This window comes from Pongo pygmaeus, chromosome 20, assembly GCF_028885625.2.
Source record: "Pongo pygmaeus isolate AG05252 chromosome 20, NHGRI_mPonPyg2-v2.0_pri, whole genome shotgun sequence".
Lineage (NCBI taxonomy): Eukaryota > Metazoa > Chordata > Mammalia > Primates > Hominidae > Pongo > Pongo pygmaeus.
Genome location: NC_072393.2, coordinates 44,664,426 through 44,734,428, shown reverse-complemented (window position 1 = coordinate 44,734,428; position 70,003 = coordinate 44,664,426). Strand labels below are relative to the sequence as shown.

Sequence of the window (70,003 nt, the reverse complement as noted above, 5' to 3'; positions counted from 1 at the left end):
GCTTTCACAGGCACTTCCTGCCCCAACGCTCAGACACTCACAGACACTCAGGGGGTGGAGGACGGAAGTCACGCCCCAGTGATAATGATCATGTAATTGAGGCTGCCTCCATGCCAGGCATTGCACTAAGTCCATTAGGTGCAATGGACTTAGGTAATTAATTAGGCAATTAATTCAGTCTCCACATCCACCCTAGAAAGTAGACATGACTAGGAAGTAGCATGACTAGGAAGTCATGTGCATTTAGCAGATGAAGAAACTAGGCACAGAGAGGTCTAGTAACTCACCCAAGCTTGCACAGCTGGTACACAACGAGTTAGACACACTCGCATACAGAATCTTGGAGAACATACACAGGGACACAGATTCAAATTGCCCCCAAGGGCTGAGTGTGGTGGCGCACACCTGTAATCTAACACTTTGGGAGGCTGAGGCAGGAAGATCACTTGAACCCATGAGTTTGAGACCAGCCTGGGCAACATGGCAAGACCCCATCTCTACAAAAAAATTAATAAATTTTATCAGTTTGGTGGAACACACCTGTGGTCCCAGCTACTCGGGAGGCTGAGGTGGGAGGATCGCTTGAGCCCAGGAGGTCAAAGTTGCAGTGAGCTGAGATCGCATCACTGCATTTTAGCCTGGGTGACAGAAAGAGATCCTGTCTCAAAGAAACAAAAAACAAAAACAGGCCAGGCACAGTGGCTCACACCTGTAATCTCAGCACTTTGGGAGGCCAAGGCGGGTGGATCACTTGAGGTCAGGAGTTCAAGACCAGCCTGGCCAACATGGTGAAACCCCCGTCTCTACTAAAAAACAAAAACAAAAACAAAAAAAAAACAAAAAAAATTAGCTGGGCGTGGTGGTGCGTGCCTGTAATCCCAGCTATTCGGGAGGCTGAGGCAGGAGAATCGCTTGAACCCAGGAGGCAGAGGTTGCAGTGAACTGAGATCGTGCCTCTGCACCCCAGCCTGGGCAACAGAGCAAGACTCCATCTCAAAAACAAAACAAAACAAAAAACAAATCGCCCCTGGGAAGAAACATGGGCTTATACAGAAGCAAGCAGGAGATGATGGTTACATTTATTGAGTCTTGGACTCTTTGAACCTCACAACCCTGCAGAGGTGGGAACTGGTAATTGTATCTCTATTGACAGATCAGGGAACTGAGGCAAGAGAGGTGAAGTGACTGCCCTGGAAAGTTGGGAATTAACCAGTGCCCTGGGGGTGGGCACCAGATCAACAAATACTGCACCTGGAAGTCCCCAGCAGATTCCCAGGCAAACACTGGCAGAGCCCACGACACACACACGACCAGACACTCCCCCCACCACCACACACACACAAACCCACGCCCTTGTCCTAGCTGCCTGTCCACCCTGCCTGAGACCCGTCATTACCATGGGGGAGGAGGAGAAGGCGGGGTGTCTGGTGAGTGGAGTCAGAGCTGTGCCCAGGTCAGAATCCAGGGCAGGGAGTGGCTGGGAGCTGGAGGAGACTAAGACAGAAGGGCAGCCAGGAGTCTGTAGAGTGGCTGGATGCGGTGGCTTGTGCCTGTAATCTCAGCACTTTGGGAAGCCGAGGCGGGCAGATCACTTGAGCCTAGGAGTTGGATACCAGCCTGGGCAACATGGTGAGACCTCATGTTAGCCAGGCATGGTGGCACATGCCTGTAGTCCCAACTGACTTGGGAGGCTGAGACAGGAGGATTGTTTGAGCCCTGGAGGTGGAGGTTGCAGTGATCTGAGATGGCGCCACCACTGCACTGCAGCCTGGGTGATGGAGTGAGACCCTGTCTCAAAAAACAATAATAATAGGCCAGGCTCGGTGGCTCACACCTGTAATCCCAGAACTTTGGGAGGCTGAGGCGGGCAGATCACTTGAGGTCAGGAGTTTGAGACCAGCCTGGCCAACATGGTGAAACCCCATCTCTACTAAAAATACAAAAAATTAACCAGGCATGGTGGTGCGTGCCTGTAATCCCAGCTACTGAAGAGAATCACTTGAACTGGGGAGGTGGAGGTTGCAGTGAGTCAAGATGGCACCACTGCACTCCAGCCTGGGCAACAGAGAGAGATTCTGTCTCAAAAAATAAAAAATAAAAAATAAAAAGAATTGAAAAAATAATAATAAAGAAAACTAGAGTCTGTAGAGATTGACATCCCCTCCTTCCTACGCGTACCCTGGCTGTGGTCTTCACATAATCTCCTTTCTGGGTGCCTCGCTCACATCTGTTCCACACACACCCATACACACGACAGCCACAGGGGTTGGACTAAAGCCTGAACTGCGCCACTCCCCCACTTAAGCCCTCCATGACTCCCAAGTGCCCTCAGGAGAAAATCCCAGCTCTTTGGCCAGCATCCAATGTCCTGGGTTTCTGGTCTCTGCCTCCAGGACCTGTTCTCTTGCATCTTAGGGCTTTTGTGGTTCCCAGACTCAGCGGCTCCCAAACTTTAGGGCAGGTCCTGTCAGATTCACCCAGGGAGCCTCTGAGAAATGTGCATTTCCAAGGAGTCGGCTTCAGTAATTGTGATGGGCCCCAGAATCTATGAGAAACTCTTTTACTTCAATCTGAGGGATCCAGGGCCACAGCTGGGCCCTGCAAAGCCAAGTGCATTATTATTATTATTATTATTATTATTGTTATTATTTGAGATAGGATCTTTCCCTGTTGCCCAGGCTGGAGTGCAGTGATGCTGATCACAGCTCACTGCAGCCTCGGCCTCCCAAAGTGCTGGGATGACAGGCGTGAACCACAATGCACCCGGCCTCCAAGTGCATTCTAACAGTAAGTCCCAAACTTCCCCCTCTCTCCAGCAGGGGAGCGGTACAGGCCCTAATACGGGAGCTCAGCCCCTGACAGGCTATTTCCCAAATACGTCAAGGCCTGAGTGACCAACACAGTCCCTCTTCCCCAAAGCCACGTCTCGTATATCACGAATTGCAGAAAGCACGAGCAGTGGTATGACCACTTTGGAAAAGGATTGGACAATTTCTTTTCTTTTTTTTCTTTTTTTTTTACACGGAGTCTCACTCTGTCACCCAGGCTGGAGTGCAATGGTGTGATCTTGGCTCACTGCAACTTCCGCCTCCCAGGTTCAAGTGATTCTCCTGCCTCAGCCTCCTGAGTAGCTGAGATTACAGGCATGCGCCACCACGCCCCGCTAATTTTTTTGTATTTTTAGTAGAGATGGGGTTTCACCATATTGGCCAGGCTGGTCTTGAACTCCTGATCTTGTGATCCACCCGCCTTGGCCTCCCAAAGTGTTGGGATTACAGGCATGAGCTCCTGCACCTGGCTGACAATTTCTTATAAAACCAAACATACGCACAACCTAGGACACAGTGACCCCGCTCTGAAGTGGTTAGCCAAGGGAAATGAAAACATCGTCCACACAGAGACCTGGTCACGGTACTTTTCCGTAACAGCTGCAAACTGAGGGGGACCCGAGTGCCCAGCAACGGGTGGATGCATAAACAAACTGGAATGGCCACAATGGAGCACCCTTCAGCAAGGAGAGGAATTACCTTTTTTTTTTTTGAGACAGGGTCTGGCTCTGTCTCCCAGGCTGAAGTCCAGAGGCACAATCTCGGCTTAATGCAACCTCCATCTCCTGGGCTCAAGTGATCCTCCTGCTTCAGGCTCCCAAGTAGCTGGGACCACATCCACACACCACCAAGTCCGACTAATTTTTGTATTTTTTTTATAGAGACAGGGAGTCTCCTCATGTCGCCCAGGCTGGTCTCGAACTCCTGAGCTCAAGCAATCCTCCCGCCTCGGCCTCCCAAAGTGTTAGATTACAGGTGTGAGCCACCACGCCCAGCCCAGGAATGATCTATGGGTACATACAAAACACAGATGACTCTCAAACACATTGTGATGAATGAAAGACGCCAGGCAATACAGTGATACTTTTTTCTATTTATTTTACAAATTTTGTATTTATTGTATTGATGGGGGTCTCACTGTGTTGCCCAGGCTGGTCTCACACTCTGGGCTCAAGAGATACTCCTGCCTCGACTTCCCAAAGTGCTGGGATTATAGGTGTGAGCCACTAGGCCTGGCCAGTGATAGACTTTAGAGCATAAAGAAAAAAGAAAGCCGGGCGCGTTGGCTCACGCCTGTAATCCCAACACTTTGGGATACTGAGATGGGCAAATCACCTGAGCTCGGGAGTTCAAGACCAGTCTGGCCAACATGGTAAAGCCCTGTCTCTACTAACAATACAAAAATTAGCCAGGCGTTGATGCACGCCTATAATCCCAGCCTCTCGGGAGGCACGAGAATCACTTGAACTCAGGAGGCAGAGGTTGCAGTGAGCCAAAATTGCACCACTGCACTCCAGCCTTGGCGACAGAGTGAAACTCCAACTCAAAGTAAATAAATCAATAAAAGAAAAATAAAGAAAAAGGAAAGAAAGAAGCCAGACATAAAAGAGTACCGACTATGTGATTCCAGTTATATAAACTTCTGGAAAAAGCAAAACTAATCTAGAATCAAAGACAGCAGGTCTGTAATTTCAGGAGGCTGGCGGGGCTTAACTACAAAAAGGCACGAGAGTAAATGCTGTGGGCTGATGAGAAAGTTCCATTTTAATTGCAGTTGTCATTATATGGGTGTACACATTTGTCAAAATTCAGCAAACCGTAGATTTAAAATGAGCGTATTTTATTGTATGTAAATTATACCTCAATAAGAAACAAAACAAAAACAGTATGCCAATTCTCTCTATGTTGCTAATAAGGAAATATCTACAAGGCAGTTATTAAGCAGAAAAGCAAGATATGGAACAGTGGGCCTTGTGCTTCAAAATGGATACTGAAGAAGAAGAAGAAAATATACATATATATATATATAATGAGGATTTGTCAGATCTCTTCCAGAAAGAGACTCTGGGGGCAAGATCTGGTGGCAGCCGAGACAGGCAAGGTGGGGGCAATGACTTTGTATTCTATGTCTTTCGAACCTTTTGGATTTGGTATCACTTATGTGTATTACTTCTTTTAAGTATTACACTTTTTTTTTTTTTCGTGAGACAGAGTCTTGCTCTGTCACCCAGACTGGAGTGCAGTGGCGTGATCTTGGCTCACTGCAACCTCCACCTCCCGGGTTGGAGCGATTCTCCTGCCTTAGTCTCCCGAGTAGCTGGGATTACAGGCACCTCCCACCACACCCAGCTGATTTTTGTATTTTTACTAGAGATGGGGTTTCACCATGTTGGCCAGGTTGTTCTCGAACTCCTGACCTCAAGTGATCTGCTCACCTCAGCCTCCCAAAGTGCTGGGATTACAGGCATGAGCCACCATACCCAGCCTAAGTATTACACTTTTAAGTGTAATTTTTGAGACAGTCTCACTGTTGCCCAGACTGGAGTGCAGTGGTGCAATCTCAGCTCACTGCAACCTCCGCCTCTTAAGTTCAAGCCATTCTCCTGCCTCAGCCTCCCCAGTAACTGGGATTACAGGCATGTGACACCACGCCCAAATAATTTTTTTTGTATTTTTACTAGAGACGAGGTTTCACCATGTTGCCCAGGCTGGTCTCCAACTCCTGATCTCAGGTGATCTGCCCACTGTGGCCTCCCAAAGTGCTGAGATTACAGGCGTGAGCCACCACATCCAGCTTAAGTGTAATTTTTGTTTGTTTGTTTGTTTTTTGAGACAAGGTTTCTCTCTGTCACCAGGCTGGAGTGCAGTGGCGCCACCATAGCTCACTGTAACCTCAACCTCCTGGGCTCAAGTGATTCTCCCACCTCAGCCTCCCAAGTAGCTGGGACCACGTGCACACATCACCATGCCCAGTTAATTTTTAAATGTTTTGTAGAGATGGGGATCTTCCCATATTACCCAGGCTGATAAAAAATATAATTTTTATAAAGCAAACAAGGTCTGGAGCCTCTCATTGCTTTCTACCACCTGTTCTTTCAACAGATGTTTATGAGATGGCTTCAGTGGCCAAGCCCTGTGCACTGGGGTGTAATGTGGTGAAAGAACAGACACCATTCCTGTCCCCATGGGGCGTGCAGCCTTGTGGGGGAGGGGATGTCAATTAACTAGTTACAAGTCAACAAGTAACTAGTTAATTGACAAACAGCACTAAGTGCCTTGAAGGTGAAGAATGGGCTGTCAGGGCAGAGAAGAGCAGGTGGAAGCCTTGCCTAGTTGGGGTGGTCAGGGAGGGCTTCTCAGAGGAGGTGATATTTGAGCAGAAACCTGAAGAAGGCGAAGGAATTTGCCACACAAAGGCCTAGGAGAGGAGCGTTCTGGGAGAGGAAACAGCCAGTGCAAAGGCCTTGAGGTGGGATGGAGTTTGGTGGGTTGGGGAAGAGCACGGAGGCCAGTGTGGGGTGAAGAGAACGAAGAAGAGATGAGGTCAGAGAATGGGGCAGCTCTCTGAGGCGGTTCTTGGGAAATCAAGTACTCGATGCATATATGTGAAGTACGAGGTATCCACAGGGGTGATGCCAGGGACAACTGGATGTACCGGCTGGAGTTGAGAGAGGGGTCGGGGCTGAGATGAAAATCTGGGAAGCATCACCTTGTCGACAACCAGGGAACTAGATGAAATAATAAAAGCCGGCCAATGGCCAGGCGTGGTGGCTCACGCCTGTAATCCGGGCACTTTGGGAGGCTGAGGCAGGTGGATCACTTGAGGTCAGGAGTTCGAGACCAGCCTGGCCAACATGGCAAAACCCCATTTCTACCAAAAATACAACTACTAGCGAGGCATGGTGGTGCGTGCCTGTAATCCCAGCTACTCAGGAGGCTGAGGCAGGAGAATCGCTTGAGCCTGGGAGGCAGAGGTTGCAGTAAGCTGAGATAGTGCCACTGCACTCCAGCCTGGGTGACAGAGCGAGACTCCATCTCAACAAAACAAAACAAAACCAAAAAACTGACCTGGTGCAGTGCCTGTAATTGTAGCACTTTGGGAGGCTGAAGTGGGAGGATGGCTTGAGCTCAGGAGTTTGAGACAAGCCTGGGCAACATAGCGAGACCCCTGTCTCTACAAAATTAAAAAAAAAAAAAAAACAGGCATGGTGGGAAGTGCCTCTGGTTCCACCTACTTGGGAGGCTGAGGTGGGAGGATCACTTGAGCCTGGGAAGTCGAGGCTGCAGTGAGCCAAGGTCGCACCACTGCACTCCAGCCTGGGTGACAGAGACTGTCTCAACAAAACAAGTCACCTTGTCATAAGGCACACACCCTTCTTGCTTTTTTCTGCCTAACAAGATGGTTTGGTGATTGTTCTCTACTGGTACAAAGAAAGAGAGCTGGGCCATCCCCAGGCCAGGTAAATTCCCCTTCCCTGCTATTCTCTATCACACCCCATTCATCCTTTCTTGCATTCAGCATGCTTTGTAAATACATCTGTGCGTGTGGCTGTCACTGGATCACAATCTCTCACCCTGCCCGAATGTCATCCTCACCAGGGCAGGGCCTTGGGCAGGTCTGTTTATTGTCTGTCCCCAGCCCAGGGCTGACCTGACGTTGCTCTGCTTGCTGGGCAGGGAGGGCAGGAAGGCCCGGTTGGGCGGCAGGAGGAAGAGGCTCTGACCCAGCCGAGGAACCGCTTCCAACCTGCCCAAGCCTAGCTCCCACCGTACCTGCTGCAAAACCCGTCACCCCCAGGAGTGAGCGTGTCCTGGGGCCCAAGCCTGCTGGTAGAGGGGGAAGGGCAGGGGTCCTGGAGGGTGGTTACCTGGGTCTGGGGGAGCAGATCCTGGGCTCTCTATCAGGGCTGTGGAGGGTGGGAAAGTGCAGCCAGGTCGGGAGGGGGCGGGGGTAGGAGAAAGGTGGGCGGGGGTGGGTGCTGCCTGCCCCAGATACAAACCACAGAGGTTTGTGAGGTGGAGGGGCAGTGAGCCCTCTTCACCCTGCAGGGGGCGACAGAGAGGCAGGACTGAAGTTGGATAGAAGGAGGGAAGAGTGTGGACAGGGAGAGGCAAAGAGAGCAAAAAGATACACAAAGAGCCAGAAAACAGGAAGAGAGGGCCCCTGTAATCCCAATGCTTTGGGAGGCCAAGACGGGAGGATCGCTGGAGCTCAAGAGCTCCAGAACAGCCTGGGCAACATGGTGAAACCCCATCTCTACAAAAAATAAAAAAATTGGCCGGGCACGGTGGCTCACGCCTGTAATCCCAGGACTTTGGGAGGCCGAGGCGGGCGGATCACGAGGTCAGGAGATCGAGACCATCCTGGCTAACACAGTGAAACCCAGTCTCTACTAAAAATATAAAAAATTAGCTGGGCGTGGTGGCAGACGCCTGTAGTCCCAGCTACTTGGGAGGCTGAGGCAGGAGAATGGCGTGAACCCAGCAGGCAGAACTTGCAGTGAGTCGAGATCACGCCACCGCACTCCAGCCTGGGCGACAGAGAGAGACTCTGCCTCAAAAAAATAAATAAATAAAAAATAAAATAAAATAAAAAAATTAGCCAGGCCTGGTGGCACATACCTGTAATCCTAGCTACTTAAGAGGCTGAGGCAGGAGAATCACTTGAGCCCAGGAGGCGGAGGTTGCAGTGAGCTGAGATTGTGCCACTGCACTCCGGCCTGGGTGACAGAGTGAGTGAGACCTTGTCTCAAAATAAAATAAAAAACAAAATAAAATAAAAAACACCAAACAACTCCAAGCCCCCTAAATGTCCAATGACAGTGGCTGTTCCTATCATTCATGGTTCCTCTGCTCAGTGGAATATTACACAGCCACTAACACGATCAAAAGTGCTTTTTATGTACCAGCAGGGAACAACCACCAAGATACATTGTTAAGTAGGAAAAAGTAAGGGCAGAGGGATGTGTGCGTTATGCCAACATTCAACATTTTTTTTTATTTTTTTATTTTTTGAGACAGACTCTCTCTGTTGCCCAGGCTGGAGTGCAATGGCACCAAGGTCTCGCCACTGCACTTCAGCCTGGGTGACAGAGTGAGACTCCATCTCAAAAAAGAAAAGAAAAGAAAAAAGATGCAGGGAAAGGAAGGAAAAGAGAGTTCACTTTCGTATAATCCAGCAGTCCCCAAGTGTGGCTCTGAGCTGCCCCCGTGTCCCCCAAGCGCAGTCCAGGACCCTGCTTGCTGCCCCATCTCATCCCCCAGCCAACACCTCTCCACCCCGTCTCCTCAGATCACCCTAGGGCAACAGCCTCCCTTTTGGAGTCTGCAGCTTGGGGCCTGCCCTCCTTCCGTGACCAGTCACCTGGGAAGACACAGGCACTTTTCTGTTGGTAACTGTGGTCCCCACAAGTGGAGTAGTGAAGGGAGCCCTGACCCACTTCTCGGTGCTGCACGGTGAGGATGTGCAGGAACTCCCAGGCCCGATGCCAGGATTTGAATCCTGCCTCTATCACTTTCTGGCTCTGTGGCCTCAGGTTGACATCTTTCTTCCTGTCTCTCATCTGTGAAACAGGCCAGGGAAGGTACAGTAGTTCCGCAGAAGGCGGCTATGAGGATCATGTTTCCTGGGCTGCGATCACAAGTTCCCAGCGTGGTGGCTTGAAACAGCAGCCATGTATTCTCTGTTTTTTTTTTTTTTTTTTTTTTTTTTTTTTGAGAACGAGTCTCGCTCTGTTGCCCAGGCTGGAGTGCAGTGGTGCGATCTCCAGGTTCAAGTGATTCTCCTGCCTCTGCCTCCTGAGTAGCTGGGATTACAGGCATGCACCACCACACCCAGCTAATTTTTGTGTTTTTAGTAAAGACGGGTTTTCACCATGTTGGCCAGGCTGGTTTCGAACTCCTGGCCTCAAGTGATCCACCAGCCTCAGCCTCCCAAAGTGCTGGGATTCCAGGCGTGAGCCTCCATGCCTGGCTGTATTCTTTCAGTTCTGGAAGCCAAAGTCTCAAGTGCAGGTGTGGACGGGGCTCTCCTCCCTCTGAAGTCTTCAGGGCAGAATGCTTCCTGGCCCCTTCTGGCTTCTCCTGGAAGGCCCCTGGCTTTTCCTGACTCATGGCTGCTTCTCTGTGTGCCCCAAATCTCCTCTGCATTTCTCTAAAGGACACTTTTCAGTAGATTAGAGCCTACCCGGATACACCAGGGTGACCTCATTTCCAGATCCTTAACTCAGGACACATCTGCAAAGACCCTTTTTCCAAATAAGGCCACACTCACAGATTCTCCGTGGACCTATCTTTTTTTGGGGGTGGGTGGGGGAAACTATTTTTTTTTTGGTGGGGGGAACCTTTTCCTTGGGGGGCGGTAACCGCTACAGGAGTTAAATGGGGCAAAACTAGGAGCTTAGCAAAGCCCCTGAACACAGCCACACTTTGATCAATGTTTTTTGTTCAATGTTTTTTGTTTTTGAGATGGAGTTTCGCTCTTGTTGCCCAGGCTGGAGTGCAATGGCACGATCTCGGCTCACTGCAACCTCCACCTCCTGGGTTCAAGCGGTTCTCCTGCCTCAGCCTCCCGAGTAGCTGGGATTACAAGTGCCCGCCACCATGCCCGGCTAATTTTTGTATTTTTAGTAGAGACGGGGTTTCACCATGTTGACCAGGCTGGTCTGGAACTCCTAAACTCAGGTGATCCACCCACCTCAGCCTCCCAAAGTGCTGGGATTACAGGTGTGAGCCACCGTGCCCAGCCCATTCTCCTATTCTCAATCCTGGCTGTATGTTAGGATCACCTGGGCTATTTTTATATTAAACACCTGTGACCAGGCCCCAAGCCACACAAAAGGGAGTTCCCCTTTGCTTAGAGAACCAAGCCTCAGTGTAGCCTTCAAGGCCTTCATTTCTCCCAAGATCTGCGGTTCATTCATTCTTTCCCTCACCCCTCTCCCTCCCCAGTGGCAGCCATGCTAATATGCAAATGAGTCTCCTAACCTTGCAAAATGAGGACCATTGTTTTATGTCCACAATTTGCTATTTATACACCCAGCCTTGTATTATAAATCTTATTATTGTTCTTACCTGCGGGCTGCACAGGAATTTTGGGGGTGCACCCTTTCTGTTTAGCCACCCACTCCCCTGGGGTGGACATGCCCCCGCCTCCAGCTCCACCCCACAAATAATGTTACAGTGAACGTCCTCATCGACTCTTCCTCAGGTCCAGAGAGTTTCTTTGGGAAGTCACCCGGGTGTGACTATTGGAATCATTGGGAGATACATATGTGCAACACTTGACTAAGCCGGATCTGTTTTTATCAGACTCATGGTGTAAAACGCCGCCGCACGGTTTGAACGTGCATGTCTCTGATGACTAACGAGTTTGAGCAGCTGCGAACACCCTTACTGGGCTTTGAGTTCTTTCTTCTCTAAATTGCCTGTTCATATCCTTTGCCCATTATCCTGTTACGGCTGGTCTCTTTTTCTTGTTAAGAAGATATCTTATCAGTGTTACACTTTGCAAATATTTTCCCCCATTCTGATACCTATTTCAAATGAAAATTATTATTATTTTTTTTTGAGATGGAGTTTTGCTCTTGTTGCCCAGGCTGGAGTGCAGTGGCGTGATCTCAGCTCACTGCAACCTCCAACTCCCGGGTTCAAGCAATTCGCCTGCCTCAGCCTCCCAAATAGCTGGGATTACAGGCACCCGCCACCATGCCTGGCTAATTTTTTTGTATTTTTAGTAGAGACAGGGTTTCACCATGGTGGCCAGGCTGGTCCCGAACTCCTGACCTCGGGTGATCTGCCCACCTTGGCCTCACAAACTGCTGGGATAACGGGTGTAAGCCACCGCACCTGGTGTTTTTTTTTTTTTTTTTTTTTTTTTTTTTTTTGACAGAATCTCACTCTGTCACCCAGGCTGGAGTGCAGTGATGGGATCTCAGCTCACTGAAACCTCCGCCTCCTGGGTTCAAGTGATTCTCATGCCTCAGCCACCTGAGGAGCTGGGATTACAGGTGCCCACCACCATGCCCAGCTAATTTTTGTATTTTTAGTAGAGTCAGGGTCTCACTTTGTTGCCCAGGCTGGTCTCGAACTCCTGACCTCAAGTGATCTGCCTGCCTCGGCCCCCACAAAGTGCTTGGGATTACAGGCGTGAGCCACCGCACCCGGCCCCTAGCATGATTATTAAATCTCCTGATCGTATATGAAGCCCCTGTACACATCTGGGTCTGCCTCTGGGTTCTCTGTTCTGTCACTGAATCAGAATGTCCAGGGTGAAGCCCAGCAAATCTAATGAATCAGCAAGGGTGGAGAATCCTGACTGCCTGGTAATAGAATTTGTGTTAGACACACACAAACACTACATTTCCCAACCTCCCTTGCCTCTGGGTGAGGCTGCGTGACTAAGCTCTGGCCAGTGAAGCAATGGCAAAACCTCTGGGTCAGTCCTTAAAGAGGAGTGCCTTCCTCTCCCCGTGCCCACTTTGCAGCATAAGGAATTCTCTAATACCACATGGGAGAGGCAGGTGTCCCAGGAGGAAGGAAAAAGACGGAAGGACCCCAGGGTGCTGATGACTCGAGAGTCCCGCAGAGGTGGGCCTTTTACACGGGAGAGCAGTTGTGGATCGCAGGGGTTCCCAAACGTGAGTGGGCACCGGCATCCCCCAGAGGGCATGTTAAATACAGATCACTGGGCCCCACCAGCGTCTGATGCAGCTGGGGTGGCACGCAGGGATTTATTTGCGTGTCCAGTAAGTTCCCAGTGATGCTGCTGGTCTGGGACCCACACTGTGAGAACTGCTGGTCTGACCTGGTTGCATTGTTTATTTTGGGTCTCTGTAAACACACCTCCAGCCCCCAGGCGGACGAATCCATCCCTGTGCCCCTCCTGGGTCTCCGGGTCTGGCCCTCACCTACAGCACCTGTCCAGTCGAGTGTCATTCATTCCTGTGGAGTGCCTCAGCTGGGCAACTAAATGTGGGCAGAGTGAATCCTCTGGCGCCACCCTTGTCCTAAGCGCTCCCCTGTTCTGCTCCAGGCGGACGCCTGAAACATGGATCTGTACACCCCCTGGGCCGGTGGGGTCAGGAAGGGTCTGCCAGTAGGAGGCTCCTGGGTGAGAGTCCAGGGTGGGAAGCTGGAAGAAGCCATTCTGCTCTGGCCAGGTAGAGGCGAGAGTGGGGTTTGGGGAATGCCATTGGCCCCTTCTGTTCCTCCAGCCACACAGGTGGCAGCAGCCTCCTGCCTTTAATGATTGCTGGGCACTTGGCCCTCTGTGGCTCCTCCAGCCCTCTCAAAGCTTTGTCATGATCCAACCACTGGTACCAAATCCCCACCATTTGAAACAACTCTAGTTGGGGTCTGTTTTCCTGACTGGCTCTGGCAGGAGGCAGCCGCGTGGGGAGGAATGGGGCAGCTTTCACCCCACACCACCCAAAGCCATGCCTTCAAACTGCAGTGAGTGGGCTGGGCACGGTGGCTCACGCCTGTAATCCCAGCACTTTGGGGGGCCAAGAAGGGAGGATCCCTTGAGGCCAGGAGTTCGAAACCAGCCTAGGCAACATAGCAACATCTTGTCTCTAAAAAAAAAAAAAAACCCAAAACAAAACAAAACAAACCTGCAGTGAGTGACTGAAGGCACCAGAAGCAGCAGAGTCACCGTGGGGTCACAGATGTGACTGGGCAAGGGAGCTCCCATCTCTGAGCCCGTGGTTTCTTCAGCAGGAGGGTGGGCAGCTCCTAGAGCTAGCTGTTCTCAGTGCCCGTGGGGCCGCCGGGCACCCTGGCTGTGAGCCTTGTGTTTCTGAGGTGCTCTGTTCTTTACTGTCCTTATCTGGGTCTGGAACCATGGTCACAGAGGCCTCCTGAACTGCTGTCCTCTTTTCTGGAACAACTTGTTCACAAGGTAGAAGGAATTACCTGCTCCTTCAAAGTCTGGTAAATCTCATTTGAGGCCAGGCACCGTGGCTCATGCCTGTAATCCCAGCACTTTGGGAGGCTGAGGTGGGTGGATCACGACGTCAGGAGTTCAAGACCAGCCTGGCCAAGATGGCGAAATCTGGTCTCTACTAAAAATACAAAAAATTAGCTGGGTGTGGTAGCAGGCGCCTGTAATCCCAGCTACTCAGGAGGCTGAGGCAGGAGAATCACTTGAACCCAGGAGGCAGAGGTTGCAGTGAGCCAAGATCATGCCACTGCACTCCAGAGTGAGACTCCATTTCAAAAAAAAAAAAAAAAAACCTCATTTGAAAGCGCATTCAGGCCTGAAACCTTTTATTTATTCTGGAGTGTGTGTGCAGTGAGGAGACAGTTATTTTGGTCTTGTTTTCTATTTCTTCTTTTGCCAATGTTAGCATTTTTTTTTTCTCCAGAAAGGCATCCACCTCACCTAAGCCTCCAACGCATCGCAGAGAGCACAGCTGCTTGCACCGCTGGGTTTCACTCTGTGATGATCCATCTAAGCTGTGTTTGTACTTGGCATAGGCCCTGCCACACACACAGTACCCTGATTCTTGGGGTCAGGACCTGTGAAAGGTGGGAGGCGTGGACTAACCTGGAATCTCTGCCCCGGCCACTCGCTTCCCAAGAGGACCAGGCTGAGGTCTCTGGTGCTGATGATGCCTGGCTGGCTTTGGGGACGGAGGCTCACTCCTGGCTCTCTCCCCACCCCACTGCCTCCCTGGGTGCTGGGGAGGATGCAGAAAGTGGAGCCCAACAGGGCCTGAGGTGCGAAGTGCCAGGATGCAGCAGCAGCAGCGATGGCGGCATGGCCACCTCCATGCCAGTCAGATTCCCCCCAGCGTGGGCTTGGCTCTGGGCTCCTGCGTGGAGGGACGCACTTCACAGGGGGTCTCTCTGAAGCCAGCAGCTCCAGGCCAGTCAGCCTCAGTCAATCCCCCAAAAGCCCATCTGCCCACTGACCAATCTGCCAAATGGCCTTAAATTTACTAACTCGGGTTAGCTCCTACTCACCAAACGCGCTCAAGACAGCCTTTAAAATGTTCCAGGAAATTGCAGATTTGGCAAACTGGGATCAGTCTGCACATGGACTGTGGCAAACTGGCTGCTTCCAGGGGTGGGGACAATCCTGCCCCATTCTGGGGAGTAGCGGGTTGGGGGAGCTTACTGGCTGCTATGACCTGAACTCCCCACTCCCCACCCCACCCTTGCCCTGCCTTGGCTGGAATCATGGTTTGCTCCCAGATCCAGACCCTCTCCCTGCAAATTCCCACCCAAGACAGCCGGGTAGGGCCCCCCACACATCACACACACACACAAAACAAGACAATGTTTTAATTGTAAAACTAACTCGAGGCAGGGGTGGGCGAGCCGGGGCTGCGCTGACCGGGCAGGAACCTGGTTCTTCAGGCAGTGGTTCTGCCAGGGCCACCCCGCAGGACAGGGACCATCTGTCCCCCAATAGGGGCAGGGGCTAGAGTGTTATAAAATGACAATATAAATAGACTTCTAGAAAAGAGGAGGCTGTCCAGGTGCAGTAGTCATTTGCTGCAGGGGCTGGAGAGGGTGGGGGGCCCTGACCTGTCTCCCCATCCAGGCACAGAAAGGGGGTGCAGGGCTATGGGAAAAGGCCACTCTTCGGACATTCATGATCGACCCCCACAATGGCTCAGGGGGAGAGGGGGCTGGGTGTCAGGCAAGGCGCCAGACACCCCTTGCAGGCTGGAGGATGGGGTGGCTGGACCTTTGCACACACGCACATGCACACTCACACGCGTGCACACACTCACACATGTTCACCTCTTAGTGTTCTCTCCACCCCCAGCGACCCCCACTGCAGACTTCCAGTGATGGGAGGGCCGCTGTCCTTCCTAGAGACAGAAGAACATGGGGGCGGGCCTGTCCCAGAGGGTGGGGGTCCTGGGAGCCTCGCTTGCTCCCACGAGTCCCTGTGTTTTTCTAAAAGTCACGAGATCAAAACCGGAGTTCAGTAGTAGGTCCCATCTACCCCCAGCAAGGAGGGCGGTGCCACGCGGAGCATCTCCCGGGCTGGGAGGAGTGGGAGGCCTGGCCCCCTACTGGCCTTGGTGGGGTGGGGGTGACCCGGGGGGCTCTTTGGTCGAGGGGAAGGGCGCTGGGCCTCATCTGGTGCGGTTCTGGCGCATGAGGGGCACGATGCTGGCGGGCGGCCCTGCCTTGGCCAGGAATGGGTGCTTCAGCAGCTCGGCTGCCGTGGCCCGCTGGGCAGGGTCCCGCACCAGCAGGCGGTCCAGGAAGCCCTTCAGGGATGGCGACACCTGTCGAGAAGGAGGGGAGGGTCAGGGGGCAAGGGTCCCCACTGTTCATTTGCTGTGGGGCCGCAGCGTCCGCCTCTGCCAAGTCTGCTGGCGGCATGTACTGTGCAGGAAGGCAGGGGACAGAGGTCATGGGTTTCTAGAGCTTGGGGTGTAGATGGGACAGGGACAGTGATGGCGCCTGCGATGGCGCTTACTGTGTGGCCCGAGAGGAAGCAACAAACCCTAGGGGCTCATGTACTCCCTATTTCCATGGGTTTAGCAAGGAGCTGGAAGCAACTGGGGCCCAGAGGTGCCCCTTTCCCTCCTGGCGAGTCCTCCACTAGGAAGGTCCCGGCCCTGTCCTCCACTTCTAAATGTGCAAATCTCTCCAGGGCCCGGCGGGGCCCAGGGCAACGGTGAGGGTGCAAGGGGCCTGTGGCTCTGCTGCCTCTGTTGCCCAGGCCCCACAGAGGGGGTCTGCACAGACACACGAGGCCCGGGGGTGGGGGGCCCAGCGCACAGTAAGCGCCATCCCAGGCGCCATCACTGTCCCCATCCCATCCACACCCCATGCTCCGCCTGGCGCCCTGCCACCCACCAGCTGGTGCACAGTTTCCCAGCCAGGGAGGGGCCTACCTTGTGCAGGTTCTTCAGTCGGGGTGGCAGGTTGTCCCGAATCATCTTCATGGCTTTGAGGGGTGGCTCGTTGAAGTAGGGGGGCTCTCCGTCTACCATCTCAATCACCATTATCCCCAGCGACCAGATGTCCACCTGGGGCGAGAGAAGGGACAACAGGGTTGAGCTGTGGGGGGATGGTGGGTCCTGGGGAGGCTGCAGGGAGGGACCGCTCCAGCGCTGTCTCTGCCTCTGGCTCCTGGAGTCCTTGGCCCAGAACTCCCTTTTGGGCACCCAGCCAGCAGTCCACGGAGCACTAGTCCTCCAGGGAGCCCCTGAAGAGAGCTGCCCCCACAGCACCCACCCCTCTTCTTTCTGTCAACTGCCCCCAGGTGTCCTCCCTCCCTCAGCCCAGGTAGCATCCACTGGTGGGTTCAGGACCCACACGGCCTCATTAACACAGTGGAGACACAGTGATTGGTTCAGAAACAGGCACAGGACCCAGGCTGAGCCAATCAGAGCCAACCTGGGGACTTTACCCAAAACACCCAGGGAAAGAGGGGAGCCCATAGGTGGGAGACACTTCCCAGAGCTGCCGGGGCCAGCTCTGTTCCCACAAAGGGAAAGCCAGCCTGTGAAGACAATGCTCAGAAATCAGAACCAAGGCTGGGCGTGGTGGCTCACACCTGTAATCCCAGTACTTTGGGAGGCCAAGGCGGGTAGATCACCTGAGGTCAGGAGTTCAAGACCAACCTGGCCAACATGGTGACACCCCATCTCTACTAATACAAAAATTAGCCGGGCATGGTGGCGGGCGCCTGTAAAACCAGCTTCTCGGGAGGCTGAGGCAGGAGGATCACTTGAACCCGGGAGGCAGAGGTTGCAGTGAGCTGAGATTGCACCACTGCACTCCAGCCTGGGCAACAGAGCGAGACTCCATCTCAAAAAAAAAAAGAATGAATGAATACATGCACACCTGCAGTACCTCCTTGTCCAGAGCACCATTCCTGGCAACCATTCCCCAGACTGGGCCCCACCTCCCGCCAGCACTGCAGCTGGAAAATGGCAGTGTACGCTGTCCACGGCGGGACAACCAAGCCACCCCACGGCTCACCTCTGGCCCGTAGGGAAGGCGGGAGATGAGCTCTGGGGCCATCCAGTAGGGCGTGCCGACCAGCGACTTCCTTCGGGGCACTTCCTTGCTCACCTGGGCACAGAACCCGAAGTCTGACAGCTTCACCTGGGACAGGGCAGAGGCAGTGGGGTCAGAGGAGCTGGCACAGCAGGAGGGCGAGCAGGGGCGTCTGCCTGCATCATTCCTTGGCTTCAGACATGATGTGCGGCCCAGAGGTCAGAGCTGGTGTCCAGAGCCAGACCACTGGGGAGCTCCACCACCTCCCAGTGGGTGCCCTCGGGCGAGTCACCTCCCCCAGGATACCCCCATTTCCTTCCCTGACAGCCTCTGGGGCTTTTGGGGGCAGTGGCCTGAGTACTGCAGATAGCAAAGGCCTGGCCGGAGCTGGGAACAGGGGTGGCCCCGATAGCCTGTGCCCTGGGGCCCTGCTGCCCTGGAGCAAGTCTTTAGTTCGGTGGGAGCAGAAGGTAGCCCTGCACTAGGGCCGTGAGGGGACACAGTCTGCCTTTGCGACAACCAGGTCCCTCACACCTTCTTAGGAACTGTGGGCCCCTTTCCGATTTTTGAGGATTTCTATGGGTCTTCTTGCCTCCAGAAAACATCCCCACAACCGTGTGTGGACAATCTCAGGTGGCCCACAGATGTCGCCCCCAAAACACATCTGTAGACATCTGGAGATTTTCACAGACTGTCAGTGACACAGAGCTCTCTCTGCCTCTGCCTGGACTGACTCGTGCGGCTTAATCTTCCTTGGGGGAGGGGATGGAGTCATCCACTTCTGCAAGCACTTCATTCAAGTCAAGGCCTTCTCTCACAGAAAATCATGTCCACCCGACGTTATAATTGCCACAGCCTCAGATTCGGAACCTCAGTCCAAAGTATGGAAGACAGGACTGGGGTCCACGGCCCGCCCTGGGTGCTGGGCAAGGAGCAGCTTTCCAGTGGAGGGAGAAGCCTGCGGCGGGGGCTGCGCTGTCTGCCCAGATCCCTGCCCCTGGGCCCAGTGTCCTGTGCTAATGGCAGAGCCCCCACTAGCCTGTGCCCTCCCACTGCACAGAGCCCCCACTGAGCTGAAGCCTGACTCTGGGCTGCTCCACGAGGGAGGGACGAACTTCCCGGCTCCTCAAGACACAGACCTGGGGGTCAGAGCTCACCTACCCCCACAGGGGATGGGAAAAGGCGGGGAAGCCCCGCAGCCGGAACCCTGCTGCCCCCGGACCCCGCCACCCGTCCCCTCACCCTGCCGTCATGGGTCAGCAGGATTGAGTCACTCTTGATGTCCCGGTGGATGACGCCCTGGGCGTGGAGCACCGACAGGGCCTGCAGCACTGCCAGGCACACGGCCGCGATCTGCTCCTCGTTCATCCTGCGGGGTGGGGTTGGGGGTGAGCAGCCAGGTGGACAGCACCCCGGGGTGCTGAGGGGGATGCAGCCCTGCCTTGCGGTGGGAGAAATCTGAGACCACCTGACCCCACTCTGGAGTGGGAGGAATGGAAGACACGACCCCATCCCGGGGGCCCGGAGCACAGCTGGTTTGGAGATGTGGCCCCACCCCTAGTGGTCTGGAGGAGACTTGGTCATGTCACAGGAGGGGTCTGAGGCCCTGGAAATACCTGGTGTGGGTGACGATGTCGGTGAGGGCGCCTCCTTCCAGGAACTCCATGACCACCCAGAGCTCGTCCCCCACCAGGTAGCTGTTGTACATCTCCACCACATTCTCGTGCTGGTAGTCCCTCATGATCACCACCTGTGCAGGGGCTGCGTCAGCGGTGGAGGGAGGCGGGAGGGCTGCCAGGCCCGCCTCAGACCCAGCCACCGCCACCCCCCTGGTTCCCCCTGCAGTTCTACATCGAGCCTGTGCTCACTGGGGCCACCTGGACTGTCCTCCCCTACTGCCACAGCCACGTGGGCCTCAGAGCCAGCTTGAAGCCCATGCCTCCCTTCTGGGGGTGCGCCCCCCTGGGCACATGCCCATCTCAGGTCAGTCCTGGGCTAGTGCTGGGGGGCAGGTGGGAAGAGAGCGTTCAAGCACAGGGCTGAGACCCGGACAACGGCAAGGATGAGAGAAGAGGTGTGTGTGTGGGGGAGGATGAGGAACCCAGGCGAGGAGCTCCTGGTGCAGCCTGGCGCTGTGATGGGCAACGAGGTCGAGAGGGGCCTCACACACCCGGCAAAGGGACCTGGGTTTCCTATCGTCAGGGTGCTGCAGGGCACTGCCAGGGTCTCTAAGGAGGGATGGTGACGGGGTGGGCCTGAACGTCAGAAACATACTCTTGGTGGTTGTGTGGGCTGTGCCGAGGGACACCCAGGAGCGGAGGCCGGGGCGGGGCAGAGGGAACCCAGGAGGGGCAGGTCTGGAGGACACTGTACCCTGGAGCCCAGATGGGCCTCAGTGGGTGCAAGGGGCCTGGAAGACACTGGGTGGGGGGTCAGTGGGTCAAGGAACCCTAGGTCTGGGGCTCAGGGACAGAGATGTGGGTGAGGGTGCTGTGAGGACAGAGGCAGGGACCCAGCTGGGGTAGAGGAGACGGCCTGGGGAGGGGGAGGGGGAGGAGTGAGGGGAAGAGGGGAGCCTGGCCCAGCATGGAGGAGTGCAGGGAGAGGAGGGAGGGCAGGGCGGGAGGGGTGGGAGGACCGGCAGGGTGGCAGGGCGGCAGCGCCCGCACCTCGTTGAAGAGCAACTCGCGCCTCTGCTGCTTGCGCAGGTCCATCTTCTTGACGGCCACCAGCTTGCCCGAGCTGCGCACGGTGGCGATGCACACGATGCCCGTGGAGCCCTCGCCGATCTTGATGAAGTTGTCCAGGTAGGAACGGGGGTCGCCTGGGTCCACCACCAGCTGCAGGGCAGCCCGGAACTGCTCATGGGATACTCGCTGTGGCTCCCGCTGTGGTGAGCAGGGGCCAGGGGGCCCAGGAACAGCAGGGGCGACAGGGGCGGCAGGGGTGGCAGGGGTGCGGGCTGGAGGGGCCAGCTGGGGCTCCGAGGCGTGGGGGCCCAGTACTCCAGGGCTGGGGGCACCTCGGGCTCGGGTGGGAGGCCGGGAGGAGGAGGAGGAGGAGGACTGGGGGACGGCCAGGCCCCCTGCTGATGGCCCGTTAGGGGCCACGTCATGAGGCTCCCCCTGAAACAGAAGAGAGAAGTAGCTGTCAGTGATGTGTGCCAGGGAGCAGCTCTGCTCCCTAAGCAGGAGAGAGACCCAGCGACGGGACAGATACATGGGTGGTCAGGATGAGATGCACGGTGGTGGGGCGGGGCTGGAAGGTGGGGACACAGCAGCAACAGGCAGGGGACAGTGGGGGCCCTGGGGCGGGGGAGGGGTTACCTGGGCACCCCGGGATGGGTGGTCCGTGTCAGCCCTCGGGTAGGTGTTAAAGGGCCGGCCAGCTGCCAGTTTCGCCCCACTGGCCAGACCAGCAGGCTGGGGGGTGCCGACGTCAGGCCCGGAGAGGGGGCGTTTGTCCCGGGAGGACTCCTGGGGCCCCCCTGAGCCCTCCCTGGAAGACTTGGGCCTCTTCTCTGGCCCCGCCCGTCGCCTGTCACCACTGCCGCCACCCGCCTCGCTGTGACCGGCGAACCGGCCTCGGCTGCCTGCCTTCCCCGGGCCCCCTCTGGCCGTGGTGGCCGGCTCCTCTGGCATCCCATTTTCCTGCCGGGCACGGGCGGGCGGCGGCGGGCTGTCTCTCCGCAGGGAGTTGGAGCGTGTCACCGACATGTTCTCAAACTCGTCCAGTAGCAGCGTGAGGGCCCCATCCTTGGCACCTTTGCTGCCCCGCACGATGGTCTGGGGTCCCAGGCAATGGTGGGTGGGGGCCCAGCAAGGAGTGGGGCACACAGGACGTGCATCCGACACGCAGGGACAAGACAGCACGACACACACAGAGACAAGACAGAGACGCAATGAAGAGATGCCATGGAGTGACAATGGCATGGGCGGTGCGGCCCCTTCCCTCCCTGGGGACGCAGCTGCAGGGGCCAGAGGAGTGATCGCCATGGCCAGGCTGCTGCCCTCTGGGCTCGGTTGGACCCTGGAGAGGCCCCCCTTGTTTTTCTCCTGTTCCCTACACTGGTGGAATAGTCCTGCCCTGCGGGGTTGGGGGGAGGGAGGGCAGAAGCTGACCCACCCCATAATCAGCCCCGAGGGCCGCAAATGACAGGGCGCTGGGGCCAGGGCCTGGCCTGGCACTTCCTCCCATGTGGGCGCCAGTGTTCCTTAGCCCCAAAACCACACTCTCTGCTCCCATGAACAACAAGGGGTGGGAGACAGGGAGAGTCAGAAAGGCCTGGTCCCAAAGTAGAGGGCAAGGGGGTCCCAGGAGCCGGGTGGCAAATACAAATGCAGGTGGGGACCAGGCAGAGCATCCAGTGCGTCCCGAGTCACCCTGTCCCCACCCTCTGTGGTCTGAGTCGTGTCCTGCAGGCCCCCTCTGCCCCCGCTCCATTTCCAGGCACACGGCTGTCTCCCCCACCCCTGCCCCCCCCGCGCCCAGGGCCTCTCCGCTGGCTGCTCCCTCTGCCTGGAACATCAGCTCTCAGGGTCCCCGTGGCTCCCTCCCTCCACTCCTTCAGGTCTTTGCTCAAAACTCAGCTTCTCAGTGAGGCTTCCGCTGGCCGCCCGTCATCTAAAATGCCAGCCCCTGCCCTCCCCGGCCTCTGCCCTGCCTGCATTCTACCTAGAGCGCCTAACAGCAGCTGATACAGAGCACGCAGGCATCTGTCTGCTCCCGGCTCTGCCTAGTGCACGCTCCGGGCAGGGATTGTTTTTTCCTGTCTGCTTCGGGTCCCGCTCCATCTCAGCACCTAGACCAGCATCTGGCGCACAGCAGGGGATCAGTGAACTTTTGCTAAACCACGTAGTGAGTGAGGTGTCTGTGCAAAGGCCACAGTGAGCTGAGAACGTGGGCCCTGCTGACAGGGACCCTGCCTGGGGCTGCCAGATGTCCTCCAGCCGGAGGCCTGCCTCTAATGTGTGGAAAACACTGATCCCACAAAACCTGGACCCTGCCTGGGGCTGCCAGGCATCCTCCAGCCGGAGGCCTGCCTGTAACGTGCAGAAAACACTGATCCCACAAAACCCGTGGCCTGCCGCTGCCCTGTCTCTCCTGGCCGTGGCTGTCTGCCTGAAGCTGGGCCTTGCCCAGGGGCCCCAGGAAATCAAGGTGGACATAAGGCCAGACTTTGCTGTTAGAACAGGGCATTGAGGCAAGAAGCAGTGGCTCACGCCTATAATCCCAGCACCTCGGGAGGCCGAGGATCACCTGAGGTCAGGAGTTTGAGACCAGCCTGGCCAAAATGGCGAAAACCCGTCTCTACTAAAAATACAAAAATTAGCCGGGCATGGTGGTGGGCGCCTGTAATCCCAGCTACTCAGGAGGCTGAGGCAGGAAAATCGCTTGAACCCAGGAGGCGAAGGTTGCAGTGAGCCGAGATGGCACCAGTGCACTCTAGCCGGGGAGACAGAGCAGGAATGTGTCTCAAAAAAAACCAAAAAAAAACAACAACAAAAAAATGGGGTCGAGAGGGTCCTGGGAGGCCTGAGGCCCGGTCAAGGGCAGCAAACACAAGCGCCCATGGGGCCTCAGGACAGTGCTGGCCACAAGGCCCCATGTGTGAATTCAAGTGCCCTGCCCCCTGGTGGGACAGTCACAGGCAGGCCTCACGTGTGGCGAGCCAGGCAGGGGCTGGGTTTTTGGAGACATCTTGGTGGGGGCAAAGCCTACAACCAAGTGGCCACAGAGCCAGGTAGGGCGTGGAGCTGAGGCGGGTCGGGTGCGGCCTGTGGCCCAGAAGAGCCAGTGCCCCGCCTGTGGAAGCAGCTGCCACTTGCCTCCAGCTGGTCTGTCACCAGATGCCAGAAACGGCTTTGGAAGTGAAGTCTGTCACTTTCTCAGTGGAGGCAAAGAAATCAAAGCATTCAAAAGCACCCTGCATGGGCCACAGGGACCCCTCAGTGGGCCACCAATTGAGGCTGCACTTGTGTCTATGGCCAACTTGTGCGCCTTGGGGCTTTTCCCCGCCAGGCTGGGCCGGGTACGGGGAGGGTGAGTCCCCAGGCACACCCATCTCCACCCGCTGGAAGCAAACCTGACCAAGCTCCCCTTGGCCTGTGGCACCCCCCGGTCCCCACTGACCATGGGGGAGTCCAGGCTCCAAGGCTGGCTTCCGAGGCCCAGCATGGGCTCAGACCAGGCCAGCCTCATGCCAGGCCACACCCAGACACCGGCTCCACAACTCTTATGATTTCACATGGAGGCAGGAGAGGGGTTAAGAGCATGGGCCTTGGAAACAGAAATTGGTTCAAATCCCAACCTTGCCATTTGGCTCTAGATGGCAGGAAAAAAAAAAAAAAAAACAAAACCCAAACCAAAAACCCCCAGTGTTTCACAGGAGTGATTTTCTCCACTAAAGCCCAGCTTCCCCAGCGTCTGCTGGAATTCCTCCTCCTCCTCCCTCAGCCCTGGGCTCTGCCTTGGTGTCCCCTCCTCCCAGAAGCTTGCCTGGACCCCTTGTCTGGGTCAGGTGCCTCCTCCCGGCTCCCCCACCCAAGCCCTGACCACTTGGGGCTGTCACCCTCTGGGAATGGGTCTGTCTCCCACTGCCAGGAGCTCTGGAAAGACTCAAGGGTGGGATGGGAGTGTGGTCCAGGGTACAGCAGCATGGCCCCAGGGGCATGAGTCTCCAGGAGACAGCAGAGCTTGGAGGCTGGTGTGGGGGCTGTCAGATGGGCCATGGGGGGCTCAGGTTGGGGTGGCATGGGTTCTCAGAACTTGGAGCCAGTGGGTGAAGGGTGAAAGGCCAGCATTGGACCCAGGATCAGGGTGGAAGGCCGGGGTGTGTCTCTGTTTCCATGTCAGGGAGGTGTCGGTCACAGGGTCGAGTGTGGGGTTGAGGGCCAGGGCCACTTGGGGGTTGGGGTGGGCTGGGGGAGGTGGTGGTGGGTGCCGCATACCTTGGGGGCCCCGGGCTGGATGGAGGTGATGCAGGCGGGGTCGACGAGGGGCTTGGGCCGGCGAGCCGACTCCTCGATCAGGCTCTGCCACTGGCGGGGCAGCCCCGTGAACTTCTGCTCGTGCTGGTCGAAGCCCGTGTGCACGCGGTGCTCGAAGTTGGATGGCGCGGAGATCTCCACCCGCTTCTTCCTTTTCCCAAACATGGTGCCGGGGGCTCGGTGTGGCCTGCGGGAGGGAATCACGGTGGCTGAGTGAGAGCCTGCATGTGTCTCTTCCTCCTCTGCCCCTGCCCTGTCCCTTCCATCCTCATCTTACACCGAGACCAACAGGAGGCAGCAGCCTCCTTCCGGGTCTCCCTGCTCACCCCCTGCCCCCATCTGTGTGGCACACACAGCCAGAGGGTACCCGTGAGCACCCGAGCAGTCATGTCCCTCTGCTCAGAACTTTCCTGCTGCTCTGTCTCCTGCGGGCCCACAAGGCCCCATCACCTCTCTGTTCTCACCCCCTGGAGACCTCAGGGCCTTTGCACGGGCTGGCCCCTCTGCCAGGAGCTTGCTTCCCAGTGTCTGCACAGGGCTCCCCGTCCCCTCCTTCAGTTCTCAGAGCAGCAGTGACTCCTTTCCTGACCACCCCAAGGCAAACAGCCCCGTGTCCCGCCGTCCCCACTCTGTATCAGTCACGGCCCGGAACTCATGGAAATCCTGTTTGTTGTTCCTTCTTAGGTTCATGAGTGCAGCATCCACACCGCACCGCTAGAATGTCAGTGCCACATTCTGGCTGGGTCTCATCTGCCCCGCTTCCCGACATCCCCTGCTATGCCTGGTACATGGTGTGTACTCAATGGATGGTCACTGATGGCCTGGCTACTGCCACTGGTCCAGCCATGAGTCTGGGCTGGGGACGCACACACCTTTGGATATTGACTCAGCACAGGGTTACTGATCCCCTGGCTTAAGAGGGCACCCCAGGCAGCCTTGCCGCCACACTCCCCTATCTTTAGGATCTGTGGTCTTCAGTCAGGCCCTTGACACAGTACCAAGCACAGAGCAAATGCTCGACCAAAGCCACTTTAAAAAACAAAGGGGCTGAGGGAGAGACATGCTGATGGCGACATCCCATAGAGAACCTGGAGAAAGATGGGAGGCGGAGCCAAGAGGCCAGAGTTCGACTCTCCATCACATGCTGCCGTGACCTTGGGCAGGTGACAACCTCTTTGTGCTGTGGATGAACCCCCATAGGGCTGCTGCGAGGGGTAATGGGTGACTGGGAGCAAAGAGCTTGGTGCAGGGCTTGGCAAATACGGGGGGCCTATCAGTGGGGACCACTGTGATGGCTGGAGTGGCTCCCACAGTGCCTGTGGGAGGAGGGGCCCAGGTCCTGCTCCCCACGAAGGCCCCACCCCAGCTGTCCCGGGCCTGGGCCCTGGAGTCGCACACACCTGCACACACCTGGTCTGATGCTGGTGGGACAGAAGTGCCCTCAGGCAGGTGACCACTCCTCCAGGGGCTTCGGGTTGCTCATCTGTAAAACGAGAGGAATGCATCCGTTCACTCACTCATTCATTCATTCATTTAGGAATAACTCAGCAATGGGCCTCCTCTGTGGCCACTGCAGTGACTCAGACAACCTCTGACCTCATGGGAAGTTCGTGTGGGGCAGACAGACCTGTCCCCATGCAGCAGCAGCCCAGGGTGGTCAGGGCTGGGGGACGGGAGCACGGGACCCAGTCTGGAGGGACGCGGGGTGGGCAGCAGGAAGGCTTCCCGGAAGAGGGGAAGAGTTGAGACCAGAGGACGAGGGGACACGCAGGTGGAGTTTCTGTTCTGTCTTGCTCCCAGCTGGCTCCCCCGCGCCTGGCACAGCGCGTGGCACAGCAAGTCCTGTGGCCCTAGTGAGAGGACAGAGGACGTGCAGATGCACGTGGCCCCTCCACACCTACTTCTCCTCCCGGCTCAGGCTGCCTTCCTGGGAGCAGCTGGGAAAGGTGAGGCCCTGGCCCAGAGCTAGGACCATCGATGGGAGCCAGCCAGGGGAACCGGTTTGGCAGCGGGAGCCCTGTGGGAAGCGGGTGGGGGCCCAGCAGCCAACCTGTCTCAACTGGTCCCAAGAGGCCAGCGGGTGGTCAGAGCCGGGCCTGGCCAGGGCTCCCAGGGTTGGCCCAGTTTCCCTGCTTGCCCTGGGCCCCAGGATGGAGGGCGGACGGGGGGCCTCCTCTGTCTCTGCCCAGCCCCTTCTCTGAGCCCAATGCCGGCGCCCTGAGTGCTGCCTTCCAGCCCGGCCCACCCCTGGTGGCCCTGACCTACTCTCTCGTGGCTTTCTAGGCCCAGCTCCTAGGGTCATCCACATACCCCAACAGTCCCCATCTGCCCATTCTGCCTGCTGTCACTCCAGATCTGTGTCCCATGTCCTCCGGCCTCTCAGTCCTCCCAGATGTCCCTCCACCCCCTTTGGCCCCATGCCCAACCCAGGCCTCTTCATCGTGAACCTGTCGCCCCGCCCATCCTGCTCCTTCCCCACTGCGGGGCACTAGACAGTTCCCACAGCCACGGGAAGAGGATCAGCCATGTGATCCCTCACTAAGCCTAGAGGGCGGAGAGTGGGGCAGACCCTGAGGTGGGGGACACCTGGGGACAGGGCAGGAACACCCTGGAGGGCGGGCGGCCGACCCAGCTGGCAACACAGGGTCTGGGGGATGTCCTCCGAAGCCTGGCCTCCTGCCCTCCCAGCCATAAACCCCCAAGGGAAGGGGGCAAGGGGCACGCCTCCGGATATTTGCCTGGGGCCACCCCTTCCCTCTGGGCACTGCACAGAGGGCAGGACAAACAGAGGAACTGAACATGTTTATAATGACCAGGCAGCGACCCCACCCTGGGCCGTCCTGTGCAGCTCCAAGCCCTGCCGGCTTCCCCAGCAGGCGCTCCCTTCCCAACAGAGAAGCTCCTGACCTCGTGGGGGCCACAGAGGCCGTGCCAGGCCTGGGAAGAGGGAGAAGAGCTAGGCGGAAAGGCTGGGCTTGCCCAGGTGCAGGGAGGGAAGGGTGGGGGCTGGGCTCCCAGGCCAGCTCCAAGCTTGACAGTCAGGCTGCCTAGGGCTCCAAACCCCAGCAGGGCTGCTACAACCGGCCCTGTGTGACCTCACTTTCTGTGTCTGTGAACTGGGGCTCTAACCCAACCTGGGGACCTCAATATGTGGCCCTGGGTGAGCAACTCGGCCATGCTATGCCTCAGTTTCCTCCTCTGTTCAAAGACAGTGATAATAGTAGCTGCTTCCTGGAGTATTTATTTATTAATTTTTTTTTTTTTTTTAAATGGAGTCTCGCTCTGTCGCCCAGGCTGGAGTGCAGTGGTGTAATCTCGGCTCACTGCAACCTCCGCCTCCCGGCTTCAAGCAATTCTCCTGCCTCAGCCTCCCAAGTAGCTGGGATTACAGGCGCCTGCCACCACGCCCAGCTAATTTTTGTATTTTTAGTAGAGATGGGGTTTCACCATGTTGGCCAGGCTGGTCTCGAACTCCTGACCTCTAGTGATCTGCCTGCCTTGGCCTCCCAAAGTGCTAGGATTACAGGCGTGAGCCCCCGCGCCTGGCCTTCCTGGAGTTTTTATAAGGAATTACGCAGAACACAGGGCACAGAGGGCCTGGCCCAGAGACAGCAGTTGGGATCAGAGCCAAGGCAAATCACACACAGTAAGTGCTCAGTAAGTGCCAGTCACCATTCCAATAGCAGCCAGCACTTACTGAGTACCTACTGTGTACCAGCCCTCTTCCAGGCACTTTACCCGGAGTCCCACATATGACCCTGGAGGGAGGGGCCATTATGAGCCCCGGCTTACAGACAGGGAAAACAAGGCACAGAGGGGGACCTCATTAACCCAGGTGACCCAGCTAGGGTGGGAGAGTGGACACCAGACTCCAGGCCTGTCTGCAGAGATTCACGGGTTCCGGCCCTGCTGTGCGTCTAATCCCGTTCCATCCTTACAAGCATCCTCATCCCAATTCACAAATGGGGAAACTGAGGCCCAGAGAAGGGAAGGCCCTTGTCCAGGTCATGGACAGGAGAAGCAGCCAGGATTTGAACCTGGGTGGTTGTGTGTGGAAGGCACTGAAGGCTGGGCTCTTACCTGCCTGTCCCGCTGCCCTGGAGGGCTGAGCTGACGCTGTTGGTTTTGTCTATTATTTATTTATTTATTTATTTATTTTTGTTTATTTATTTATTTATTTTGAGACGGAGTCTTGCTCTGTTGCCCAGGCTGGAGTGCAGTGGTGCAATCTCAGCCCACTGCAACCTCCGCCTTCCGGGTTCACGCCATTCTCCTGCCTCAGCCTCCGGAGTAGCTGGGACTACAGGTGCCCACCACCACGCCCGGGTAATTTTTTTTATTTTTTTTTATTTTTAGTAGAGACAGGGTTTCACTGTGTTAGGCAGGATGGTCTCGATCTCCTGACCTCATGATCCACCCACCTCGGCCTCCCAAAGTGCTGGGATTACAAGCATGAGCCACCGAGCCCGGCCTTCTTCTTCTTCTTCTTCTTCTTCTTATTATTATTATTATCATCATCATCATCATCAGCCTCTCAAGGCTGGTCCTGGCCTCCCCGCTCCCTCCCTCCCTCCCTCCCCATTATTTCTGTCTACACCAGACCTTGCATTTCCTCTCCTGGCCTAGTCTCTGCTGAGTGGGGGGCCCTCTCTCCTGTGTGGCCTGTCCTGGACCCCACGATAGTGGGAGGAAGCACAAAGTGGGCCCCGGGGCCCCCACCTCCCCAATGGCTGTTCACCAGCCTTTCCCACGGGCCTGTGCAGCAGGAAAGATGCTTAAAACCAATCCCTCCCACCAAATGTGGACTGAGGCTCAGCTCGGTACTCCCACCACCATCGCCACCACCACAAAGGACTCATGGCCCAGAGCAGACACTGACGCTGAGCTCACAGGCGCCCTCAAACGCGGTGGAGTGGCCATTCTGAGCCCCATTTTGCAGCTGTGGAAACAGAGACTCACAAAGGTCAAATCTCTCACTAAGCTCACCAAGCAGAGCTGGGCCTGGAAGCCAGAGTCCTGCCCACTCCAGAGACCACAGCCTTAAACCCTTTGCTGGCCCCCAAAATGCCTCTTCGTGGCCTGAGAGTCCCCACAGGATGCGCCCAACACCACGCTGCCCTCCTCTCCTCCCAAGCACCCCTGTACTCACTGTGCCCTGGCCACACAGGTCCCCCTGCTGTTCCTCAAATCCCAGACATGGTTCCACCTCAGGGCCTTTGCACGGGCGAGTGCCCCACCTGGAACTCTCCTCTGACTGATCTCCCACCTCCCCTGACTTCCCAGGCCCGCCTGTGCTCACAAGCCCTGCTCCTGTCCTGTCACCCTCTACGCCCGTCTCTGCTTTATCTTTCCTCAGGGCTCTTACCACATATATGGCGTGTGTGTGTGTGTAATTCTTTTTTTTCTTTTTTTGAGAGAGTTTCACTCTTGTTGCCCAGGCTGGAGTGCAATGGCATGATCCCGGCTCACTGCAACCTCCGCCTAGTGGGTTCATGTGCTTCTCCTGCCTCAGCCTCCCAAGAAGCTGAGATTACAGGCGTCCACCACCACGCCCGGCTAATTTTTGTATTCTTAGTAGAGACGGGGTTTCACCATGTTGGCCAGGCTGGTCTTGAACTCCTCACCTCAGGTGATCCACCTGCCTCAGCCTCCCAAAGTGTTGGGATTACAGGCGTGAGCCACCGGGCCCAGCCATGTGTGTAATTCTTTAGCATCTGCCTCTCCCCTAGAATGTGTGAGCTTCACAGGGCAGGGACTGTCGTCCTCTGTCTTGCCCCCTCGTAGCCCAGGGCAGCACATGGTAGGGACTCCGTGGAATGATCGTCCCTGTCCACTGCACTATTCCCCTGCTCAGAGGCCTCGGACAAGGCCCAGCAGCACCCAGGAAATCTTTCAGATAAGCAGCTGGGACTTGGGGGCAGTAGTCCCAGAGCAGCAGGAAGGTGCAGCCTTCTGCCCCAGCTGGGGCACAGATGCCTCTGAAGTCCAGTATTTGATCCCCAAAATGCAGGCGCATTTTGTATCCTACTCTAAAATGTTTATTTCAAATTTTAAAAAAATATTTTGAATTCTTTAACATGTGGGACAGGCAGCATTGACCTGGCCTAGCAGACACTTCAGATTTTCCAGTCACCCCCTGCATCCTCTGACCTTTTATGGGAGGAAAAGGGTCCCACCACCCCTATTCTCCCCCCAAGGTTAACTGGCCCAAATGGAAAAGCAAGATCCACCGTGCAACAAAGCTGTCGGTGTGAGCAAACGCATGCGTGCAAAAACCCTTACCTCCTGCCCCGCCCCCTCCAGGCTCTGATCAAAGCTGCTGCCCCTGGAAGGGAGGGGGCTGGCCCAGCCGGAACACAGGGGCCCAGGGGCAGAGCAGGGGAGGTGGCCAGGACCACAGGCATCCTTTCATCATCACCAAAACGAAACTCGAATCAGGAAGGGGACCCAGACCGCTCACTGCCTCCAGCCTGCACTCGGCCTTCCACCATTGGGTCCCACTCACCACCCTGCCACAATCTTCACCTACCAGCTCTGGGAGGGCCCCTCCCTGCCTCAGTTTACCCTCTACCTTCTGGGCATGTGCTCTGATGGTGGAGGCGCTAGGAGTTTGGCTTCCCGTCCCGGCACAGCAGGCTCCTCGCTGTCCCGAGTCCCCCACGCCGTTCCTGCCTCCAAACCTTGGCTCAGCTCTTGCCCCCATCCTTCACGGCCCCCAACCCTCCTCTATCCACATCTCTCTTCAGGCCTCCCACACTGAGCCTCGTTCCTCCAAGGAGTCCTCAGGTTTGGGACTGACACATCCCCAGGGTCTTCCTTAGCAAACACCTACTCCACCCACAAGTGACCCGATCACACCCACCCACGCATCGACCCATGCACCCGTCCATATCTACCGAGGGCTGACTCTGCTGGGCCTGGGGCCCATAGCAGTGCACCCAACAGTCAGAAACATCCCTGTCCTTGCAGCACTCACATTCTAGAAGGAAGGAGGCAGTCAATGCATGAGATAAATCAGAAAAATATCTACTAAGTCGGGTGAGAAATGCTGACATAGAAAATAACGCAGCAATCAGAAAGGAGGTGGGGGGAGGGAAGGCTGGAATTCTCAATAAAGTGGTCAAGGCCGGGCACAGTGGTTCACGCCTGTAATCCCAGCACTTTGGGAGGCCAAGGAGGGAGGATTGCTTGAGCCCAGGAGTTCAAGATCAGCTTGGGCAACCTAGTGAGACCCTGTCTCTACCCCAAAAAATAAAAAATAAATAAAAATTTAGCCAGGTGTGGTGGTGTGCACCTGTGGTCCCAGCTACTGAGGAGGCTGAGGCGGGAGAATCACCTGAGCCTGGGAGGCCGAGGCTGCAGTGAGTGATCGGGCCACTGCACTCCAGCCTAGGTGACGGGGTGAGACCTTGTCTCAAAAATAAGAATAACAGGCTGGGCGCAGTGGCTTATGCCTGTAATCCCAGCACTTTTGGAGGCCAAGACAGGCAGATCACTTGAGGTGAGAAGTTGGAGACCAGCCTGGCCAACATGGTGAAATCCCATCTCCACTAAAAATACAAAAAATTAGCCTGGCGTGGTGGCAGGCGCCTGTAGTCCCAGCTACTTGGGAGGCTGAAGCAGGAGAATCGCTTGAACCTGGGAGGTGGAAGTTGCAGCGAGTCAAGATTGCGCCATTGCACTCCAGCCTGGGCGACAGAGTGTGAGACTCCATCTCAAAATAATAATAATAATAATAATAATAATAATTATAAAATAAAGTGGTCAGGCAGGCCTTGCTGAGAAGGGGACACGTGAGCAGGGACCTGCCTGAGGAGGGGAGAGGGAGCCATATAGGGCCCTGGAGGAAGGGCAGCCCAGGAGGAAGGAACAGCCAGGGCGGTGGGAATTTGCTTGATATGGTCAAGGGCAGTGAGGAGGCCGCGGAGCTGGAGCAGGGTGGGCGAGGGGGCTGCAGGGAGGGCCTGGTCCTTTCCCGAGTGAGACGGAGTTGCAGGGGTCTCTGAGCCCAGGAGGGCCACCACCTGACTCAGGAGTTCACAGGCTCCCACTGGCTGGGAACAGTCTGTGGGGGCAGAACGGAAAGGGGGACCAGGGAGGAGGAGGCTGTGATAGCCCAGTGGAAATCAAGGGGACAGGACCTTGTGGGGGCTGCAGAGGGGGCGGCATGAGCAGGTTCTGGGCATGCTGTAAAGGTGGAGGTGGCAGCACTGGCCGAGGACTGCAGCGTGAGCTCACAGGCAGGGGCTCGGCCTGGTCTTGCTCCATGTGGCACCCCCAGCACCTGGCGCGGAGCCTGGCGCAGTCAGCCTAGGTCCATCCCCTCCAGGGCCCTCAGCGTTGCCTCGCACATTACAGTTGTTCGCCTGTCTGTGGCCATCTTCCTCGCTAAGTCAGTGGCTCATATGGACAGGGACCACGTTTTGGTTCATGATGGCTGCATTTCAGTGCCTAGAGCAGGGCGTGGACTCACAAGGGGTCCCCTTCGTGGCTGTGGACTTGCCCAGGCTGTGCCAGGCACACAGACCAGGCCACGCGGAGCCATCTAAACAGTTATGGGTGCTGGGTGGGGAGTCCTCTTCCTTCCTGTTCCCCAAACCAGGAAACTGAGGCCCAGAGAGGGGAAGTCACTGCCCAGGGCTATCCAGTGCCAGGTCACAAAAGCAGCCACTCTGTCCCACAGAGAAGGCAAGTCAACATCCCCCAGCCTCCTGTTCCCCAGTGGTCCCGGCTCCAGCCAAGGCCTCCACTCTAGAGAAAGGACCTTGGAGGTTTATGGGACAAAAACAGGAAGGAACAATGTCCCTGACACTGACCAGACCAAGACCAGAAAAGCCACCGTGGTTAGAAGGGAATCTGAAGACATTACACAAATGCACACACACAGTTCTACGGGGCTTCCCACTTTGGCTCAAACACTGATTCAACACGGCCCTGACTGGGAGGGCCCTGCCAACCTCGCAAACCTCATCTCCTCCCCTCGCTTCTCTCCAGCCGCGCTGGCCGCCTCCGTGTATGTCTTGGACTCATCACAGCTGTTCCAGCCTCCGGGCCTCTGCACCTATCTTCCCTCTGCCAGAACTGCACTGCTCAGCCTTTCTTGATATTCAGGTCTTAGTGCAAATAAAACCTCCTCCGAGAGGCTGCCTGACCCCTGAACAAAATGTGCACCCCGCTTTTTATGTCTCTGTGGCACTTACCACCCCCTGGCATCCTATACCTACTGACTGGCGGTGCCCCCAGTGGAATGGCAGTGCCCTGAGGGCAGGGACCTGTCTGTCTGTCTGGTTCTTGCTGGCATCTAGAGCAGTGGCTGGAACACAGTAGGTGCTCGAGACATATCTGTGGAACAAGTGGGTGATGCCATTAGCAAAGTAATGAGTCTGATCCCTGAGGAGGCCCAGGGCACGGGGATGGGGCCGAGACAGACACAAGTCCCTGGGCCTCGTACACTCACTCCCTGGAAGTCTGACCTTGACGCCTGGGGAGAAAATGGGTCTTCAGAGACTGAATCTGGCTGTTCCGTAAGTAAGCTGGTGTGTGTCCCAACACCACAAAAGGTACCCCCACTGTGAACGGCCAGGCCCTCCCCACTGCAGGAGGGCCCACCCAGCCACGTGGCCTACGCTGGGAATCTCAGGAAGTGGCAGGGTATCCTGGCAAGAGCCAATTCACATAGGGGGTGCCTCTGGAAATCCATGAGTCCCCACAATGGATAAAAGCCCATAAAGACACAGATCCGGTGGGGGGGTGCCTTTGGAAGCGGGGCCTGGATTCAGCAGCGTCTGTGGAGGGTGGAGGGGGCAGCCCTGCTCTCCTTCGTTCCTCCAGGTATAGCACCGTCCCCGCCACCAGGCCTCTGCATGGACTGTGCCCTTAGCCTGGGTCCTGAAGAGCCCCCTGCCCCCTCAACCTTCACCTTGTTATCCCTTCCTCTTCCTTCAAACTGCAGGTCCATGGCCGGGCGCGGTGGCTCATGCCTGTAATCCCAGCACTTTGGGAGGCCAAGGTGGGTGGATCACCTGATGTCAGGAGTTCGAGACCAGCCTGGCCAACATGGCAAAACCCCATCCCTACTAAAAAAATACAAAAATTAGCTGGGCGTGGTGGCATGTGCCTCTAGTCCCAGCTACTTGGGAGGCTGATGCACGAGAATTACTTGAACCCAGGGGGCAGAGGTTGCAGTGAGTCAAGATCACGCCACTGCACTCCAGCCTGGGTGACAGAGTGAGACTCTGTCTAAAAAAAACCCTGCTTGTCCCGTGCCTTCCCCTTGACAGCATCTGTCACAGCTGTAATTTCACCTTTGTCTGTATGGTCCTTAATTAGTATGTCTCCTGCAATGAACGGGCAGCCCCACGAGGATAGGCCCTGTCTCTCCTGGCCACTGCTTTGTCCTCAGGAAAGGTCTGGCGCAGTACAGGGGCTCAGCAGGCCTGTACTGGTGGTTAAGAGCCGACTACCCAGTCCCAGATACTGGCTCTACTACTCCAGGCTGTGTGCCTCTGGACAAGTGACTCAACCTCTCTGGACCTCAGTGTCCTCATCTGCAAACTGGGGGTAGTGATAGTCCCTACCTCCTGGGCATGTTGGGCGAGCGAATAAGATGACACATACAAAACATTTACAACAGTGACTGGTGCCGAGTGGGGCCTCACTGCAGGCTCACTGCTGTTATCATTACTGCCATTCTTGCTGCTGAATGATGAATGAATGAACGAACAAATACACTACAGAGGATGCCGGGCATGGTCCCTTCTGCAGAGCAAATATGCTAGCCTTACTTTCTCCAGGGTTGGGAGGGAGGAGCCTGATGGGCTGTTATTGTCTGGTAACAGGTCTGCCTCTCCCACTGGACTCGGAGACCCAGGAGGGCAGGGCCTGGGGCCATCTCTGTGTCCCCAGGCTTGCCCAGCACAAGGTAAGGTATGGCACAGAGAGTGTGGCTCAACGAAGAGATGGTGCTTCCTTTACCCAGCCAGGCCCAGGCTGGCGCTCAGAGCCCCCAGTGATGCCAGGGCCAAGCCCTCCTGCCCCGAATCTGGCCCAGCACAGAAGGGCACAGACACAAAGGGCACTGCTGGTGCCCTTCACCCCCCCAGAGATACTCAGGGTGGGGATGGACACCACAACAGAGTGTGTGGGAGCCCATACGGCCTGGGAAATCAGAGCAGACGTCATTTATTCCTTGCCTGAGGCTAGGCAGGGGGAAGGGGGTGATGTGGCAGGAAAGAGGCCCTGCCCCTCTCAGGCTCCAGCACCCAAGCCCTCTCACTGTCTACCTCCCCTGCCATGCAACACACAAGGCTGCGCACAGATGCCAAGACACACACTAGGCAGCAACCATGGCCTCTCCTCACAGACCCAACACACAGCAGCGAGTGAAGCCATCCCGCAACACATGCATGCTCACACATGCACACACACACGCGCACACATGCACACTCATACATGCACACACGCACACTCACACATGCACACACATGCACACTCACACACTCACACATGCGCACACACACACGCATGCTCACACACGCATGTTCACACAGGCATGCACACACATGCACACACGCACGCTCACACACACATGCATGCTCACCCATGCACACTCATAAACATGTACACACATGCATGGTCACACACGCTCACACACATGCACACACGCACGCTCACACACGCATGCACACATACGCACACATGCATGCTCACGCTCACAAATACATGCTCACATACATGCACACACATGCACACTCACACACATGCATGAGCCCTAGACACAGATGCATGTGAGGACATGCCAGAGCATGCAAGACGTCCGCAGCTGACACCACACAGAGCCGAGTCCTAAGACCATCACACAGACATGCAGATACACACCCAGCCACACACCACAGGCCTCCAGCCACACGCACTGGTCACATGGAAAGCTCCCTGGCCATTCTTCTCCAATATTTATCTTAGGCGAAAAAAAAAAAAAACTTCCCGGCTAGCCGGCAACAGCAGCAATGCACCCTCAACCCTACAACATCCCGAGCACCCAGCGGCGGCCCGTACAGGAGCGTGGGCTCAGGAGGCTGGTGGCCAGGGGTCAGTGCCTTGCTTGCCGCGGGGCAGGGGAAAAGGACATTACCAAGAGCCTCCGTTCCTGTCTCTAGAATATGGGGCACCAGCACAGCGTGCCCCAGAGGGAGCTTCTGAGGCTTCAGTGGGAGAAGGTGGGGGAGCGGCTCTTAAAGCCAGCTTGGCTCAGAGTACACGCGCAGCAAATGGGAAAGCCGCGGCTCAGCCAGCCTGCACGTGGGCCCCAGAAGAGCCATGGAGGGACCATGGACTGGGACCCTTTCATACACACTGCAAAGACTTGTGCACCCAGAGATGCAGAGACTCCCAAAGAGATCCACACATAGAAACACAGGGACACGTGTGTACACACACAATGCCGCAGACACCCCATGACTTCGAGGGAAAGCCGCGCCGCACCCCAGGACACACACGCACCTAGGAATAACCCCCAAGATACAAAGCTACACTAGGAGGCCCCCCCAACCCCAAAACCACACACAGTAGGCAAGGAGACCTCCATGGACCTAGGCACACCCAGTCAACTCCAGGGTCACCCACAGTGACTGAGTGAGGCACAGTCTCAGGGAAACTTCTGCCCCCATGCAAGCCAGACCCCAGGAGCGTGCTCCCACGGAGAGGCTCAGGGACCTATGCTCAGATGCCTGCAAGTCCCCAGCAGACAGGCACCTGCCATCTCGCACACATGGAAACACGGTGACCCCGCCCCAACCCCAAGAAAGGTGCGGCCTTCGCACATGCTCACACTGGCTCCACTGGCCAGGGGCAGGCCCTCCTTCCCCAGCAGCCAGTCTAGCGCCCCCCTCTCCCCTCCCTTCTGAGGCCTGGCCAGCTCACCTCTATCACGCTCTTTCCCACTTCCTGGGCCACCCTCAATGGGGCGGGCCTGTGGACAGACAGGCTTCCAGCTGGGAAAGCAGAGTAGATCCAGGGCTCCCCAGGCCCTCGACGTGGGCACCCACCAAGGAGGGCTGCCTGAGCTCTATGCTCCAGCCTCCAGGGCAGCGGTGGTGACGCGGCCAGGAGTTGAGCCTCGGCTGTGGCTTCCACCCACGGAGGGCGGGAGGGAGGCGGGGCTGAGCCTGGAGCTGGGGTGGGTGGGCCTGGGCCACGTGGCCCATAGCTGCCTGGACAGAGGGCAGGGCTGGGCGGGGACCCCAACCACAGCCTTTGCTTCAGCAGGGTCAGCCTCCCACCAACAGGCACACCCCGCCTCGCCCCCCTATGCCAGGCTAGGTGCCAGGGGCTGGAGTGGGTGACTACACAGCAAGGCTGAGTGCCTGCAAGCAGCTGGCCAGGTGGCTAAGGGACAGCCAGGTTTGAAACAAGGGACCGGGGTATGTACGTGGGGGCAGCTGGGGAGTGACAGGGGCCACTAGGTGCAGGACAGAGCCCCGGGGAGAGGGGTGAGTGGGCTCTCTGATATGGTGGCAGAACTGGAGAGCTGGAACTTGCTTCTCCTCCACCCCGACCAAGGCTGGAATTCTAGCAAGTGCTCAGCATGGGCTAGAGGAAAGGGGCCACTCTGCCCTCCTCACCCATGAGGAGGAATCTGAGACTTGGCCTGACTGGGGGAGGGGCGAGGTCAGGGGAGACCACGGTGAAGCCCCCATATCGCCATCCCGAGGTGTGAGAATAGGGCTGGGAGGTGTGGATGGCAGGAAAGGGAGGAGGGAGAGGAGGCCGGGAGGTGGAACGCTATGCTGGCGCCGCCTCACCAGGATGAAACTAACCCTGCTGAAAATAGGCAGCTCAACGTGACAAGGCCTTATTCTGGGCCAGGCCCTGCTCTTGGCACAGGCGTGGGCTCCGGGGCTTTGCCTCACTGTTGCCCTAAATGGGACAGGTCCTTCAGCAGGCCCCTTTCATCATGGAGGAAACTGAGGCCCAGAGAGGCGGAGTGACTTGATGCCCGAGGGGAGGTCAGGTGCTGGGACTCCCAGGCTGGGTGTCTGTCCCGGTGTCTGTGCCCTTAACCAGCTGCTCCAAACATGAGGCTGACATGATCAGAACCCCCATTCAGGAACAGAAGAAAAAGATGCTCCGCAGCACCCCTCCCTCGCCTTCAAATCCCACCTCCAGTGCAAAGGCTGGCCCGAGGCAGAGCTCGCAGGTGTAACTGTTTCTCCTGTGAACACTGTCTGTTCCCCTCGAGGCCTCCGGAGGGCTACTTGGTTCATCCCTTCTCACCCTCTGGCCCCACCTGAGACACCTGCTCCTCCACGAAGCCCTCCCTGCCACCCCAGGCTGGGTCAGGTATCCTCCGGGCTCCAGCCCTGCGCACTCTGCCCTGCACCTCCCCATGCCAGCCCTGAGCACCCAGGCTGTCGCTGTCTACAGCCTGCCCGCCTCTCATTCATTCACTGAGCTCCAGGCACATACCAGGCATGCCTGTGGGAGGCCCTGAGAATTCAGCACTGAACAAACTCCACAAAACTTCCTGCCCAGGGGAGCTGACATCCTAGAGGGGCTCCACCAGGGACTCCAGTCCGGTAGGCGGTAGGGACCAAGGCTGCTGGGTGCCCGGGCCCAGAATGGGTGCCCAGGCCATGGTGAATCCAGGAACAACAGTGAGCAAGTGCCCCGGCACACGGCAGACAGAGGTGCCTGGGTCCTCCCCACTGCCCTGCTCTGGCACACCCCTGCCCCCGCAGCCAACTCCTCGAGGGCAGATGTTATCTCCACACACAGAATGTGGGCTGGGAGGCCAGTGCTTGCTCTCAGGGTCTGGAACTCCCATCTCCACCTCTGTCCGCCCCCTGTCACAGTGAGGAGGAAGTCAAGGAGGGGCTGGGCCAGGCTCTGGACCACAGCAGGGCAGGTCTAGGGGATCCCAGAAGTACCAGATCTCAGGCCACTGCCTCCCCATGGGGTGGGGGGTGGGGCATCTGTCGAGTAACCACCCGGAGAGGAGCCAGGTGGGGCAGCTCTGCAAACCAGACGGGCAGGTTTGGGCTCTGGCGGGGAGTGGGTGGGGATTGGACAGCTCTGGACAGCCGCAGGAAATGAGGTCCCCTGGGGAGAGGGAGCTGCACTGGGCGATTCTCAGTGATTCTCACCTTACCACATTTACACTCATCTACCCCTTTTCCTTCTTTTCCTTCTCTCTGTCTTTGTAATACAGGCACACGGTTCAAAAGCCAAAAGGCACCAAAGGGTGAACTGTGACAGGATGTCCTCCTTCCACCCAGGCCCGCTCGGCCCTGGAGGCAACCCCTACTAGACTTTCGGGTTTTTTTTTTTTCTTTCTGAGAGATCCTACCTGTGTGTATGGGTACACACGATTACCTGCTTTTTAAAGAACAACAGAAATGGCAGCCACACGACACACAATATTCTGTACTTTGCTCTTTTCGAAAACATTCCGTGGCTCTCCCACGCTGCTGGCATTTGGCAGGAGCTTAACAGCATCCAGCGGAAGCAGGGACACACGCTTGACCTAGCAAGAGCTCTCCTGGGTACACACTCCAGCATAACGCAGGCCCATGGGGCAGGGAGCACGCATGACAAGAGACTAGAAAGAAGACAAATGCTCATCCCCAGGAGGTGGCGAATGAAGGCTCGATGGCACCGCACGTGATAGGGAGAATGAATGAATGACTACAGCTACATGTGGATGAGCATCAAAGAAGAGGCCGCACAGAAGAGGCAAAAACATCAAACAATACTCCATCCTCGGACTTTAAGGTTCAAAACCAGGCAAAAGGAAACTGCTTCAGCCTGCATACAGAGGTGGCAAACAGAGAGAAAAGCAAGCATATGATGGCCTCAAAAGTTAGGAGAGTTGGACTGGGTGTGGTGGCTCATGCCTGTAATCCCAGCACTTTGGGAGGCCGAGGCGGGAGGATTACTTAAGGCCAGGAGTTTGAGACCAGCCTGGCCAACATTGTGAAACCCCATCTCTACATTTTTAAAGAATTAAAATTAAGGCCAGGTGGGGTGGTTCACACCTGTAATCCCTGCACTTTGAGAGGCCAAGGCGAGCGGATCGCCTGAGGTCAGGAGATCAAGACCAGCCTGACCAACATGGTGAAGCCCTGTCTCTACTAAAAATATAAAAATTGGCGGGGCGTGGCGGTGGGCGCCTGTAATCCCAGCTACTTGGGAGGCTGAGGCAGGAGAATCACTTGAACCTCGGAGGCGAAGGTTGCAGTCAGCCGAGACGGTGCCACTGCACTCCAGCCTGGGTGACAGAGTGAGACTCTGTTTCAAAAAAATAAAACAACAACAAAACACAAAAATTAGCTGGGTGTGGTGGCACATGCCTGTAATTCCAGCTACTCGGGAGGCTTAGGTACGAGAATTGCTTGAACCCAGAGGCTGGAGGTTGCAGTAAGCCGAGATTGTGCCACTGCACTTCAGCCTGGGTGATGGAGTGAGACTCTGTCTCAAAAAAAAATTAAAATTAAAAAGAGTGGATGCTTCTGGGGAAAGGGAGAGACTGGGAGCTTTTGGGGTTTGGGGGAGGCTGGCACCATCTGTTTCTTCACCTGGAGGGATGGCTACATAGATTTTTTCCCTTATAGTAATTGGTTTTGCTATACATTTATGTTTTATGCAATTTTCACTGTGTATCCTAACAATTTATAATTATGATTTGAAAGAAAAAAATTTATATATTTATACAATTCTCCCTTGGTAGCTGAGGGAGATTGGCTCCAGAACCCCCGCAGGGGGGACTACATCCAGGGATGCTCACGTCCCTCAGTCAGTCCTCCATAACCGCGGATGGAAAAGGTGGCCCTCCATAGTAAATTTTCAGTCCTTGGTTGGTTGAATGTGTGGGTGCAGAACCCGTGATCCTGAAGGCCCATGATACCGAGGCCCAACTATATATACAGTAGTTCCCCTTACCTGCGGGGCGTTATGTTCCAAGACCCCCAATGGATGCCTGAAACTGTGGATAACATTGAACTCGATTGCCATCAGTTGGAACACGTTTCTGTTCCTGTCTTCCACCCCCGAAATGTAATGCCTTTTCCATCTTAACCAAGCACTTATGCCCTGTGGCTGTAACTTTCGCAGTCTGAGGTGTGACAGTAAACCTAGCACAAATTCTTTCCCTTCTTCACAGTTTCATGGATGGAAGGTTCATTCTTACTGTAAAGCTTAGTAACCTTAGCATACAATTTTTTTTCTTTTCCTTATTAGGTTCAATACTTCCCCCTTTTTCACTTAAAGGAAGCACTTTACGGCTTCTCTTTGGCATACCCAAATTGCCAGCATTGCTACTCTTGCACTTTGGGGACAATGTTAAGTGAAATAAGGGCTACCTGAACATAAGCACTGTGATACCACAACAGCAGATGTGAGAACCGAGAAAGCTACTGAGTAGCCACAGATGGGTAGCACATACACCATGGATATGTGGGGTAAGAAAGGTGATTCCTGTCCTGGGCGGGACAGAGTAGGATGCCTCAAGGTTTCATCACAAGGCTGTGCGGTGGCTCCTGCCTGTAATCTCAGCATTTTGGGAAGCTGAAGCAGGAGGATCGTTTCAGCCCAGGAGTTCAAGACCAGCTGAGCAATACAGGCAGACCTCGTCTCTACAAAAAAAAAAAAAAAAAAAAAAAAAATCACAATAACTCAGCATGGTCCACAATTTAAAATGTATGAGCTGTTGGGCCGGCGCAGTGGCTCATGCCTGTAATCCCAGCACTTTGGGCAGATTCCTTGAGGTCAGGAGTTTGAGACCAGCCTGGCCAACATGGTGAAACCCCCAGGCGTGGTGGTGCACGCCTGTAATCCCAGCTACTCGGGAGGCTGAGGTGGCAGAATCGCTTGAAACCAGGAGGCGGTGGTTGCAGTGAACTGAGACGGTGCCACTGAACTCCAGCCTGGGTGACAGAGTGAGAGTCCATCTCAAAAAAATAAATAAATATATGAATTGGTTATTTCTGGAATTTTCCATGTACTTTTGGGCCATGGTTGGTCACGGGTAACTGAAACCACAGACATGCTGCATATATATGTGTGTCTTGGTGATCTTTCCCCGCCTTGATCTTGGCAGAGCACTGCGCCTTGCTGCTTTGGCAGCTATGTGGAAGGACTATGATGTCTGGAGCCAGTCCCCATGGGACCACAGTGGTGGTTTCCTGTCGTTTGCTCTTATAAATGGTGCAGCAACACTCACTGTGTGCAGCTCTCATTTCACAAGTGTGCAAGTTTGTCTGTGGGTAAATGCCCAGTAAAGTTCACTGCCAAGCGGCCCTGCGTGAGGCCTGTCCCCACTCACAGCCCCTCGGCGGTGCCAGGGCCTATCTCCCCTCGGCCTCACAGCACGGGGCGTGGCCAGTCTCTCTAATCTTTGCTGATATGTGAGGTCTGGCCTCAGCCTAGTTTTCATTTGCATTTTTCTATTTAGTAGGGTTGAGCATTTTTCATATTTATAAAAGCCATCAGAATGTCCTCTTCCGCTAAGTGTCTATTCAAAGCCTTTGCCTTTCTCTGCTAGGTCAGGGAGACCTTTGTAAATCTAATCTGATTGTATCCTCTCCTGCTAAAAACCTACTCAGGCCCACAGAGCTAAAGCTGTCTCCTCACCGAGGTCACGCCCACCTCTCTGTCCTCATTTTTGCACACTCTCCACCCCCAATCACCTGCTCTGGCCACACACAACCTCCTTCCCACGTTCATGGAGTCCACCGACAGAAATCTAATGCATGTCTGTCACGTGCCGCCTGTGCGGGGGCAGAAGTGCAGTGTGGGCCCTACCCCATCAGGCTTATAGTCAAGCACCACACACAAAAAAATGTAAAAGTCCAGCTGACACACACTGGCTGGAAGGATGGGTGGGCAGCAGGCCTGAACGGGGATGGTGTGTGGTGGAGGCAGAACATGAGAGAGCAAGGGGAGACAACGTGGGTGCCAAGGACAGGCCTGGGTTTTTGTATTTTTTAAATTTTTATTAATTTATTTTTTTAGAGACAAGGTCTCACTACGTCGTCCATGCTGGTCTTGAACTCCTCAGCTCAAGCCATCTGCCCACCTCAGCCTCCCCAAGTGCTGGGATTACAGGTGGGAGCCACTCCACCTGGTCCAGGCCTGGGTTTTACAGATGTAACTTTGGTTGCCCTGTGAAGGACGGGATCAACGGGCCTGAGTGGGCGAGGATGAGTGACAAGGAGGCAGTGCTGTTCGGGCAACTGTGAGGCAGCCAGGACAGCGGCAGTGGAGAGAGGGGTACAGACCTGGGCTATGTCTACCAAGAAAAGGCAGTGCTCGCTGATGAGTCAGACACGGGCTGAGGATGAGGTGGTGTCAAGGATGACTCCGAACCTGGGCCCAACACAGTGCCATCTTCTACACGCGGAACCCTAGAGGAGCTCCAAAATGCCAGCTCCCAGAGCTCTTTTTTCAAGAGCTCAATCTTGAAAAAGAGAAAAGAGAGAGAGAGAGAGAAAGCCAGAGGAATCCCTCTCCCCACGCTTAAGGCCTGCTGCAGCAAGTAACCCAGGTGGGGTGGGAATGTCACAGTGACAGAGCAGCGGAACAGGACAGAGAACCCAGAAACAGATCTACACCAACATACCTAGCTGGTTTCAAAAATTTATTTTTATTATGGTAAAATATACAGCATATTTATCATTGTTAACCGTCTGTAAGTATACAATTCAGTGGTATTAAATACATCCACAATGTTGTATAACCATCACCACCATCTATATCTAAACATGTTTATCATTCCAACAAAAACTATGTGCCCATTAAACAACAGCTCCCTGTTCCCCTCAACCCCTGATAACCTCTGTTCTACTTTCTTTCTCTCTATATATACATAAACATATATTTTATTATTTATTTACTTAGAGACAGAGTCTCTCTCTGTTGCCTGGGCTGGAGTGCAATGGCACGATCTCAGCTCACTGCAACCTCCACCTCCTGGGTTCTAGCCATTCTCATGCCTCAGCCTCCCATGTAGCTGGGACTACAAGCGCCCGCCACCACGCCCAGCTAATTTTTTATATTTTTAGTAGAGACGGAGTTTCACCGTGTTATCCAGGATGGTCTTGATCTCCTGACCTCATGATCTGCCCGCCTCGGCCTCCCAAAGTGCTAGGATTACAGGTGTGAGACATTGTGCCCAGCCTATATACATATATTTTAAAAGAGACCAGGTCTTACTATGTTGTCCAGGCTGGACTCAACCTCTTGGGCTCAGGTGATCCTCCTGCCCCTGGAATAGCTGGGACTCTACGCATGCTTTCTGTCTCTTTGTGTTTGCCTACTCTAGGTCCCTCATACAAGTGGAATCATAGAGGATTTCTCCTTCTGTGTCTGGCTGATTTCACTAAGCATAATGTTTTCAAGACCATCCACATGATAGCTTTCTACCCAAAATTTCATTCCTTTTTATGGCTGAATAATATTCCATCGTGTATATCATCTTTTGTTCCTCCATTTATCCACTGATGGACACGGGGCTGTTTCCACCTTTTAGCTCTTGTGAATAATGCTGTGATGAGCCTAGGTGTACAAATATCTGTTCGAGTCCCTGCTTTCAATTCTTTTGGACGAACAGTTGGGAGCGGAATTGCTGGGTCACGAGGTAATTCTATGCTGGACAGCGGCAGCACCATTTTACATTCTCACAAGCAATGCACGGGGCTCCAATTTCCCCACATCCTCCCAACACTTGTTATTTTTGTTTTTTTGACAGCAGCTATCCTAGTAGGTGTATCTCATCATGGTAACTGATTCTTGTGAAAGAAGCCTAAGCAATTCAACAGAGGAAAGACAGGATTTTCAACAAATGCTGGCTGGAACAACTGGACATCCATATGCCAAAGGGAAAAAAAAAAGAACTTTAATCCAAAACTTATACCTTGTACAAAAATTAACTCATAATGGATCACAGACTTAAATGTAAAACTATGAAACTTTAATGGAAAAAAAAAAAAAAAGCAGGCAGGGTGTGGTGGCTCACACCTGTAATCCCAGCACTTTGGGAGGCTGAGGCAGGCGGATCACGAGGTCAGGAGTTCAAGACCAGCTTGGCCAATATGGTGAAATCCTGTGCCTACTAAAAATACAAAAATTAGCCAGGCATGGTGGTGGGCACCTGTAGTCCCAGCTACTTGGGAGGCTGAGGCAGAAGAATCGCTTGAACCCGGGAGGCAGAGGCTGCAGTGAGCCCACTCCAGCCTGGGCAACAGAGTGACTCTCTCTCAAAAAAGAAAGCAGAAGAAAATTATTTGGTACCTAAGACAGGGCACAGGGTTCTGAGACCTGACAGCAAATGCACAATCCATAAAAGAAAAAAATTAATACAAAATTAAAAACTTTTGCTCTGCAAAAGTCCATATGAAAAGTATTAAAAGACATGCTACAAACGGGGAGAGAATATTTGCAAACCACATATCTGACAAAAGACTAGTATGTAGAATAAAGATCTCACCAGGCACGGTGGCTCACGCCTGTAATCCCAGCACTTTGGGAGGCTGAGGCAGGTGGATCACCTGAGGTCAGGAGTTCGAGACCAGCCTGGCCAACATAGTGAAACCCCGTCTCTACTAAACATACAAAAATTAGCTGGACGTGGTGGCACATGCCTGTAATCCCAGCTACTCGGGAGGCTGAGGCAGAAAAATCGCTTGAACCCGGGAGGCGGAGGCCGCAGTGAACCGAGATCACACCACTGTACTCCAGCCTGGGCGACAAAGTGAAACTCCGTCTCAAAAAAAAAAAAAAAAAAAAAAGAGAGAGAGAATAGATAAAGATCTCATATGAGAAACTGGTGGGGCTAAGAAAAAAAAAACAACAGTGAAAACTTAAAACTCAACAGCCAAAAAAAAAAAAAAACCCGAAAACAATCCAATAAGAAAATGAGCAGAAGACATGAAGAGACCTTTGACTGAAGAGGATACACAGATGGCAGATAAGCACATGAAAAGCTAATCAACATCATTACCATTAGAGAAATGCAAATTAAAGCCACAATGAGTTATCACTGCACACTTATTAGAAGAGCTAAAATAAAAAATAGTGACAACACCAAATGTTGGTGAGGATGCGGGGAACCTGCTGCTGGTGATAATATAACATGGTACAGCCACTCTAGAAAATGGTTTTGATGGTTTTCTTAAAACACGCAACCAGCATGCTGCCCAGCAATTGTACCTCTGGGTATTGGCCCCAGAGAAACAAAAATTGACATTCACACGAAACCCTGTTTGTCAAGGTTTATAGTGGCTTTGTTTGTAATAGCCAAAAAATTAGAAAAACCCAGATGTCCTCCAATGGGAAATGGTTAAACAAACGGTGGGGCATCCAGACCACGGAATACTACTCAGTAGTCACTATCAGCACAATGTGGATGCACCTCCAGAGAATCATGCTGAGGGGATAAAGTCAATGCAAAAAGGGTGCATACTGGGTGGCTCCATTTATGTAACATTCTTGAATTGACAAAATCCTAACAATGGGGGAATAGACAGATGAGTGGTTGCCAGAGGTTAGGGATGTGCAGGGGAAGGGTGTAGCTATGAGAAGGTATTACGAGGGATCCTTGTGACTGAATGGATGCTCTGTACCTTAACTGTATCAATGTCAGTTGACACTCTGGTATCTGGTACTACAGTCTTGCAAAGTGTTACCATTGGGGAAAACTGGGTAAAGGCACGCCAGACCTCCTCTCTGTATTATTTCTTTCTTTTCTCTTCTCCTCTCCTTCTTCTCTTCTTCTCTCCTTCCTTCCTTCCCCCCTCTCTCTCTCTCCCTCCCTCCCTCCCTCTCTTTCTCTCTTTCTTTTGCAACAGAGCCTTATTCTGTCACAGGCTGGAGTGCAGTGGTGCCATTAACAGCTCACAGCAGCTTCAACCTCCCAGGCTCAAGTGATCCACCTCAGCCTCCCAAGTAGCTGGGACTCCAGGTGCACAGCATCACAGCCAGATAAGTTTTTCTATTTTGTGAAGAGATGGTGTCTCCCCAGGTTGCCCAGGCTGATCTCGAACTCCTAGGCGCAAACTCCTAGGCACAAACAATGTTCTGCAAACTAACCCTGCTCCTCTTTCAGGCCTCAGCTCTGAAGTCTCCTCCTCCAGGAGGCCTTCCTTGATTTCCTAGGCTGGAGCCAGGGCCTCCTACAGTCCTCTGGGTCTTCTCCCATCACAGCTGTCACACTCTGGTCTGTGCTTTCCAAGGTCACTCTGGTTTGTCACTGCCTAGTACCATGTCTGTCTCCATGTCTGTCTCCCTCACTGTATTATAAGCTCCATGAAGGCAGGACCTCAGCCTGACAGGGCTGGACTCAGAGGAGGCAAAAAGTGACTATCAACAAAAATGAGTGAATGAATGGCAAGCAAGACAAAGATACTAACAGCTAAGGCTCATTAAGAGGCTTCCACACACTAGCTTCTACGAGCGCTTTGCATGGATGAAATAACACTTACACAATTCCATTTTACAAATGGGGAAACTGAGGCCAACAGAGGTGGGGCAGGGGTCAACACATGCCCAGGGCCATCCAGCTAGAAGGTGGCGGAGCTGGGTGGCAATCCCAGGCCAGCTAGATATAGAGCCTTTGAGAGTAAACTCCCCGCCAGAGGGCCTCCCCAAGAAAGGCTGTGTGAGCCTGGCTAACAAGGCGGGTGAGGGTGGGGAGTGGGCGGGCGCTGGGGGAGGGCGGTACGGGAAGAGAAGAGGCCCTCCTGTCCCCAGCTGCTGATCCATGCCCTCCTCCAGAGAAGGCCCCTCCGTGGTGCAAACAGGCCCCAGGCGGCACCAGCGCCCCATTACACCTTACATAAGCTCAGGGAGGGCCCCTTCACATCACGGCTATAACTGAGTCCCATGTGGTGCCCTAGGAAGCTAACGGCGCTCTACCACTTCCACTGGAGGTGGCCGCCTCAAACCCACGTGGAGCAGGGGGCTGCAGGCCTGGGTGAGAGGAGCCCAGAGCATCCTCCTGGGGCCCCCCCAAGGCAGAGCTGCTTTCCTCTGGCCAGGGGTGGGGGTGCCCTGACCCCCGTTGGGAACTATTCCTCCTGGCACACAGCTTCATTACTCCACCCAGAGAAATCTCAAGAACAAAATACTGAGAGAGTTGCAGCCAAGTGCCGCCGGCCTCATACCATTTACACGCAGTTTAAAATCCTGCAGAACAATGCCGGACACTGTTTAGGGAAGCAGACGCAGGGCCAGCGAGGCCTGGGGCCCTGGGGGAGGCACCTGGGGGCTGCACCCACAGCAAGCGTTTTGTCTTTTAGCTGGGCAGAGGGCCTGAGGGTGGTCAGCAGGTGATTCTCTGTTCTCTTGGGGGTGTCTGAAATCTTTCACAATTCACCAAAAAAGAGGTAACAATGGAAAGAAAGGGAGGAGAATGTTTTTGTTAGCACTGGGAAGGGCAGGTGGAGGAGAGGGCTTTCAGGGAGCTGGTGATGCCTGTCTTCTTGATCTGGGTGGTAGTTTCATGGCTGTTTGCTTTATAATTATTCATTACACTGAACATGGAGGTTTTATGCACTTTTCTGTACACGTCAGATTTTACACCACCATGCAGGAAAAACCGGGAGAGCGATCCTGACAACTGAAAGCTTTCTCTGTATTTGCATGTGTCTGCAAACAGTCTCTCCTCATTTCTTTACCGTCTCTCTCTTTACAATGAGCACAAGTGCACACACACACACTCACACACACAGGCACACTTCCCAAAGCTTTAACTTCCACCATAATCACAGCAGCATCCTCCGGCCCCTTGTAACTCCTGGCCTGTTTCCTGCAAGGAAGACAAAGGCCGGGAAGCAGCCGGCCCCTGAGCCCTCGGACTCAGGCCACAGCAGTCAGGTCTCTCCACACACCACACACCAGGCACTCTCAATCCTGCTCCAATCCCAGTCCCCAGGAAGCCCTTCTGGCCTCCGGAACAAACCCAGATCAACAAGTCCCTGTCCTGGGGCACCACAGCTGGTCACCCAGAGTGGAAGGAGTTATTACTGAAGATTTGGGTCAAGCATCCCCCTGGCAGGGACAGCTTCTGGCTGGCTCATCGGTGCCCCGTGCTGGAGACAGGACAGCAGCGAGACCACTACAAAGTGTTACGTGCAGTCTCCATCCTGGTGTAAAACAAGGCAGTGAGGAGGGTGCTGTTCACACCCTATTTTGAAGAGAATGAAGCTCAGAGAGAAGACGTGTCAGCCCTCAGTCACACGGCGAGTGTATCAGAACTGGGATTCCATGGCAGGTCTGACCAAGACCAAAGTCCACTCACTTAACCATACCTATCTAATCTAATCTAATCTAATCTTATCTATCTACCTATCTATCTATGTATCTATCTACCTATCTATCTATCTTGAGATAGGGTCTTGCTCTGTCACCCAGGCTGGAGTGTAGTGGTGCAATCAGAGCTCACTGCAGCCTCCAGTTCCTGGGCTCAAGCAACCCTCCCACCTCAGTCTCCTGAGTAGCTAGGACCACAGGCACATGCCACCACGCCCTTTTAAATTTTAAATTATTTTAAAACAATAATTTAAAAAATGTTTTGTAGAGCGGAGGTCTCACTATAGCCCAGGCTAGTCTCAAACTCCTGGGCTCAAGTGATCTGCCCACCTCAGCCTCCCAGAGTGCTGGGATGTGAGCCACTGCGCCCAGTCATTTTCTTTCGTTTATTCATTCATGCACTCAACAATTCTTTTGTTTTTTTTGAGACATCTTGCTCTGTCACCCAGGCTGGAGTGCATTGGTGCAATCTTGGCTCACTGCAACCTCTGCCTCCTGAGTTCCAGCGATTCTCCTGCCTCAGGCTCCCAAGTAGCTGGGATTACAGGCACCTGCCACCTCGCTCAGCTAATTTTTTTCTATTTTTAGTAGAGATGGGGTTTCACCGTGTTGGCCAGGCTTGTCTCAAACTCCTGACCTCAGGTGATCCACCCACCTTTGCCTCCCAAAGTGCTGGGATAACAGGCGTGAGCCACCACGCCCAGCCTTTTTTTTTTTTTTTAATGCTTCTACCCAATGAGCAATGACTCCTTAATATGCACTTAGCAGGTGCCAGGCACTGTTCTAGGCACCGGGGACACAGCAGTGAATAAGACAAGAGTCTCTGCTCTCCTGGAGTTGACATTCTAGTGGGAACACAATATACAAGTAAACAAGTGGGAGAAGGGACAGAGAGTGACAAGGTGCTCTTTCAGAGGGCACAGTTGGGGAGGTCTCTAAGGGTGTGGTGTCTGAGCAAAGATGGGATACAGGTGAGGAAGCCATGTGGAGTACCGGGGAACAGCACTGAGAGTGGAGGCATGGTCAGTGAGGAGGCCCCCAGGACTGGAATCCGAGTGGCTGGAAGGGAGTGGAGAATGGAGCAGCTGAGGTCAAGGAGGTTTATATTAAAATGCAGAAGCGGAAGGGCAGCTCCCAGAGGCCCAGTCACCACAGCCCAAGGGACGTATGGCCACCATCAGGCTGTCGAGAAGGAAGCAGGTAGAGAGGCTGGGAAAGCCACCCAGGGTGACACAGGCAGCCAAGGGTAGAGCTGGGGTGGGAGACCACTCTGTTCTGAAGGTGTCACCACCATGCGATACGGAAGGGGTTGCCAAGGTGGGTGGCAGCAGCTCTCAGCTGGAGGCCTGTGGCCCTAGCAAAGCATGAACCAGAGGCCCACATGTTAATGCCACTGGTTTACTTGAAGCCGGGGCACCCAGCCCGTTGCTCCCAATCCCCGGGGGGTGGGGAGGGGGGGACCCGAGCCTCAGTCCTTTGGTCCCTCCCGCCCTACTTCTGCTGGATCTGGGTACCAGCCTTACTAGGATTGACTTCTGAGTGTTCTTCTCAACCCACTCGCTTTTTTTAAAAAAAACTAAATTTTTACTTCAAAAGTGAACTTGACAGTCACGCAGACATTTAAGTAATTCTGATGCTCATCCAAGCACCACCTAAGAAAGCGTGCTTGCCAGAAGAAACTGAACCTGCATCAGATCGAGCCTCTAGACCTAAGTCCTAACTTACAGGAAGCACAGAGACAGAGAACACGTGCAATGACACCACAAGGATGTATCAGCTGGCTCCAGACTGCGAAACTCCAGGACAAATGGCCTAGGTTGCCCGTAGAAAAACTACCACAACAAGCACACCAAAGAGCTGACGCCAGTATCTGAGCATGACGGCGCACACCTGTGGTCCTGGCTACTCAGGAGACTGAGGCAGGACGATTGCTTGAGCAGGGGAGGTCAAGGCTGCACGTGAGCTCTGATCGCTCCACTGCACTTCAGCCTGGGCGACAAAGGGAACAAAACAAAACAAAAAAAAAAGAGGTATATCAACCGGACGCAAAGTGTAGACCTTGTCTAGACCCAAATCAAACAAATGGGCCGGGCGCGGTGGCTCACGCCTATAATCCCAGCATTTTGGGAGGCCGAGGTGGGTGGATCACTTGAGGTCAGGAGTTCCAGACCAGCCTAGGAAACTCCGTCTCTACTAAAAAATACAAAAATTAGCCAGGTGTGGTGGTGGGTGCCTGTAATCCCAGCTACTCGGAAGGCTGAGGCAGGGAGAAGTGCTTGAACCTGGGAAGCGGAGGTTGCAGTGAGCCGAGATCGTGCCACTGCACTCCAGCCTGGGAGACAGAGTGAGACTCTGTCTCAAACAACAACAACAAAAAACAAATGAAAAAGGATTATGGCAGGGTACGGTGGCTCACGCCTATAATCCAGCACTTTGGGAGGCCGAGGTGGGTGTATCACTTGAGGTCAGGACTTCAAGACCAGCCTGGTCAATACGGTGAGACCCCATCTCTACTAAAAATACAAAAATTAGCCAGGCATAATGGCACTTGCCTGTAATCCCAGCTACTCGGGAGGCTGAGGCAGGAGAATCACTTGAACCCAGGAGGCGGAGGTTGCAGTGAGCCAAGATAGCACTACTGCACTCCAGCCTGGGTGACAGAGTGAGACTCTGTCTCAAAAAAAAAGAAAAAGGATTGTAAGACAACTGGGGGAAGTATGAGGAGACTGAGGCAGGCTTGTTTCAGAAAAGTGTAGAATATTTCTGGCTATATGACGTTTGGGATTTGCTCTGAAATAATCAGGGAGGTGAGGAGTGCAGGCACAGGCGACAAGGCCTGGTCACACCTGCTACCTGCTGAGCTGCTGACAGGGACCCCAGGAGGGCACGAGACCATTCTTCTGAGTATGTGTGAACATTTCCATAATACAAAGGTGTTCAACATTTTACCAAAGGAAATGTGACCTCATCGTAATGGCAAAGAATTATGGATCACTCACCCTGTGAATCCTAACTACTAAATCCAAGCACAGATCCTGCCTCTCTAATAAGTGTAATGGTAATAAGAGTACTAGTAACCAGAATGGCATAATGACAGTGGCCCTGTTCTGAGCATCACACAGCGGACTCACTTCATCCTCCCAGCAACGCTGGGAGGCAGCAGGAATCATTATCCTCCTGCTCCAGATGTGGGAACTCAGAAACATCTGAGGCTCAGGGCCTCGCCCAAGGTCAGAGGATGCTGTGCTGGAGCAGGGAGAGGCTGGAGGTGGAGCTGGACTCCTGAGCCCTTCCCTGGAGAGGGGAAGGGGGAGAGGAGGCAAGGGGAGCCCTCAGCCCTCAGTGAGTGGTGACATACAGGACCACCGGCTATCAGTCCCCGCTAGTCCTATCAAATAATAAAGGCTCTTGCAATGTAATATTCGCCTTTTTAGCACAAACCTTTGTTGCAATTAAACTACTGACCGACAGGCAGTCCTACCCGCAGGAGCTGAAACGTTAACTGGCAGTAGAGGACTTCCGGGACCGTAGAGGTGGCTGGTGTCACAGGGCATGTCAGAGTCAACCCGTGGGGACAGTCCTCCCTGCAAGCTTGCAGAGCCGGCCCTAGCCACCCTTGGACTGTCAGTCAGATGGCGTGTTGCCCCCAGCCCCAGACTCCAGGTGTCAGGAGCTGTAAGGGAGGCCAGCGTGGTGACATCAGCATCCTTCCCCTCAGAAGGATGTCCTGGGCCTGCAGAACCCATCTCCCCTCTGTGGTTTCAGCCAGATCCTGCCTCAAAACATAGAAACCTGGGAAGTTTCTGCCAGGGCAGGAGGGAAGCTGAAATGCAGGGGGGTGGGGTGGGGGAGGGAGATAAGAGGCAGAGAAACAGGGAGAGAGACAGAGGCGAAATGGAGAGGGCCCAGACAGACATCTGGACAGACCAGAAATGGGAAGATAAGACGGTGACAGAGGCTGCACCGCCAAGCTCGAGGCCTTCTCTGGGCCTCAGTTGCCTTGTCTGGAACACAGGAATCACAGTCACATGTCCCCGTAGCGTGCCAGGACTTAACCCCTTCATGTCAGAAGCCTAGAAAAACACCCAGGACATGCCAAAAGCTAAAACACGTTTGCTGCCCTTCCTGCAGGCCAGCAGCTCTCACCCCAGCTCAGAAGCATGTCACAGTCGCCAGGGGAGCATTAAAAAACCCCAAGGCCGAGACCCCACAGCTGTAGAGTCAGCTTCAAATGGTCCGGCTTGGACCCCTGCAGTGACCCCCACCCCGGGTGACCCTAAGGCACAGCCAAAGGGTGAGGAGATTGGGGAGTGGGCAGGAGGACGGATCCAGCCCTGAGACCTGGATGGGGGAGGGTGTAAAGAGAGACTGAGACAGACTGATGGAGTGGGGGAAGGGCAGTACCCAGAAGGCCCTGGCTGGCTCACCCTCCCCCACTTAGGACCATCAGGAGTCTGGGGCCTGCTGAGGAATGCAAGGAATGAAGCCAGGCCTGGCACAACCATCTCCAGAGTCCCCTCCCCCTTCGCAAACTCCCAGGAGGCGTTCCTGGTCCAGCCGCCTCCAAGCCATCACTCAGTCCTCCCTGAACACCCCTTCCCAGCCCCCTCCTTGGAGCCCAGGTCCTGAACCCTTTATCCCGCTGGGTACCCTGACACTGGCCCAACTCAGGCATCCCCCTCAGTGTACTTCTCAGTGTCTGCAGGCGGAGCAGCAGATGAACAACTGTGATCCCGAGAGCTGGGAAGGGGCCGCGAGGCTGATCACCAGCTCTGACAGGAGGGAGGCCTGAGGAGGCTTCCCAGAGGTGCTGACCTTTAAGCCGAGACCCAGAGAACAAATGAAGTCCGAGCACTCCACAAAGGCCAGCGAGGCTGGGGTGCTGCAGGAAAGTGGGGAGGGGCGGGCCCTGCCAAAGCTGCTGGAGGGACAGGGCCAGTCCCTCCCCAGCCGGCCATGGGCTGTGGGGGATGATGTGAATCAGGGGAGGAATTGGCTGTAATCTCCATCACATCTGCTGCCCTCCACCTGTCACAGCGCAGAGGGGGATGGAGAACCCCCCACTGACCCACTGGAGGGTGCTGGGGTATCCCCATATCCTGCCACCCCCACAGAGTAGGGCTAGGTCCTGGCTCCTTCCTGCCACGCTGTGGGGAGACCCCAGCTGAGCTGCTTCCCGCATCCCAGAGCCTGTTCCCTAATAATTAAACCGTAAGCTGATTAGTCAAGGCAAACCTTTAATTAGCCCTTGAAATCGTTCAGGAAAATTACAGCCTCCTTTCTGGGCGCCCTGCCCACCCTCCGCCAGGGTCCAGGGGCGGTGCCAGGGAAGAAGCAGAGAATGGGAGAAGTGGCCTCCTGCCACCGCCATGAGGCCCTCAGCCAGCAAGGCTAAACCCAGGGTGCAAGGCATCTTGTGGGAGTGGAGGGTACAGACTCCCTGCCACATCATGAACTACCCTGGGAAAAACTCCACAAGAGGTGGGCAAGGCCTCAGCTGGAAAAGTATGAATGAGAAGACATAAACAAATGGAGAGACATACCACGTTCATGGATTGGGAGACTCAGTGTCGGGTGTGTGCGCACGAGCACACGTACATACACTGACAGTATGCTTGTCTAATATTTAAAGGGAATTACAAAAAGTCAAGAATGGGCTGGACGCCCATTACAGTGGCTCATGCCTGTAATCCCAGCACTTTGGGAGGCTGAGGTGGGCAGCTGGCTTGAGCTCAGGAGTTTGCGACCAGCCTGGGCAACATGGTGAAATCCCATCTCTACAAAAATACAAAAAAAAAAAGTTTGAGAACAGGATGGTCAACATGGTGAAACCCCATCTCTACTAAAAATTAAAAAAAATAGCCCATTAGCCCAGCGTGGTGGCGTGCACCTGCAGTCCCAGCTACTGAGGCTGAGGCAAGAGAACTGCTTGAACCCAAGAGGCAGAGGCTGCAGTGAGCCAATCTTGTACCATTGCACTCCAGCTTGGGTGACAGAGCAAGACCCTGTCTCAAAAAAAAAAAAAAAACCTCAGGAATGGCTAAGACACCAGGCACAGTGGCTCACGCCTGTAATCCCAACACTTTGGGAGGCCAAGGTGGGCGGATCACAAGGTCAGGAGATCGAGACCATCCTGGCTAACACGGTGAAGCCTCGTCTCTATTCAAAATACAAAAAATTAGCCAGGCATGGTGGCGCATGACTGTAGTCCCAGCTACTCGGGAGGCTGAGGCAGGAGAATCGCTTGAACCCGGCAGGCAGAGGTTGTAGTGAGCCAAGATCGCGCCACTGCACTCCAACCTGGGTGACAGAGTGAGACTCTGTCTCAAAAAAAAAAAAAAAAAAAAGGAAAGTGACCTGAACTGGCCCTTCCTTCACAGGAGTCTGGAAGAACAAATTGAAAGCTGCCCCACCTGACTGGCTACCAGAAAAACACATCAGACCACAGAGGAGACACCACCAGCTCTACTCTAGTTTGCAAAATGGGCGAAGGACTTAGCATTGGTGCCCCCCTCACCTCCTAATCTGTGAAATGGGTCACACGGGTGCAGCTACCTCCTGGGATTTCAGGGAGGCCCAGGCAGCAGCTTGGGAGCACTGGCCGGGGCACAGGGTCGGCACGCGCAAACCCTCCATTCGTCTTTCCTATTCATCACCCTGAAGAGCTTCCCGGATCTAGAATAAGGACTCCCCGGGCCCAAGGTCACACCAGGCCTTCTCCTGCCTCCAAGCAGGGGTGCCCCAGATGGCTCCAGAGGCCAGGCTCCAAACGGGTGGCAACTGGGTCTGTTTATCCACCACCGCATCCCTGGAGGCCACACGGGTCAGCACTCCACCAAATTTGTTGGAAAAAAATAAACAATCACATTTATATTTATGTGTCAGGCACCAGGATAAATGTGTTAGGAGCAGAACTTCAGGAACGTCCAGGAACACCTGAAGCAGCCACCTTCTAGAGAGGAAGACGCTGAGGCAGACAGAGGCCCAAGCGGCTGTCAAGACTGGAATCCAGACCAACCCAAGAACCGACCTACCTGTCTTCCTTCAATTCCTCAAAGGCCCCCTGCACTCCCCCGCCCGGAGACCTCTGCAGTGGCAGCTGCCTCAGCCTCTTCCCTTAGTTGAGGCCAAGTTCATCCTTCAAGTGGCATTTCCTCCTCAGGAAAACCTTCCTGGTGTGCCCCACCCAGGGCGGGTCCCCATTAGACGCTCTGGCAGCCCAGCTTACTACAGTTCAGTCAGTCAGTCAACCAGCATTTACTGAGAGACCACCACACCCCAATCCCTGAGAACACAGCAAGGGGCAGGGCAAGGCCCTGTGGTTCTACCCCTACCCCCATACCCTGAGGCTACGTTATGCCAGGAGACAAAATAAACCAACAGACCCACACATCATAATGTAAGTAACCATCATTAGTGTTACCGGGGGAAGGTGCTAGAGGGAGTGTGACAGGGGCTGCTCCTGGGGACCCATGGTCAGGGAAGAAACATCTCCCCAAGGGGGCCACTGTCAGCAGAGGCTGCCTGAAGGGAGGGAAGGAGGGTGCTGCCTGCCCAGGGGGCAGCAAGAACAAAGGCCCCAGGGTAGGACCCGCCCAGAATGTTCCAGGAATGGCGGCAGGAGAGGAGGGAAGCGGGGCAGGCAGGAAAGTGGCCAGGTCGCCTGGGACCTTGCAAGCTTCTCTCCTGGGAAAGGTGGAGCCAGGGGAGGGTTCCTGCCCTGACCAGGTGTGCATGGCTACCTCTGGCTGTGTGGGGACAACTGTGGGGACAGTGGGGGAGGAGGGAGCAGGGAGCACGCCTCAATGGTCCAGGAGAGAGATGACAGTGGCTTGAACTATGGGGCGACGAGGAAGGAGGGTAACAAGGAAGGTGGGTAACGAGGAAGGGGGATGATGAGGAAGGGGGGTGACAAGGAAGAAGGGTGATGAGGAAGAGGGGTGACGAGGAAGAGGGGTGAGGAGGAAGAGGGGTGACAAGGAAGGGGGTGGCGAGGAAGGGGGGTGATGAAGAAGAGGGGTGACGAGGAAGGGGAGTGACGAGGAAGATGGGTGACGAAGAAGAGGGATGACGAGGAAGGGGAGCGACGAGGAAGAGGAGCCCGCAGCACCAGGTTACAGTCTCACGTAGAGTGACAGGCTTTCCAGACACTTTGGATGTGGCGTGGGGGGGGTGGGGGGGGCAAGAGAGGAATCAAGGTGACAGGGTGCCAGATTTGGAGAAGCCTAATCCCGAAACAAGACAAGGGATGGGGGTTCCTGTTCCCAAAATGGGGTCACTGTGGGAAGATGGGGGCCGGGAGCCTCCAGCCCGGCTTATCTTTCTGTCGCTCTGCAGTCAAGGTCTGTGTTCCCACCGGACTGAGCTCGCGGAGGGCTGCCTGTTGTTTGGGTTCACCCCTCGATCGCTGGGCCCCAACACAAAGCTGGTGAAAGAATACACGCTTGGGCGGGGCGCAGTGGCTCACGCCTGTAATCCCAGCACTTTGGGAGGCTGAGGCAGGTGGATCCCTTGAAGTCAGGAGTTTGAGACCCGCCTGGCCAACATGGTAAAACCCTGTCTCTACTAAAAATACAAAATTAGCTGGGCGTGGTGGCACACGCCTGTAATCCCAGCTACTTGAGGGGTTGAGGGAGGAGTATTGCTTGGATCTGGGAGGCGGAGGTTGCAGTGAGCCGAGATTGCGCTGCTGCACTCTTGGAGACAGAGCAAAAAAAAAAAAAAAAAAAAAAGAATAAGCACTTGACTCCTGTCCACAGAATGGGTGAGAGTCGGAATGGACAGGAGCAAGGGGAGGACAAAATAACATGAGGGGCTCAGCCCGATAATAACCAGTGGTGTTACTTTTGCAGGAAAAAAGAATAAAAATGTTCCAAGGTCAACCAAAAAGTCTTACAGTACCAAATGTTGGCGAGCAGCTGGAGCAACTAAGATCCTCAGTCACCACTGCTAGGAGGATACACAGATTCGACCACCTTGGGAGGCTGTGTGGCAGCGCCCACTAAATCCGAAGCTACCCTACCCCCTGCCCTGGGCTATGCACTCCTGGGTATATTCCCCGAAGAAACGCAGGCACTGGCACCTCAGCAGATGCTACAAAGAGATGGCTCGCACCAGCGCAGCAGGAGATGGAGAAACAGAATATTATACGAGGCTGGGCACGGTGGCTCATGCCTGTAATCCCGGCACTTTGGGAAGCTGAGGTGGGTGGATCACCTGAGGTCAGGAGTTCAAGACACGCCTGGCCAACATGGTGAAACCCCCTCTCTACTAAAAATTAAAAAAAAAAAATTAGCCAGGCATAGCGGTGTACGCCTGTAATTCCAGTTACTCGGAAGGCTGAGGCAGGTGAATCGCTTGAACCCAAGAGGCAGAGGCTGCAGTGAGCCGAGATTGCACCACTGCACTCCAGCCTGGGCGACAGAGCGAGACTCTGTGTCAAAGAAAAAAAAAGAATATTATACGGCAACAAAGATGAATGACTACAGATACATTCAGCACACAGATGGATCTCACAGGCCTAAGGGCGAAAGAAAGCACAGACAAGGACATGGAAGATTCCATTTATGTCAAGTTCAAAAGCAGGCAAGATGACATTCTGTAATTGAAGGATGCATACCTCATGGTAAAAACTATCAGGAAAAGCAAGGACACAGTGACCACCAAGGTCAGGAGAGCACTCACGACTGTGGTCGTGATGGACAGGGGTTATGGGCAGGCGGCTTTTGGGAGGTTGTGTTCTGTCTTTACCGAGGTGGTGGGGAAGCGTTGTTCACTTTGTAATTCTTTGCTAAACTTACCTGTGCATTTTATGCACTTTTCTGTGGGCATATTATAATTGACAATTATTAAAGATTTTTTAAAAGCAGTGGAGTTAGAAGCGCTGTGTATATATATAGCATTTCAGAGTCAAATAACGTGGGCCCAGGCTGCAGTGGAAGATTTGCGGGGAAGGGACGACAGAACTATGGAGGCCCCTGTGGGTGGCAGGGAAGGAGGGTTCCTCGGGGGAGAAGGACAGGGACCTCCTGGGGGGAGGGCAGGGAGGGGTCTTCACCTGGGGACGGTCTGTGGAGGGGCCAGTGGCCCGCAGGGTCCTACTTTCTCCCCACGCCCAGTGCTGACCGGTGACTGTGGGCACAGTGAGGGAGGGAAGGGAAGGGGAGGGGGGCTGGCACCCCACTCAGCCCAGGAAGGCCGGCCGCCTTCCGCCTCTGGGAGTGAAGTGCTGGGAGGTGAACTCAAAACCACTGCACAATGCCGCTTTATCAGGAGTTCCCAGGACAGGTGGTAGGAGCAGGGAGGGCCCGGGAGGGGAGCTCTCTAGGTGAGGACCCCGCCCACCCGGTGCTCCCACCCTTCAAGGTGTCTGCTCGAAAGCTCCTGGGCAGCCTGCCTGGAATGCAGACAGCAGAAGGGGGGTGGGAGAAGCAGGAGGGAGAGCTTTGTAACCCTCGGGCTTAGCCCCGGGCAGCAGGGGAAGCAGCCACAGCGATTACGAGCCAGGTCTCCAGCATCCAAATCCCAGTTCCTCTTGCTCTGTGACCGGGGGCAGGTCCCCCAGGCTCTCAGTCTCCTCCCTAGAAAAGGGAGATCATAAGAACACGTGTGTCTTGGAGTTGATGGGAGGGTCCAATAGGTTAGTTCACAGAAAGCACTCCAACAGTGCCTGCTCATATTAATAACACGGCTATTGATGACATAGCTATAACACAGCTATTAGTAATGCAGCTAACAGTTTTTGAGCACTTACTATACATTTTGCCTGCCGAATATACATTTATATCCTCAAAACAACTCTAAGAGTAGATATCATTGGCACCCTCATTTTACAGATGAGGACACCCGAGCACAGAGAGGTGATGTGACTTGTCTGGGGTCACACAGCTAGTAAGAGAGAAAGCTGGCTCTGGAGGCCAAGCCCTTGACCTCTTCTGTGTCAGACGGGTTAGGAGCTCCAGAACGGAGCCAAGGTTTGAGCGCCACATCTGCCACGTATTTGCTGTGGGATTGCTGGCCTGTGCCTCAGTTTCCCCTTCTCAGAGAAAGTAAAATTATCAGGAATAGACAGCTCCAAGAAAAGGAAGCTCAAGATGGCTTTCAACAACACAAAGCTGTCCCACTTTGCTCTGATTAAAATCAGAACCACAATGAGACTGTTTGTCACCTATCTGACTGGCAAAGGTGAGAATGTCAGGTGACACCCGTCTATTCCAGCAAGGGAGTGAGGAAACCCCAGTGTCATCAGATACTGGGGAGTGGGAGTGTGAGCCGGACAACCTCCCCAGCAGGGTGAAAACACTACCGGCAAAGCTAACGGGGCGCCTGTCTCAGACCACGACGCCACAAGCTCAGACTCACATCTAGAGACGTGCGCACAGCCACACTCAGGTGGGCGCAGCCCTGTTCACAGCACGGAAAGACGGGAACGGCTGTGCTGTCCGTGGGGGCACACGTGTGCGTGGGACACTTGAGGCGGCACTCTGTGTCCTGACAGCGAGCTTCAGAGTGGGAAACGCAAAGCACAGGACAGAATATAAACATGGGAAGTCCGCTCCATTTGAGTAAAAACAAAAGGGAGGGGCGGGCACTTGGGGGAATAAATATTTCAAGAAAGAAAGAAAAGAAACCGGGGGTGATGATGCCATCTCTGGGAAGGGCCTGGCAGGCGGGTGGTAAAGAGATTTGCTCGTCCCTGTACATCCTTTTGTGCTGTGTGCAGTTTTTAGTGATTATTTAGGGGAATAGGTAATGCATGCACATGGAGGAAAAACGTGCTTTCTGAAAATTAAAACACGGGAAAAGAGAAATGAGGTTAATAACACCTCCTCCTCAGGGTCTCTGGGTACAGCCACATGACCATGCTCACAGACTCACAGCACACGCGTGCCTGGCACGTGGAGCTGGGACCCCGGGGGGCTGGGGTTATTACAGCTCACTACGGGATGAGAACACAGAGGGGGACAGGGTGCAAGGGGCAGAAACCGTCAAAAGCACCAAGTTCAACATTTACCAAGCGCTTACTGCGTGCCGAGCATCGGGCTAAGCACGATGCACACACATGATCTTCCGCCCTCCCACAGCCCTGAGAGGTGGCCACCAACTCCCTGTAACAGGTGAGGAATCAGAGGCCCAGGGAAGTTCTGTCTCTTCCCCAGGGGCTCCCAGCTAGTGGGAAAGGCTAAGGGATGTGTGTGGACTGAGCAGCCCTGGCAGGGAAGTTCCACTGCCCCTCGGGAATGGAGCAGGTGACCTCCCAGCCTGGGGAGGGTCAGGGCAGGACCGGAGGGCCCCAGGAGAGAGGCTTCAGTGAGCGGTGGCCTCTGTCGTATCCGCAAGAGCTGGCTCCCCTGGGATGGGAGAGTGTTCCCCTTCTCACCCTCCTTGGCCCCTCCAACCTTCCTGTGGGCCAAGGCGTCTGGCAGACAAGAAGCCTTGGCCCCGGATGGGTGACTAGGCGGGAAGGGTCCCACTTCCCTGGCCGTGACTTGGAAGGAGGCTGCTTCCTGCTGGCAGCATGTGAGGGGCTGGGCTCGGTGATGGGAGAAACAGCTGCTGGGGACACCCCTGACCGGTGTCTGGCCAGGAAGTCTGGCTCACCATGAGCCAGTGGGACGAGGAGTAGATGAGAAAGGAAAGGGAGGCCCTGAGGGAGGTAGGGACCCAGCGCCCAGAAACTACCCAGGGAGCTTCTGTCAACAAAGGAGCCTGGGTAAGAACCAGCTGAACAGGAATCAGGCCCGTCTGGTCCAAGCCAGTTCCAAATCACGGGAGGGCAGCCCCAGTAATCAGTGACACTGAAGCCCAAGGCTTGGGGTTCAATCCTACCTCTGCCACTGCCTGCTGTGTGACCTTAGGCAAGTCCCGTACCTCTCTGGGCCTCCTTTCTCATCTCCAGAGTGAGGATGATACTAGCACCTACTTCACAGGTTGCTGTGAAGATGAAGTGAGGTAACAGGGGTAAAGCGCTGATGACCTCGGCTGGCATGAGGACACTCCTCCATCACTGTCCCCTCGTCCTCTCCACCCTCTTCTGCTTGGACTGTCACAGCAGCCTCCCCACAGCCTCCCTGTCCCCACCCCCTGTGATCCGTCCCCCACACAGCAGCCTGAGCAATCTTTATAAGGGGAAAACCAGATGTCGCTAAAGCCTCTGATGACTTCCCATTATGCGCAGAATGGAATCCACACACCCCACCTGGCTCTGCTAGGCCCTGCTGTATCCAACACAGCCTCCAAGCCTCTGACCCCACCCCCTGCTCAGCCACACTGGCTTCTTTTTTTTGCTTTTTTACTTATTTAGTTTATATTTTATGTATTTCTTTAACTGCTCTTTGCAGAACAAGGCTACCACACAGTCAGGGTGCACAGGGTAGCCTACACTGGCCTATCTGATGATCCTCGACCATCCCGAGGTCATTCTGACCTCAGGGCCTTGGCACTTCTGTACCCACGACCTGTTACCTTCTTTCCACCTCCTTCCAGCCTCGCTCATATTTTCTCATCAGTCAGATGTCATCTTATCCAGAAAGCCCTCCTCAACTCCCCACATTGGGTCACATGCCTCCTCCGGCTTCCTACGGTCCCTGCGCCTCCATCCCAGTCCCAATCCTGCTCTGTGCCCCTCCCCGCCATCCGGCCCCAACCCCTCTGCCGGGGTTTCCCCATCCCACCCTGACCCCTCTGCCTGGGTTTCCCCATCCTTCTCTGACCCCTCTGCCTGGGTCCCCGCCCCCATCCCGCCATGACCCCTCTGCCTGGGTCCCACCACCCCACCCTGACTCGTCTGCCTGGGTTCCCCCATCATCCCGCTTTGACCCTTCTGCCTGGGTCCCCCCCACGTCCCGCCCTGACCCTCGCCTAGGCCTCTCCTTCACAGCCCTGGCCTCTCTGGGCTGTCACCGTCTGGGGACAGCAGGTCTGTCTCCTTCACTGTACTATAATCTACAGGGGCAGAGCTGGGCTGTGTTGGTTACCACTGGGACCAACAGTCAGATACACAGAAAGAATGTCACAAGGCCTCACCCATCCTCCAACTTTCACCTCCGTCCTCCCTGCCTCCCTCCTGAGAGGTTCGAATCAGTATAGTTCTCTTTCCCAGCTGTCACCCCTGGCACCTGCTCCCAAGGGCAGTTGGGGCAAAGCTGCAGTCACCGTCCTGGATGCCCAAGGGGGTAAAGGTGAAAGCCCTTCCATCCTGCCTTCTCCTCTGGGTGTAGGGACTCAGTGGGGACGAGGTCCCAGCTGAGCCAGTTGGGTGAACCATCTCCCCATCTGTTTCCAACCAGCCTGGTGGGTGGGTGGGCCCATAAAGCTCCCATTCCATGACCGAGGACATCGTTTCAGCGAGGGCCACAAAGCTGCCCAAAGCAGGACTGGGAATGAAGGCAGCCCTGGAGCCTGCTGGGGAGCACAGTGGTCCAGCCACTGGGGGCGTGACTTGGCAACCGCTAGGAAAGTGGGGAGCTCCCGCTTTTCTGCTACTAGGCATATGCCAGAGAGACTCTGGCCATGGTGTACAGGAACACGCGTTCCAGAAGGCCCATTACCGCACTGTCACAGCCCCAACGGACCACCTCAGTGGCCATCAACAGGTGAACAGGCAACTCCTGTGTGACACGATCACAAAAGGAAATACCAACAGGAAAAACAAATGGCCTGTCCCAGACCTACGCACATCCCCACTGAGAGAGATCCAGACTCCAATGCTCAGCTCAAAGCGGGGTGCAGGTGTGCACACCTGTAATCCCAGCTACTCCAGAGGCTGAGGTGGGAGGATAGCTTGAGCTCAGGAGTTAGAGTCCAGTCTAGGCAACAAAGCAAGATCCCATCTCAAATATATCTATAATGTTGAACAAAAACAGCAACTTGCAGAAAGGCATGTTTATGGTGACACCATTTATCCGAACTGTGAAACAACGGTGGTCAGCCCCTGCTGGCCATAAGAACTGCCCAGGGAGCTTCCAAAAACCTAAGGCCGGCCCCAGCCCAGACCAAGTAAGTTGGAAGCAGAATTTCCATGGCGGGCCTGGGCCAAAGCATCTTTTCAAAGCTCTCCAGGGAGTTCCAATGTGCAGCCAGGGGCAAGAGCTGTTGCTCTACTGTTGGTGAATACATCCAAGGGCAGTAAAAGTATGAAAGGCTGCAGAGGAATGGTGACTGCCACACCCAGGACAGAGGCTGCCCCTGGAAGGGAGGGAGGAAGGGGGTTGAGGAGGAGACCCTTGGCCTCTAACTGCATCACGGTGTGTTCTGTCCCAGGCCAGACGATGGTCGGATGCATGAGTGTTTCATTATACTGAAAGCCCTGCTTTTTCCCCTAGCCGAACGTGTATTGAAGGAATAAAACTGGCAAATAAGAAATCATTTGACCAAGTTCCCATGGCTGGTAAGTGACAAAGGAAGGACCTGAATATGGGTCTCCAATGCCCAAACCCTATCCTTCTTTATCTGTGCCAAACCCTGAGACACTGAGTGAGCTGGCACTGCAAGGCTGGGAGGCTGGGCCAGCCTCAGAAGGCTGCCTGGCAGCGTGCCAGCTCCCTGACCCTGCCAGAGCCAGGTGGGGATGGGGTGGCTGCCAGAGAAAGCCAGGAGGCAGGTGGAGCGAGGGCCTCCACCGTCTCTGAGGCCCTCCCCAGGCAGCGGTGGGGTGGCGGCAGCAGCAGCAGCGGCAGCAGCAGCAGCAGCAGCAGCAAGACTAATGTTTACACAGCAACTACTGTATGCGGGGCCTTGGGCCAAGGCTCTCTAGCCTGCATCCTCACAGTAATTCTATGAGGCAGCGCTAACGCTATGCCCATCTTGCAGAAGTGGAAACGGAGGTCCTCACACACTCTGTGAGTGATGGGCCCAGCACTGCTTTCTGAACCACGCTCCATCACGGCCTCACGCAGCTCCACACATACAGGTACTCCTCAGCCCTCCCCTGCTCCCACCGTCCCTCCCAGGCTGAGTCCCCTCAGGGTCTCGCCCTGAACCTGCACAGGCTACGTGTTGCCCCAGATCCCCAACTGTGCACCCGAGCCACTCATGCCAGGGCCTCTGCACACACTGCTCCTCCTGCCTGGTGAGCCCATTCCCAGCCCTCCTCCCCATCCTTCAGCGCCTTCCCAGGGGAAAGGGACTCAGGCTTCAGCCCAGGGTAGGGGCACTCTCCCTGCTCTCTGAAGATGCCCTTGCAAGCCACATCACCGTTTGTAGAGATGCAGCCTTGTGTCACTGGCTTGGGGGCTGGTTCCACTCTGCTCCCACCGGGGAACTGAGTGCCCTCTGAGGCTAGGGGCTCTGTGGATCTCGTCCCCTGCCACACTCCCAGCACCCGGCATAGTGCCCAAGAGTCAACCCCCAGCAATGTCACATCCTCTGCAGGCCAGGCAGGGCTTCAGTGGGGACCGAGGCAAGGAACCCCACAGAGCAATTCCACCATGCACCCTAATAATTAAGGTAAGCAGGGAGGTAAGAGCTGGGCAGATGACAGAACAAGACCCTGCAGCAAGTGCGAGCCAGGGTGGTCCCGGGCCAGCTGAGAGTGAGCGACCTGTCAGTGACAGAGGGCAGGGTGGGGAAAGGATTCCCAGCAGAAGGAACAGGAAGGTCAAAGACCAGGCGGGAGGCATGGGCCTGGAGCTGGAGAACAGCAAACGGGCTGGGGAGAAATGGGCAGAGCCATACGAAGTGAGGTGGGAGTGACTGAGGACCACAATGAGAGCTTAGGGTTTTAAGAACAGTGAACACCCCGCTCTGCCCAGGGTACCACCCAGGGACACTCTCCCCAGTCAGAAGCCCCGTTGGACTCCCTTGCTCGGACTCCAGACCACCCACAAACACCCTACTCCCATAGGCTCACGGGAATTTTCCCTGCCAGATCACACCCTTCCAGGGCAACCAAGCAGACAATCCAATCTGCCCAGGGAGTGGCTCAGCCCTGCCCAGCCCCCTGCTTCCAGGAGAGACATAATGGCTGGCACCGGACAATGTGGCGACCAGGGGCAGGAGCCCTGGAATCACCCAGGCCCAGCTTTGATTTTAACTCTGCCTTCAGCAGAAGCTTCTGAGCCTCATTTTTCCCGTCTGTAAAGTAGGTTCATCTTGAGCACTCACTTCACAAGATTGCAGCAGGAGTGTGCAGCAGGGCACACGGGGCGTGGAGCACAGTGTGAGCCCTCATTAAACATTAACTGACATTATGATGATTTGAGAGGCGGTCGGCCAGAGCAGGGCTCTGGGCCAGAACTCCAGAGATAGAATCCCAGCGCACAACTTATGCATCGGGTGACCTTGTGCAAATCACTTAACCTCTTAATACCAGGTTAAGACCCCCTAAGACTATAGTGAGGACTGAATAAGCTAATACAAGTAAAGCGTCAAAAAGAGGGTCTAGCCCATAGTGTTTCACGAGTGTTTGCCATTATTATTTGTGGGAGGGTTCCCCCTTCTCCTGTCACCAGGAAGCATCTCTGACCCCGCCCCTGGATGCCCCGCCCCCCCCGTCCCCGGCAATACGCCCTCCTTGGGTTTTAATTTTTGACTCTGGGAAACAACTGCCCCGCTGTCAGATTCTCACCTTTGCACCTTCTAGGCACGCCCCAGCTTTGAACCCCTAAAAGACGCCCCCGAACCTAAAACTCATTCATCTGCTCCGCTGGGAGCAGCTTTAAACCTCCAACCTGGCGCCCCTGGGGCTGTGACCTCTGACCCTCGTGGGGGCAGCCTTTCCCTCAAATTATTAACTTTGACCCTGCCTTTTTTGAGACTCGCCCAGATCCCCTCGAATGCGCCCCCACTTCGAATTTCAAACTTTGCACTCCCCTTCGCCACGCCCCCTTCGCTGGTTTGATCCCCGACCTCCACTACACCTCCCTCCAGTCTGCATTAACCCCCGACCTCTCGGACGCGACCCTTCCCTCCACCAGTGACCTTTGACCCCGGCGGCCCCGCCCCCCTCCTCGCGGAAACGCCGTCCCGCCGCCAGCGCCCGGCCCACCGCAAGCCCCTGGCCGGACCCCTTATCCTACCGGCTCGGCGCCGCAGTCGCTCGCGGCCTAGCTGCTCGGCCTGGAACTCCGCGCCCTCGAGCCTCCCTCAGCTCTCTTGCACCGCCGCTACCGCGGCCACTGCTGCCGCCATGTTGAATCCCCAACGAACATCCGGGGCTTTCCCCCCTCACCGCCCACCAGTCCCCATAGCAACGTGGCTGACCGGGCAGTGGGCAGGGCCATCGCGGGGGCGGAGTCAGGCGCCTCTCAGGGCCCGCTCCAGCCTCCGATTGGTACAGAGCGTCCAATCAGAGACCTCCGGGCAGAAAACGCCAAGTGGGGATTGGAAATTTTGGAAAAGGTGCGGGAAGGCTGGCTCCCGGCCCACTGAGGTCCTTAAAGGGGAAATGACTGTTTTCGTGTGATACCGATTTTCTAACTTCCTCCCAGAAGGAGTTAGGGGCTGGGAGAGAGTAATGAGTTAATGGGCAGAAACAGTTCTTAAGCACTTTCTAAGAGCCAGGCACCTGGATAAGTGCTTTACTTGCATTTTCTCGCTGCATATACAACCCTGTGGTATAATATCATTAATACCCATTTTACAGATAAACTGAGATTCAGAGGGTGAAATAGCTGGCTTAGCATCATAGAAAGAAGGTAATGAGTTTTGAACGCTGGTCTGTCTGAGCCCGGGAACCTGAGACTCTTTGATCTTCAATTTTTAAATAAGTTTTTACAAAGTAATTAGTCAAAATATTGCAAACAAACAGCAGACATCCTCTTTTTAAAAATTTTTTATTTTATTTTTACTTATTTATTTGTCTTGAGATGGAGTTTCGCTCTTGTTGCCCAGGCTGGTGTGCAATGGCGCGATCTCAGCTCACCGCAACCTCTCCTGAGTAGCTGGAATTACAGGCGGCCACCACCACACCCAGCTAATTTTTTGTATTTTTAGTAGAGACAGTGTTTCACCATGTTGGCCAGGCTGGTCTCGAACTCCTGACCTCAGGTGATCTACCCGCCTCGGCCTCCCAGAGTGCTGGGATTACACGCGTGAGCCACCAAGCTGGACTTTTATTTTTAAAGAGAGAGTTTTGTTGTGTTGGCCAGGCTGATCTCGAACTCCTGGGCTCAAGCTATGCTCCCGCCTCAGCCTCCCAAAGTGTTGGGATTGCAGGCGTGAGCCACCGAGCCGGGCCTCTCCTCCTCGATCTTATTCACTGGACTCCAGCCTTCATGCTGTTCCTGAACTCTGTCAGGTGCGCTCTCACCTCACAGTCTTTGCATTGGCTGTTCCTCTGCCTGGAACATACTCTTCCCCCAGGTATCCTTATCTCTCCCTCCCTTTTTTCAGGGCTTTACACAGATGTCACTTTCTCTGTGAACTAATTCCCTCGCTCACCCTAAGGAAAGCAGCAAACATCCCTGTCACATACTACCAAACTCTGTCTGCTTTGTTCTTATTTCTCATTGCTAATTGTAGTTATTGCTTGTTGGTTGTCTCCTCTGCTGGAATGTCAGCCCCATGACAACATGGATTTCTGTCTTTGTTCACTGCTGCATTCCCAGCGCCCTGGCACTGTTGGCATGTAGATGCTCAGTAAACATCGGTGGAATGGATGTTTGAATGAGTGGTAATTCCACCCCTTCAGAGATACTCTTAAATGTTTGGTGCTTCTCTTCTGCCCCAGAACAGCCACATAGTAGGCATCTAATTAATTTCTATTAATGTCGGTGGCAACAATGAATGAATGATTAAATGATGAGTTAATTTTTCTTTATGTTTACCTACCTTTTTTCTTTTTATTTGTTCGTTCGTTCTTTTTTTTTTTTTTTTTTTTTTTAGATAGGGGTCTTACTCTGTCGCTCAGGCAGGGTTGCAGTCTGAAACTCCTGGGCTCAAGTGATCCTTCCAACCTAGCCTCTCAAGTAG

At 54.9% G+C, this 70,003-nt stretch overlaps 1 protein-coding gene across 6 annotated transcripts; it reads right to left on the bottom strand.

Moving 5' to 3' along the window:
• Positions 1-15,100: 15,100 nt before the first annotated feature.
• Positions 15,101-68,284, bottom strand: PAK4 (p21 (RAC1) activated kinase 4). Of its 6 annotated transcripts, none has more exons than XM_054462640.2 (10): positions 68,110-68,276; positions 26,204-26,276; positions 24,755-24,980; positions 21,131-21,589; positions 20,474-20,929; positions 19,421-19,554; positions 19,047-19,173; positions 17,787-17,912; positions 16,694-16,828; positions 15,101-16,078 (listed from the first exon to the last, which is right to left on the bottom strand). In XM_054462640.2, exons 3-10 carry the CDS (start codon positions 24,956-24,958, stop codon positions 15,923-15,925), a joined length of 1,797 nt encoding a protein of 598 aa, XP_054318615.2. In that variant the 5' UTR covers positions 24,959-24,980; positions 26,204-26,276; positions 68,110-68,276; the 3' UTR covers positions 15,101-15,922. The 6 variants fall into 6 exon arrangements, with proteins under 6 accessions (XP_054318615.2, XP_054318614.2, XP_063514752.1 ...); XM_054462639.2 differs by having other exon boundaries at positions 26,194-26,276; positions 68,110-68,261; XM_063658682.1 differs by lacking the exon at positions 68,110-68,276 and adding an exon at positions 37,712-37,912 and having other exon boundaries at positions 26,194-26,276.
• Between the last annotated feature and the right edge of the window lie 1,719 nt (positions 68,285-70,003).

What these genes read in the sequence shown, in the direction of transcription:
- PAK4 (XM_054462640.2), bottom strand. Translation starts at nt 24,958, where the DNA reads ATGTTTGGGAAAAGGAAGAAGCGGGTGGAGATCTCCGCGCCATCCAAC. An exon ending in TCCAGCCCGGGGCCCCCAAG is followed by an intron (nt 21,590 to 24,754) that starts GTATGCGGCACC and finishes CTGGGACCCCAG; the next exon opens with ACCATCGTGCGGGGCAGCAA. An exon ending in GACATCGTCACCCACACCAG is followed by an intron (nt 19,174 to 19,420) that starts GTATTTCCAGGG and finishes CCCACCCCGCAG; the next exon opens with GATGAACGAGGAGCAGATCG.